Source organism: Acartia tonsa, chromosome 2 (assembly GCF_053477335.1).
Source record: "Acartia tonsa isolate MP-2025a chromosome 2, ASM5347733v1, whole genome shotgun sequence".
In the NCBI taxonomy this organism is placed as follows: domain Eukaryota; kingdom Metazoa; phylum Arthropoda; class Copepoda; order Calanoida; family Acartiidae; genus Acartia; species Acartia tonsa.
Genome location: NC_137261.1, coordinates 48,232,931 through 48,304,383, shown reverse-complemented (window position 1 = coordinate 48,304,383; position 71,453 = coordinate 48,232,931). Strand labels below are relative to the sequence as shown.

At 34.7% G+C, this 71,453-nt stretch overlaps 6 protein-coding genes across 15 annotated transcripts in view; 3 read left to right on the top strand and 3 right to left on the bottom strand.

The window, feature by feature from the left end:
• LOC145312052 (lysosomal Pro-X carboxypeptidase) overlaps positions 1-4,407 on the bottom strand; it is an 8,602-nt gene extending 4,195 nt beyond the window's left edge. Inside the window, exons 1-4 of the mRNA XM_080151188.1 lie at positions 4,249-4,407; positions 2,852-2,961; positions 1,965-2,018; positions 1,507-1,611 (exon numbers count right to left, since the gene is read on the bottom strand). Of these exons, the coding sequence (XP_080007314.1) occupies positions 1,507-1,611; positions 1,965-2,018; positions 2,852-2,961; positions 4,249-4,367 (388 nt within the window). The 5' untranslated portion in view covers positions 4,368-4,407. The remainder of the gene's footprint in view (positions 1-1,506; positions 1,612-1,964; positions 2,019-2,851; positions 2,962-4,248) is intronic.
• A 7,806-nt stretch (positions 4,408-12,213) lies between these two features.
• LOC145312049 (cyanocobalamin reductase / alkylcobalamin dealkylase-like) lies at positions 12,214-23,732 on the bottom strand. 8 transcript variants are annotated; one of them, XR_013876880.1, is made up of 11 exons: positions 23,598-23,732; positions 22,306-22,363; positions 21,720-21,802; positions 21,155-21,197; positions 20,791-20,885; positions 16,211-16,292; positions 15,503-15,595; positions 15,245-15,293; positions 14,257-14,400; positions 12,622-12,730; positions 12,214-12,449 (listed from the first exon to the last, which is right to left on the bottom strand). XR_013876880.1 is itself a non-coding variant. In XM_080151185.1 (10 exons), the coding sequence occupies exons 1-9, from the start codon at positions 23,704-23,706 to the stop codon at positions 14,272-14,274; spliced, it is 741 nt and encodes a 246-aa protein (XP_080007311.1). In that variant the 5' UTR covers positions 23,707-23,732; the 3' UTR covers positions 12,214-12,730; positions 14,257-14,271. The 8 variants fall into 8 exon arrangements, 2 of the variants coding, with proteins under 2 accessions (XP_080007311.1, XP_080007309.1); XR_013876881.1 differs by having other exon boundaries at positions 12,654-12,730; XR_013876876.1 differs by having other exon boundaries at positions 12,622-14,400.
• LOC145312048 (uncharacterized) lies at positions 23,727-45,914 on the bottom strand. Of its 3 annotated transcripts, none has more exons than XM_080151180.1 (20): positions 45,256-45,914; positions 44,857-44,977; positions 40,300-40,458; positions 39,836-39,930; positions 32,767-32,923; positions 32,276-32,389; positions 31,878-32,039; positions 31,640-31,762; positions 30,818-30,916; positions 30,221-30,456; positions 29,435-29,659; positions 28,829-28,948; positions 28,327-28,533; positions 27,999-28,071; positions 27,078-27,201; positions 26,499-26,812; positions 25,977-26,127; positions 25,277-25,450; positions 24,485-24,558; positions 23,727-24,055 (listed from the first exon to the last, which is right to left on the bottom strand). In XM_080151180.1, exons 3-20 carry the CDS (start codon positions 40,435-40,437, stop codon positions 23,969-23,971), a joined length of 2,673 nt encoding a protein of 890 aa, XP_080007306.1. In that variant the 5' UTR covers positions 40,438-40,458; positions 44,857-44,977; positions 45,256-45,914; the 3' UTR covers positions 23,727-23,968. The 3 variants fall into 3 exon arrangements, with proteins under 3 accessions (XP_080007306.1, XP_080007308.1, XP_080007307.1); XM_080151182.1 differs by having other exon boundaries at positions 24,485-24,555; XM_080151181.1 differs by having other exon boundaries at positions 40,300-40,444.
• A 642-nt stretch (positions 45,915-46,556) lies between these two features.
• Positions 46,557-48,338, top strand: RpS25 (ribosomal protein S25). Its single transcript, XM_080151179.1, has 2 exons — positions 46,557-47,683; positions 47,986-48,338. The coding sequence occupies exons 1-2, from the start codon at positions 47,507-47,509 to the stop codon at positions 48,253-48,255; spliced, it is 447 nt and encodes a 148-aa protein (XP_080007305.1). The 5' UTR covers positions 46,557-47,506; the 3' UTR covers positions 48,256-48,338.
• Positions 48,244-67,354, top strand: LOC145312045 (uncharacterized). The gene is made up of 7 exons (XM_080151177.1): positions 48,244-48,381; positions 50,848-52,064; positions 52,381-52,455; positions 54,827-55,897; positions 57,140-57,389; positions 58,975-59,295; positions 66,693-67,354. The coding sequence occupies exons 1-7, from the start codon at positions 48,345-48,347 to the stop codon at positions 67,115-67,117; spliced, it is 3,396 nt and encodes a 1,131-aa protein (XP_080007303.1). The 5' UTR covers positions 48,244-48,344; the 3' UTR covers positions 67,118-67,354.
• On the top strand, positions 67,251-70,050 carry RpS4 (ribosomal protein S4). Its single transcript, XM_080151178.1, has 5 exons — positions 67,251-67,396; positions 68,291-68,528; positions 68,736-68,861; positions 69,419-69,593; positions 69,846-70,050. The coding sequence occupies exons 1-5, from the start codon at positions 67,251-67,253 to the stop codon at positions 69,941-69,943; spliced, it is 783 nt and encodes a 260-aa protein (XP_080007304.1). The 3' UTR covers positions 69,944-70,050.
• Positions 70,051-71,453: the final 1,403 nt, after the last annotated feature.

Here is a 71,453-nt window from a genome sequence, read left to right as displayed (position 1 = left end):
GTACCTATAGTTCTAAACAGTTTAATATGCGGTGGATTAGATTTAGTTCTCAGCCATACTAAAAAATCATGAATAGCATCAAAATACAGACAACTTTCCACGAATATTAGAATAAAAAAAACATTAAAAATAATACCAGTTTTGTTAGACAGGGCCTTCATCCCCTCAGGTCTAACAAAACTGCTTTTAATCTTATAAATTTTTATTTTAATATCCATGGAAAGCTGTCTATAATACGATGCCATAAATACCTATTTCTGTTGTGAACAGCAAAACTATCTAAAGTGTTTGTCTGTTGGTGCGTTCTTTTATCAGTAATACAAATTTTAGTCGACATTGCGAAAATCAATATCAAATATTTGAATATCATCAATTAAGGAAGAAGGAACAAATGGACGCATTCGTTCTCGGCTTCAAATGATAACGAAAATAAATGAGAAGTATGTTTTATAGAGCTAATAGTTGTTCATCTTATTTTAATAACTGATAGTTGTTTGCAGATATATGATACCTAATGAAACAAAGAAACTTAAAACATTAATTAACTAGGTAAAAGTTTTTGTTATCAAATTGTGACCAATTTTCAAAAAGCAAACCTTTAGTATGTTGTTGCTCAAAATGCTTAAAAAAATAAAAAGTGCCTAAGGAATGTACAAGAGTGACATTATACTTCAGGAATAGATATTTCAATAAGAAGATTAATAATGTACATATTGTACAATACATGTACATAATACCTTATAATGACATGTTTCACTACAAGACAATTTTTAAAAATGTAGTAGGCATTTTATGAAAAAGGCGTTTTTTGAGATGGGCGTTTTTTGAGACAGGCGTTTTCTGAGATGGGCGTTTTTTGAGTATAGCCCTATTTTATTAAAATACAGGAATTGTAATATAATTAGGACTTTGTTTATATTCTTCTAATTAAAATTCTACCTTTAGTGTAAAACTAGTTAGTTTAATAAGAAACATGTGAATTTTATTTTCAATAATTAAGCTTACATAACTATTAAAATAAAATTAATTTTACATCCTTATAGTAACTAAAATAAAAATTAAACAAATTATTAAAGCTCTATTACAAACCACGTCATAAAAAAAGACGTTCACTATTAAATTTCTTCTGTTCTGTGTTACCTTAATAGTAAGAGTTGAGGCAATGAATTGGCCATAAAACAGGATAAACTTTTAAATTGGTTGGTTGTCTGAAGAATTAAAGCTTTATGACCATACACTTCACAAAGTAAATAATGATTTAGAACAGAAAACTAGGTCTAGCTGTAGTTGCCTATAATACAAAGTAGAACGATGTCTGTCAGTCTGAAGCTTAATATATCGGTAATCACCCCCCCCCCCTTGCCCCTCCCCAAAAAATACCCACTAAACAATAAAAATAATATCTCTATAGCTTTAAGAACGATTCTATATATGAGGGAGACTTCCCATTTCCTCTTGAAGCGAAGCCGCTAGTAGTTGGCAAAGAATCAAAATATATAATAATACCTATTTTGCCACCAAAAGGTATAGATTCTCCATAGTATCTGTGCTCGGCAAAGATGAGCAGAGCGTTGAACTCTGGTGCAATGTCCCACATAAACCCAGAATTCTCTGGTAACATGGTCGTCATACAAAACTGTAGTACCTAAACTTTTTTTAGCAAAAAAATTTGTTATAGGTGACATTTTACCATTCAAAACTCATAACCAAAATGACTTTATTTTAAGGGAGAGGCGAGTGTGACACTTTTTAAAACCAAAACTAAAAGTCAAAGGAACTCAACTAAATAAAAAGAGTTACAGCACTGACATTTGGCATGGTAGTCGCTTTAAAAAGGTACAATGTGTAACTATGAAGAAACGACGGTGAAACCTTCGACTTTTTGTTTTTGTTTCCAAAAGTGTCACGCCCAACTCCCCCCTTTGTTACTAATAGTTATAACTTTAATAGTTTTGTATGTGAACCTGCAAACGCCTCGATAATACCCTCGTTTCCAGTATAGAAGAAAATAGGACCTGTAGCAGATGTATCATGAGAGTACAATTCAACCAAGTAGGTCTTTTAAATATCCTTTTCACCATCTAGTTGTGTGCGTTTAAATCGCTATGTGAAGTTGAGAATAGAAATATTTTTTTCAGTATGGCTTCCACGAATATTAAAATAAAAATCGTAAAATCAAAACCAGTTTTGTTAACCCGGGCCTTCAGTCCCACTTGGATAACAAAACTGGTATAAATCTTGTATTTTTCTACTCTAATATCCACGGACGGAGAGCTGTCTATAATACGATGCGATAACTTTAAATTTTTTCTCAAATTAAAGAATATGCTTACAACGTTTGTGATTTTTTGATAAAATGCTAGTTCAAGGTTAAAATCAACACTTGACTATAAAATTCAATTCAACATATTAATGTGATTGTTAATCTAATTGATATAAATACAAGGCTTTTAAGATATCCAAAGAAGCTTCAGAGAGGTGAAAAACTGGAATTTGAAAAAAAAGTTTAAAAATGCGGGATTCTTAATCGCGTGTCTTATAACATAAACCGCAAATGAGAGATTTTAGCAGAAACAATGGAAACGTTCCACACCAAGCCAAAATATTCATAATAATGGATATTTATTTTAATACTTGTATGTTACACCAGATTTTCATATTATCTAATAAAGTGAATTTTGCAGCAGGCAAGCCCCCCTCAACTTCCTTTACCCCATACCCACGCCTCCTACTTAATGAACAAACTGACCAATGAATGAGCTCTATCTAAGCAACCTTAATTGACGACAATTTTTCTCCTGTCATAATATCCACGTATATTCTAAATCCATTTTCATGATAATCTTTCCTGGTTGATCTTTATTCCACCAAGTGTCGTTGTACAGGTATTTCTGTGGGAAGGTCTGGTTGGTGGTGAAGGAGAAATGGTCCAGGGTCTGATTAAACCAGGCTGTTTCATACCTGGAACAAAGACAATTGTGTTCATTAATAGCGCAGCATTACCCAGCCTAAGAAAATTTGTTTTAAAAGAACAATGAATTAGTTCATGCAAAGTAGTGTGAGGCCTTCTGTCTGTGTATTTAAAGCTTAAGATTTTTGGTAACCGCGGGGTTGCGCTTCTCAGGAAATATATGAATCTACGGATCCTCTATTGGTTTTAAGCTATTTTCAAGGAGTGTACGACACCCTCATCCCGAAAAAAAGAGCCAATAGGTACCCTTCATAAATCAATTCTTGGTTTGTTTTTCTTAAATTTTGTTTTAAAAATAAAAAGGGGGTGAATCTCTACTTCAACTGTAGGGGAAATTCCCTTATAAGCTAGGAGCGGCGACGCCACTACTAAGTAACAAAACTGAAAATCTTGGGACATATAAAGGGGGGTGGGGGAAAAGACAAAAGTCCATGAATAAATGAAGAAACTTTAAGTAGAAACTAAAGTTAAATAAAATGGTTGGTGACACCAAAAGGGAATAAACTTATAAAAGGAAATTCATTCCTAAGAATCTTTCCACAAAACAAGTTAAAACTTATCTATTATTCAAATTTTAAAACATTCACGATGAAATATTTTTTAGTCGTATTCAAAAGGTATTCATTCTTTACAATCAGAAATGAAAATAAATAGAAAAAGTTAATTATCGTATTATTGACAGCCCTATGCTGAAAGTAAAATTTAAAAAATGATTAGGCATCAATATTATGAATTTTATTTTATCACTCTTAGAAAATTGTCTATAATACAGGGTGTTTCAAGAGAAATGTCTTTTTTAAAAACTTAATTATGCATAGAAAATAAAACAATTATGTAAATATTTGGAAAACCTATTGTGGCACATTTATGATTTTACATAATTGTTTTATTTTCTATGCATAATTACCTAAGTTTTTTAAAAAGACATTTCTCTTGAAACACCCTGTACTAAAAGATTTTTCAGTATGGCTCAGAATCGGTTCTAATCCAACGTAAATCAATCGGTTTCGGAGCCATACTGGAAAAAATATTGTTTAAAATCACACCATAGATAAAGGGGGTAGAATGTGACCTTAAATTCAGTATAAAGAACTACATACTCATTTCTTTTCTAGATTTAGAGTAGCAGAGTTGAAAAAATTGGGGTCTTATTTATATCTTCAGTATCTTCAAAATTATTCAAATCTTAGAGGAAATAATTGGGGACTGTTAACATTAGTATCTAACAGATAAACCCTAGTAACAGAGTAGCTTTACTACAACAAAAACTAACTTACTTGTATTGAGATTCTTTATTTCTGTTTTCAGTATGAGTCTTAAGAATCCTCCTGGTGGAGCCAACATTACTGGCTAGAACAGCCACACTCACAAGCACTGATAACAACATCATTTGCATTTTTAAATTATTGCATTATCTGAAAATAAGATCATATCATTAGTACAACCTGACAGGACATCCGTGACTATAGCGTAACAAGAAGTAGCACATCCGCTAGTGGTTGAGTGGAGTTAATGGGTTCAAGTCCTGGCAAAAATCGCGTTATTAGTAGTAAGAGTATGGGTATTGATTTGGCCCAAAACAGGTTCAAGGCACAAAACATGCATTTTGAACTCCCATTCAAAAAGATCATGCAAACGAAGGGTTGGTTATCTACCATAGTTAGGATGTCAGTGCTTTGGGACCTATAAAGGTCTGGCCCTAAGTTGTAATCAATCAAACCAAGAGCATAAAAGTACAAACTAAATGGCCTTTTTTGAAGAAACGGCAGCGAAATCCTAAAACCGACGACATAGGACACACTGTACTAAAAAGAAACTTAACTACTTTGAGTTGATTATAAAAATGTCACTTTCAAACTAGCCTTAAAATGTAATCAACGAAAGTTAAACTTTTACTATTATTTACATTTACACTAAATAACTTAACATCCAACTTGAATAGCTTTAAGACAAGAACTAAAATATAAATGAATTTTACAATAAAACTTCAACTTTGCCGAACCTAATCTCATTTCTAATCCTTAGCGGGTGAAGCGGCTCCACCTAAACAACAAATCAATTCAAAGAAATATTTGAGAAGGGTTGAGTTAAGGAGAATGAGCAAACTTAATATGATTTGTGTGAAATGGTTGTTTGGAAATGAAACTGGATTTTATCAGATTTTTAACCAGATTAAGAGGAATACAAAATTACATTAATGTAATCAACAGTATTTGTTAAAAAGTTAGAATTTTATTTGAATTTACATAATTTTGGTTATAAAACACAGGAACGACTGTAGTAATTAAAAAGAAATCCATTTACTAATACTTATAAAACAAGATTACTACATACATACATAAAAAAAAACAGAAAATTGTATAACAAACTTTTTATAAAGATTTTTAAGTTAATATCCATTTGATTATCCAATTAAAAAATGCCATCCATACTCATTTTTTTTCTGGGGATGGGGGGGTATTTTTTGTTCTAAGGCGATTTCTCTTGAGAGGATGGTGGTGCCCTACTCCAAAATAGTTATAAACCTTCCCAGGACCTATAAGAAGCTTATATATAAATTATAATCGAGAACCATAAAAAAGTAAGCAAAATTCTTTGGTAGAAAAAGACAGACAGACATCCTGTTACTTTTATATAAGTATGATACATACTTTATTTCTAAGGCTTGACATTACTCTAATTACATGCAATTAAATATTAACAGCCTGTGATTAATATTATCCTGTATGGACAAATATGTATCTATTAATTGCCAGTGTCCGGACATCAAGTATCACTTTAAGAACTATTTTACTTCTAAATTTTCTGCAGGCCAAAAATAACAGGAGCTTCTTTTAAAAGCATTAAGCATTTTCTTTATTTAAAACAATTTCAATTGTAATATTTTTTTTTTAAAATAAATAAGATTTTTTGATTTTGATGACAAAAATCATAGAACTTTAAAATTCTAATTTAGAAAACACTTAAGAAAGCCCTATGTATTTTTTAATTTGATAAAAATTACAATAATATACCTATACACAATTACTTTCCTTTCTAATAAAGACTATGTAAATGTTGCGTTTTTGTTAAATTATTTGAGGGTTTAATTATATCCCATTTAACTTAAAAATAAAAGTATTTCCGATAAAAAGATGTGTCTATTAAAATCTAGTATACATTTTAATCCATAGGTCCACTTTCAACAGAATATCTTGTTTCAGCCCTGGACTAGTTTAAGGCTATTAATAAGAAAGGGGAAATGGGCTAAACAAAGTGAACTCCTGATGAAAAAAAAAACATTTTAAAGAGGGGGGAGGCGGTTGTGACACTTTTTGAAACCAAAACTGAAAGTCAAAGGAACTCAACTAAAAAAAGAGCTACAGCACTGAAATTTGGTTTGGAGTTGCTTTAAAGAGGTAAAATGTGGAATTGTGAAGAATCGGCGGCGGAACAGCCGCTATTGCCAATTTTTTTTTTTGGCGGGAAACGGCTGTAGCGTTGGTTTCGCCAACTTTTCTTTGTACATTGTACATTGTACCTCTTTAAAGCGTCTGTCATTCCAAATTTCAGTGCTGTAGCTCTTTTTCCAAGTTGAATTCCTTTAGTTTTGGTTTAAAAAAGTATCACAACCGCCCCCTCCCTTTAAACTTGCATTTCACTCGTAACAAAACAAAATATAAAATACAAAGAAGGAATGTATTTATGCTAACACAGAACTAAAATCAATATACATAAATATTTTGTAGTTATGAAACTGTGTTCAATCAAGACTAGAATATTATGTTAATAATGTTAAGCATGTGCAATTTGTTCAGGGATAAAATGATGGGGCAATAATAAATTAATAATTTAGAAATAATCTCCCTCTCAATCCTAATGCGTAATTCATTGCTTTTCATAGCTTATAACAACTCTGGAATTTTTAAGATGAAGATTAATTTTTCAACAATTGTCCAATTTCTCTCCTCGGATTTTACGGTAAAAAATCCTTATAATAAATAAAGAACTTTGTGTGTGTGTGTGTGTGTCTGTCTTTACCGAAGGATCTCGCTAACCGCTGAACCGACATGGTTCTCCTTTACATTGTCCTGGGAAAGATTTAGCTATTTTGGGGGAGGGTACCTCCAACCTCCAAAGAGAAATCGCCAAAAATCCAAAAAATATTAAGCGCCGCCTAGCGGATATTTTGTAGTAAACAGCTGTACTTAAGAACATTTAACATGCCCCTAAAGGCTTCTAGGGGCGTAGCTGCTAGTATCAACATAAAACAAATCCTTATTTTAAAGGACGTCCATTTTTTTTTGGGGGGGGGGATTAATCTTTGTATCATAGAGGAAAGTACTTCCAAGCTTTTTTTATATAGAGGGAGGGGGTTATTATTAAAATTCAAATTCATTTGGGATTGGGTGGGGGGGGGGGGGGGGAGGGTAATCACTTTATACAAGCATATCTTATAGTTTAGCAACGTTACTTTTACAAAAACTATAATGTAATAAGAAATTTTTGTCTTAAGCTTAAGATCTCAGATATTAGTCGTCCAAATAAGTTGAACTTTTCAGGGAGGCTTTATAAATGCCATGAGGTGGTTTTAGACTATTTTCCTGACTTCCTCGCCCTTCCCTAGTGCAGGCTAGGGCATATAACACATTTGCAATGATCTAAACTTACTTTGTACAGTAGTTTTTTCAATACTTACAATACAAGTATATTTAGATAAAACACATAAACTAAAAAAACAATAAAAGCACTTAGCTACTTTTTCTAACAAGATAATAATAAAACAACATAAAACACTTGAATTCATAGTGTATAGGTAGAGTTCATAAAATGAGTGGAGGATTGATTTAATAAAAAGCATAACATAGTTTTTTTTGTATCAAGAAATATATCTCGAAAACTACTGGTCCGAATGGGTTATTATCTTTAAAAAAAAAATTTAATCAGCTTTTAACTGGAAAGAAATTACATTATAACAAAGATGACAACATCCATAAAAGCGAAGCTCTAGAATGGAAGTACAAACGAACATTGACAAATGTTGAGTGTCAGAATTGTTTATACAAAATAATAATGCATAATTGATTCAAAAGGTTAAAAATCAACATATTTTAATTGGATGCAGGACTTTCTGGTATCATCATGCAAAGTTTGAAATCGATATTACAATTCTAACATGTCTAAATTAACGAAAAGAGCTAACCATTACACTTAAAAAGCTAAACGTTAAGGACGGACCTACCCTAATTTTAGAAAAGGGTATAAATTATCTGTTTTAGTAAATAATAAAGCACTGATAGATACCCTTACTATTTAATAATTGTAAGAACTGTACCACTTTGTGTATATCTCTCAATAAGGCGCCACAACAAACTACACAATATTTTTTTTACAAAGCATAAGGAGTAAACTTGAATAGAGTGCTTCATAAGTGCTTTCCTTTGATAAAAAAAAAACATGAAATTAATGCTTTTTAATTTCATCAAAAAAAATGTTAATACGTTAGCAAAAATCATTTAATATACATTATAATCAAATTCTTCATCAAATTTATTTTAAGGATTGATAAAAGTTAGATTTAAAGTTAGGCCTGTTCATTTGCAAGGACATTTCTTCTACTCTATTGTACTTAGATGATATCAGAGCATTCTGTGCTATATTTAACGTCTCTAGTATGAGGCAACAGACGACAAAATAATTGCCGACCGACCAAAAATTGAGAATTTGCTACTAAAATTCATCATTTTGATGGTTCAAACATAGTTTTGTCTAATGGAACAAGATTTTAATAATGATTAAAAAAGACAAAATGTGAGACTTTACAACAACTCATAAAGCAAAAATGCACTTAACTCTTTACATACGCCGACAAGCGTACTCAAAAATTTAGATAATATTCACCCAAAAACAAATTTATCACAACTTAAGTTTTAACCGTTTTGAATTTCATTTTTTTCTCACACAAAAAATGAACATAATAACAACTAAATTTTTGAGGCGTTCCTTTTTTGTTGTTGATGCAGATAAGAATATTGATGATAAAAGGAAGTACACCCCCAATGATGATAAACAAAATAAACACTTGAGTTTTGAAACTTGTCTGGAATCAAGAAATCAATCAAAGTACCCAAACTTTTTGTGACTAAGAGTCTAACGTCCATCCTTCTCGGTGTGTAACACATGCAGCATGTAGCAAAGAGCTTCGAACTAAAAAGTATTCTTTTAAAACAAAAAAATCACTTTAAAGCATAATTAAGCATAAAAACATAATATTTGAAATAATACGTAATGAAATATAACTTCAGCCAAGATTTTATCAAAACTATTAGATTGTCTGCTAAACAAGTGTTAACCTCTTTTAATAAAAATATTACACAAAAAAAAACTTTTTTTATTATCGAGTATTGAATTCATTAGACATTTATTTATAGATTTTTATTACAAATATTACAATTTTAATCTTTATAAAAATTCTAGTGGCAAAGCCTTTAAGAGGTAGTGGGGTGAAAATCCCCCATTTTTAAATAATCTTTAAATCGTACAACATACCCGGGAGGAAGGGGACATTGAGCTGTTTATTACACTATTCCCCAAGTTTTATGATAACGTTTTCTTATTCGTTGGCTTAACTTTGGAGACTTTTAATGAATTTTGATTGTTTGTCTCATTAAGTTAAGTCCACACGTTTTAATCACTAGTTGTAATCTACAGAAGGGGTAATTTTGTTTATCATGATTGGGGATGTACATCAATTTATCGGCTATTGTCTTATTCCTGTATATCCCTGACAACACACACACACATCCACACATGAAACATGAATTTTAGATTATGTAATTCAATTAAGGGGGTTGAAATTTGATATCAAAATTGCCTCAAAATTGAATATGTAGCTCAAACAGAAATGTAGTTTTACAGATATCTGCAACTTAACACTTATTTTTATAAATTAGATAGCGTTTGTGGATATTTTACCGCATTTGATACTAGCGGATACGCCTCTAGAGGCATCTAGGGGCACTTAAGGAAATGGGGGAGGGAGGAAATAGAGATCAAGCCTCCCTTATCAACAGTGTTTCGGAGCCGGAAGCAGCAACATTTTTGGTGGAGCCGGAGCCGTATTTTTCGTTAAAAACGGCTCCGGTTCCAGATTAGCTAAAAATGATTTTTTAAAGTAATATTATAATTTGGCAACGGTCTATTTCCATATAATAAACTGAAAAACTATTGTTACTTAACAAATATACACACATCCTTCTACTTTTATATAGCTTTAATCAAATAAAAGCAAAATATTTTATATTATTTATTTTATTTTATCAAATTCAATAATGAACAAAAATTGATATATTAATTTTAAGGTAGGAGCCGGAGCAGGAGCCGGAGCCGTATTTCCAGATACGGCTCCGCGGAGCCAAAGCCGCATCAAAATTAAACGGCTCCGACACCCTGCTTATCAAATTAAGTTTTTAAAAGAAAAGAAAAAAATTGTTTGGGAAGTGTATTTGCCAGGGGCGTTTTATCTTGGAAGGGTTGAAGTACCCTTCCCCAACCTTACATGGACCTAAAATAAGCTACACTGTAAAGGAGAACCCTATCGGTCCAGTGGTTAATGAGATCTCCAACTAGAGACATATAGATACTCCATTACTTAAATGGATATACATCAATTATGTAATTACATAATGAAGTAAGCATTATTAAAGTTATTAAATCATAATAGTACATTTTTTATGTTAAATACATTACACATACTCTGTTAATTTGAATTCTATCATAAAATTCCACACTTCTGTTCAATAGAGATGTGAGTTAGAAACTTGATTTAATCATATGCTCAACTTAATATATACATGGAATATACGCGATGCTTTGTTGACTTTGTTAGATAAACATTATTAGAAGCGCAGCTACTCTTTTACTACTATGTCAGTTAGTTTATCGAATGTCATATAGAAAATGGATGGATTATTGCTTGGATGTTACATCAGATTAACATGTTCTTTAATAAGTGAAACACACAGCTGGCTAAAATTACGGTAGCCTATCCCCTCCACCAAGCCAAAACATTCATAATAATGGATATTTTATTTTATTACTTGTGTGTTACACCAGATTTTCATGTTCTCTAATAAAGTGAAATTCGCAGCAGGTCCATCCCCTCCACTTAATTTATCCCATACCCACCCCTCATACTAGATGAACGAACTGACCAATAAATGAGCTCCATGTTAGAAACATACATTAAGGACAATTTTCCCCTGTCATGGTATCCACGTATATTCTATTTCCACTCATAAAAATGTACTATTACTTTTTAATTAAGAGTTTCTTAAGAGTTAACTATTCCTTTAATTTGAAATGACGACGTCAAGTTGACATAGATGAGTTAGTCATGGACAAAGTTGTCCTTGTTAGAATTAGTACGTATTTAATCATGAAAGAATTGATGAAAATGTAAATTTTCCATACCTAACATTCTAAGAGGTCATCAAATTATTTAGAATAAAAACTTGTAAAAAAAATTCCACGAACTTATTTTATAATCACAATCGTAACCCGCTTCTGATTGAATTGTCTACATGATCTCTAAAACTGCAGGAATCGAAGCAATGAAATATTAGTTGTCTTTGACAACCGCCTAAAATTTATCAACAAATTCCTACCAAAGGGGGGAGGCTGATAATGCACTTTTTGTAACCACACCTAAAACAAAAAAGGAGCTCACACTAAAAAAAGAAGTTCAGCACTAAAAACTTGTTATATAGTTGCTTTAATGTAGTAAAGTATGAGCATCCGTCGAAAATCGCCTTTTATCGCCAAATTAGACAAATTTAAATAATTTGAGACAAACTTTACTTTAATCAAAAACAAATTGTGTCAAGCCTAAATATAAGGGATAATTTTATGTTACAAAAACTAATGTTTAAATGATTAAAACTTGTCTAATTTGTTGATAAAAGAAAATAACCGGAAACGGCGGTTGTCGAAGAGCGGCGGTTCTGCCACATTTTTCTTACAGTTCAATATTGGACCAAATTAAAGCAACTGTCATGCCCAGCTTTAGTACTTTAATACTTTTATGGTTAAGTTTCTTTCATGGACATCAACTGGGTGATTAACCCCCCCACCCGACACAAAAAAAACTTGGACGTCCTGCTTCTCTTTGGTTAAAACAAGTGCATAACCGCCTCCCTACTTTATATTGCTCCTGTAAGACAAATCACCTTGAAAATATAATTCTACCATATCATACATTTTAATCTGAAATTTTAAAAAAGTTTTAATAAAAAATAAAATTTAAAATCGATAACTTTTAATTATCTAATATAACAATCAATTGCAAAAAAATAAAATGCATATCTAATCAATTAGGTACTAATTTTTTTTTTACATAATTCAATACAAAAAATTTGAAGTATGCAACATTTTTTTCTGCACAATACCTAGTATAAAATTTCATTATATAATAATAATATAAAGGGAGGAGTAGGTTGCGCTAAAAAGCCGTAAAGGTGTGAGTTTTAAGGCTTAAAAATTAGTAGTAGGATGATAATATTAACTAAATAGGTATGTGTATTTCTTATTGAAAAGAACTATAGACATTTTTTTTCTAAAGTTAACATAAATTTTTATCGTTCTACTTCTGTTTTTAACTTAAAACTCACAACCTTTACGGATTTTTAGCGGAACCTCCTTCTACCTTGTATAAAAATAGCACCAATTATAAAGTCTTCATATTCACAGGTACACGAATTATTTTGATTAAAAAAATAAATTCTTATTATTAGTTAACAATGACTACATTTATATAAAAATGTTTAAATTAAACGCCCTAATTTAGGTTAATAGTTTGAAACCGCATAAAACGACTGTTACTTATTTTTTAAAAATCTGAATAAATTTAAAGGCGAAATTTTAAACAGACAGATAAACTGACACCTATCTGATTAGACACTCCTAATCAGCTAAATTTTTAAAATGCATTAAGTGTCAATTAAGTTTTGTTACGTTTTTCCAGTATGGCTTCGAAACCGATTAATCTCTGCTGTACTAGAACCAATTTTTAGACATACTGAATAATCACGGATAGCATAGTATGACAGACGATTTTCCACGGATACTAAAATAAAAATCATATAACTAATTCCAGTTTTGCCCCTTGGTTCTAACAAAACTGGTTTTAATCTTTTAAATTTTCATTTTAATATTCCAGGAAAGCTGTCTATAATACGATTCGATAAATAAATATTTTAATCTTTATCAAATCATCTCTCAATAAAATTTAAAAACTTCTAATGAAATAATAGTTTTTGCAAAAAAAAGGTTTTAAAATTCATTGGTAAGTATAAAACCATACCTACCTGAATCATTAAACATTCTTTCATTTCGCTATTATGAAACTATTAGAAGTTACTTTACAGAAACTATAGGACACTATTGACAAAAATATAACATATGTATCATCTTATCACATCTAATTATGACTTAAGCAAACTATAAGGTTTTATCAGATACAAATAAATAAAGTAGGTATTAGTGATGTGGGACCAAAAACAATGTCGACAATTTTCGCCAATCAAAATTAACAGTTACTTTCAATAACATATCTATAGTATAGATGTATATACAGATAGCTACCCCTTTCCTTTTTCAATGACCTTTTTCGTCTGCTACCAAATTATTTCCTGCTAGTTGGCTGTGTTATTACATACCACACCATTGGTTGATGACCCATTTGAAAGTGGACAAAAGGACAGTTTTTTAACCCTTTCCCTCTCTAGTGTTTTACTTTAATCTTTAAATAGATATTAGTTTTGTAAAAAGGATAAAAACTTCTAAACAAAGGAAAAGTTATTGATGATTTATTTACTTTAGGAGCCACATTGTTGTCTTTTACTTCACATGCATTGGAAAACTATCGTTTCTAAGATTCAAATAAAATAGAGATTCATATGTAATGACTAAATTAAAATAAATGGCAAATCAATCGCTTAAAACAGCGAAAATGTTTAGTATACAATATGCAAATTATTATAAATCTTTTTATTTTATTTTGAGTGAAATCTGAGTATTTTATATAAAAACTGCGACCATAGCATCTAAGGCTTCTAAAAAATGGCCTATAACAACCCAGAAGCATAATTCTAAAAATAAAATCGCCTATAACCATCCCGGAATCTCTGTAAAACTTCCCATAAGTAGAGAATTCAATCGATCTAATGGTTATTGAAATCTTCAGCTTCAAACAAACAAAAAAATACTTTATATCATAAGATAAAGTTAAAAATTTGACTACTACTAACAAGAATCTAATGGAATTATAATTCTCTGTTATCTAAATATTTCTGTATTAACTGAAATCTGTCAGGGGGCGGAGTTTCAAAATATTTAATTTGCTCTTCTGAATATCTTGATTCTGGATTACCTATATCTCTCCATCTCCAATCCTAAAGTAAAAGCTAACATGGAGCAATATCATTATAACCAGGGATTTAAAGGGATAAGACAATTTCGGAAAAATTGAAATACCCAATGATAATGTAAGAAATTACCCCTTCTGAATATTACAATTAATGATTTAAACGTTTGGACACTCAACTTTATGAATCAACCAATCAAAATTCAATAAAAGTCTCCAAAGTTGATAAATAGAATAAGAAAGATATTACAAAACTTTGGGGACTAGTGTAATAAACAGCCCAATCCCGTCCCTCCCTGATTATAACTGTGTTTGCGAAGGAAGTTTCGTATTAGTTAAAAGTTATATTTCTATTAAACAAGACTTTAAATAAAGGGTTAGGTCAGGGGCGTCCAAGCTTTTTTATTGGGGGGGGGGGGGGGGGGGGTAAAATTTTGAAAATCCAAAATTTTGGGGGTGCCGGGGGGAGGTAATAACCCCTTCCCCCCCCCCCCCTTGGACGTCTATGGGTTAGGTAAATTTGATTACCATCTAATTTTACAATCCTTTGCTAGATGATGAAGCGAAAGTACAATTCAAGTTCTGGATTTAAAATCAGATATAGTTATTTATCGCATCGTATAATACTCAGCTTTCCGCAGATATTATAATGAAAAATTATGAGATCAAAACCAGTTTTGTTGACTTCGAGATGCCGAGGGCCCCGGGCTAACAAAACTGGTAGGTATTAACATTATGATTTTCAATTTAATATCCACGGAACATTGCCTATAATACGATGCTATACATGATTTTTCACCATAGCTGAGAAGCAGTTCTGATCCGACGGATATTGATCGGTTTCGAGGCCATAATAGAAAACACATTAGTACCTGCCAATGTAAGTTGTAAAGCTCGAGCATACTGGAAGCCTCTGGAGCACTATATAAAATATCCTATTATTTTAAGTAGAATCCTTTTTTGGTTTGTAGCTAAGGATCTCGCTAACCGCTGAACCGATATGTTTACAGTGAAGCTTCTTACAGGTCGAGGGAATTTTTTTTCTACTAAAATTAGGTTGCTCACACGGACATATTTTATTTGACAGTTCGTTCATCCAGCCGGAGTACATGATATAAAACGGTACCTACCTCAAATTTTGTGGAGGTTCAATTTTCTCGAGTGTAGAGTCTTGAATTTGTGGAAATATAAAAACACCTCTCAAAGCAAACCATCCTCCCCACCTAGGTACATCAAATTATCAATTTCAATGTCCAACAAATTAATTTTTATCTATGAATTAAAACAAAAATGGGTGTAGAGAATTATGAATATACGTGAATTGGATATTATGCCAGGGGGAAAATTGTCGTCAATTTAGGTTGCAAACATGGACATCATTTATTGGTCAGTTCGTTTATCCAGTGGAAGGGGATTGGGTGGATCGTTTTTTTTATCCAGTTATAAATTTCACTTTATTATAGTTCATGAAAATCTGATGTAATATCCAAGTAATAATAATTCCATTACATTTGCTTTAACTATTGACTCTAGGGGCGTGGTGACGCTTCGGGCACAAGTCCTCTTCACGTAACCAACCAACCCTTTTATTGCACGGCCTTTTGTCTGAGAAGTCCTAACTATGCATGGTACCTAATGAGTTGCGCCTGTTTTGGACCAAGGCATTCCCCCTACTCTAACTATTTATGTCGCACATCTGACATAGCAGCAGTAGGAACCATTTTTAACGTCTTCAGTTATGACGCGGTGTCGGACCGAGATTCGAACCTGTCGCCTTCCCGACGACGAGCGGATGCGCTACGTGTTGAGCCACGGTCGCGGGTATTACATTTGCTTACCTTGGATGATGGCAAACAGGATAGTAGTTATTATTTTTCTGCTCTATTTCTACGTCACTTGGTTTATAATATCTTACAGCACCTGCCATCAAAAAATATATTCATGAATAAAAAACTTTGAAATATTTTTATTGTATTAACGAAATCATATTATTTAAATGTTTTAGGTAACTTTTTATTGGATGGAAGGTCCGAGGGTGCAAGCTTTTCCGCAGTGGACCTATCCGGGGAGGAGGAGAAGAAGATGTACACCCCCGGGCAAACCTGCACCAAACCACCTGTTCTGACAGCCATGTCTCCCGTCCGGGTTTCCCCCACGGGGCTGGCCTAAAGGGCTTTTAAGTCAGCCCCTGTCAGCTCTGGAGGCCTTGGAGGCCTTTCAACTCCAACCCTCCATAACCACATCCAACATCACCCCCCCTCCTCCCCTCATCCTCTCTGGCGACATCCATCCAAATCCTGGTCCCAAATACCCTTGCTCTACCTGCTCCCGCAACATAACCCGCTCCTCTGGTGCCTTCCTCTGTAACTCCTGCCAACTTTGGGTTCATCCCAAATGTTCCCTCCTCTCATCCAAATCCGAATACAATTCTAACTGGTCCTGTCCACCCTGCATCTCTGCCTCCCCTACCCCCTTCTCACCCATTTCCCCCCAACAATCAACACCCCCACCTAAATCCCGTGGCCCCAAATTTCCATGCCCTATCTGTTCCTTAGGTGTTACTAAATCCACTGGCTCCTTCCAATGTAACTCCTGCCTCCAATGGGTCCACCCCAAATGTTCCCTCCTTCCATCCTCCACCCACTACTCCCCCTTCTGGATATGCCCCTCCTGTTCCCCCCAAAATTCCCCCCCTCCCTCACCCTCCACACCCAACTCCCCGTCTCCCCCACCTTCCCCAACAACACCTCCATCACCACCACACCCTCAATCACCCCCGCCCCCTCCTCCCCCCACCCCTGCCCCCCGCAAACCTCCTGGTAAACCTTTCATCCTCCAATTCAACTGTAATGGTCTCCTTACCACCCAAGATGAACTCCACAACCTTATTTCAACCCTTAACATCCCAATTACCTGCCTCCAAGAAACTAAACTCTCCTGCAAATCCAATCCTAAACCCCTCCCTGGCTATAACTTCATCAGGAAGGATCGACAAGACCGACCTGGTGGAGGAATAGCCTTCCTCATTGCCGAAGACATCCCCTTCACACACCTTAACCTCAACCACCTCTCCAATGGCCCCCTTGAGGTTGATGGCATCCAAATTTCCCGCAATGGCTCCCCTCTACAAATCATCAACCTTTACCTCCCCCCACACTCCTCCTGCCCCCCACAATACACCCCTGACTTTAACCTCCTTTTTGAAAATCCAAATGACCTTATCCTAGTCGGTGACTTCAATGCCCACAACCCTGCCTGGAACTCCATTACCCTTGACCAATCTGCCATGAATCGTGGGGAGGCTCTGCTGGAAGCTCTCAATGAGAGCAGCCTTTGCCTCCTCAATGAGGATTCCCCTACCCGCCTTCCCCCCAATGGCCAACCTACCTCCCCTGACCTTTCCTTATGCTCTGCCCACCTTGCCCTTGATTTCTCCTGGCACACCCTTACCACCCTCCGTTCTGATCACCTTCCCATTCTCCTCTCCATTCCCGAAATCACCAGAACCCCCCGCCCTGTCAAAACCTTCCACAACTTCCATAAAGCAGACTGGGACACCTTTACCCTAGAAACTGAAACCCTTTTTGAAGACCTTCCTGACCCTTCCTCCTGCTCCCAAGGTGAAGCCACTTTCCGCCAAATCCTCCAAACTGCCTCCAAACACACTGTTCCTGCTGGCTTCATCAAAAATTCCAACCCTACCCTCCCTCAGTCTGCTAAACCCCTTATCCAGCAAAGAGACTCCTTAAGAGAAACCAACCCCCATGATCCTCAAATTCAAATCCTTAATGACCAAATCTCCGCAATAGTAAACCAACATTCCAACAAAAAATGGCAAGAAACCCTTTCCAAATCCGACCATAGAACAAATCCTTCCAAATTCTGGTCCCTCCTCAAGTCCCTTTCCGGCAAAAACAACTCCCCTCCCTCCAACCAACCCATTTCCTTCAACAACAACAAAGTCCACACCTCCCACCTCCACATTGCCGAATCCTTCACCAGTCAATTCACCTCTGTCTCCCGTCATACTTCCAACCCTTTCTCCAGAAAAATTATCCGTAAAATCCGCCGCCGCAACCACCTCAACAGAAACTTCCAACCTTTTACCCCTGCCCTTGTCCTTGAAGCAATTAAAAATTCCTCCAATTCCTCTGCACTTGGCCCCGACAACCTTAACATCCTTCACCTTAAACACCTTGGTCCAAATGGCATCTCCTACCTCACTAAACTTTTCAACCTCTCCATCTCCGCTGCCAACATCCCTGCCATTTGGAAACTATCCAAAATCATTGCCCTCCTCAAACCTGGTAAACCCCCTGACCTTTCCACCTCCTACCGCCCAATCTCCCTCCTCTGTCCTGCAGCAAAAGTCCTTGAACGCCTACTCCTCCCCTACCTTAAACAATCCCTCTCCACCCACCCCTCACAACACGGCTTTAAACCCCTCCACTCCACCACCTCCTCCCTCCTCAACCTTTCCACCACCATTGCCAATGGCTTCAATCAAAACCTCCCCCCCAGCCGCACAACTGTTGCCTCCATCGACCTTTCCAAAGCATTTGACTGCATTCCCATCCACCTCCTTCTCCAAAAAATCTCCTCCTCCAACCTTCATCCCAACATCATTAGATGGCTATCCTGCTACTTGCGTGGCAGGATGGCTTTCTGTTCCTATCAAAACACCAATGCCTCTCCTAAAATTGTCCACACTGGCGTCCCCCAAGGCTCTGTTATCTCCCCAGTCCTCTTCAACTTCTACATAGCAGATGCCCCCCACATTCCCCCTGCCCACACCTCCTCCTATGCCGACGACCTTAACTCCTTCCACTCCTCCCCTAACATCCCCCAGTCAGTTGAATCCATCAACTCCCACCTCTCCTCAATCGCTGACTGGGCCTCCACCAACGGCCTCTCCATAGCTCCCAACAAATCCACTGTCACCCTCTTCACTTCTGACCGCAAGCACCAATCCAACCTCCATCCTCAAGTCCAAATCAACGGCTCCACCCTTCCCCTTGAGAAAACCCCTAAAATCCTTGGAGTTACCTTTGACACCTTTTTCAATTTCAGTTCCCATGTCTCCACCATTTCCTCAAAAATTTCCTCCCGCCTTAGAATCCTCAAATGTCTGGCTGGCACCAAATGGGGCCACCAGAAAGAGACTCTCCTCACCACCTACAACACCCTCCTCCGCCCCATCACCACCTATGCCTGTCCTGTTTGGTTCCCTAACACCTCCAAAAACAACATTGACAAACTCCAAGTCCTCCAAAACCAAGCCCTCCGCATCTGTACTGGTTCCACTAAAAAATCTCCCATCAGCCACCTCCACCAAGAAACCAAAATCCTACCAGTACGGAACCACCTTTCCCTTCTTTGTTCCCAATACCTGGCCTCCTCCCTCCGCCCCTCCCACCCATCCTTCCACAACGTCACAACCCCCCCTGGCCCTAGATCCAAAAAATCCACCCTTCAATCCATGTTCCTTCCTACTCTCCAACCTTTTCTTTCCCCCGACAACACCCTCCTTCCCACAAACTACAAATCCACAATCTCCAGACTCCACACCTCAGCTGTCACCCAAGCCATAAATTCTTACCCCCCTAATCCTGTCCTTAATCAAGCTCCCCCTGACATCAACCCCTCCGAAATCCAACTCCCCAGGCACTACAGAACCATCCTCTCCCAATTAAGATCCAACTATTGTCCTAAACTCCAAAGCTACCTCCATTCCATCAACGCTTCTCTTACCCCCAACTGCCCATCCTGTCCTGTTAATCCTACTCCAGAAACAGTCCAGCACCTCTTTTCATGCCCAAATAATCCTACAAATCTTACTCCTATGGACCTCTGGCAAAATCCCACCCATGTAGCTGCCTTCCTCTCCTCCCATCCAAGTTTCACCTGCCTTCCTCCCCTCCAACGCCCCCCTCCAGAGCCCCCACCATAAGCCCACGCCCCCCCCCCCTCACCCCACTGATGACTACCCGGACCGGAAACTGACTATGAGCAGCCAAAACAACAACAGGTAACTTTTTAAGTATGGATTGCATATTTTGTCAAATAGTTTACGATTGAAGTGGGTCTGCTGTCTCTCTCTAAAGTTTACTGTCATGTTCTAATCAAAAACAGACAGGACACCTACGATTGACAGGCCAAAGTTGGGCAGGCACAGAACCCCTCACCCTCCCTTCGTTTTTTTAAGAAAAATTTTAAAAATGTGGAGATGATATTTTCTCGTTTCCTTAGGCCAGGTTAGGTACTAAGAACCCCACAGGAATAGGACTCTTCTGCTGGGTTAGGCCCTCCTCACAAGGGGTAATTCATAAGGGAAAACTACCCACCCCTTATTTTAATTTTTATTTAATATTCACTAAATGCTCGGTAGGCACGCTGAGCAAAATAATAATATTTGTACCTGAAACATGTCCAGCAGTCTGTACCAGGATCCTGGGCCGTCTCCTGGTATCAAGCTGGAAATCATGCAGAGATTCTACATCAATTCCTTGTTCACTAAAAAATTAACTAATTGATTTTAAAATAACTTTGATAAAAACTTTGAAATTTTTATCCATGAGGAAAAAATATTTCTCTTTTGAAAATAAATTATTCAGAAAGTTATTTGTTTCTAAGCAAAAAAAATAAATAAACCAAAGAAACCATCTTTTTTTACTTCATAGAATCATGATTTTTTGATAACTTAGAATTGGATTTACTGTTTACATTTCCTATTGGGGATGAAAATAAAGTTATAACAAATGAATAATAAATAATGCTTTTACCTGAAAGATTTTTTTACTTTGTGGAAGTAGAAAAGCATGCACTATAATCATAATTACTGTTAGTTTCAATTTTTTAAAGTTCTGTTGAATTTCAAATTGTCTCTTTTGCTGTAAAGTAATAGTTCCTGTGTGTGTTCATCCAGTCATATCTCGTAAACGGCTGGACCGAACATTTTACTATTTTCAGGGAATTTTAGTAGTGGTACGAGGACAGGTTTTAGGCTAGTAACAAGTTGGTTCAACTCCACTTTAAAGAAATGTTCATTAGAAAAATTTATCTCCTAATATTTTTTTATATATGTAAAATAAATTGTTGGGGGAGGGAGAACCTATATTAAATTATATATAATGTAAAAAGGTTAAAAGACATTAAAAACACGAATTAATAGGTCCTTGGATAAATAAATCATAAGCGTCCCTCTTTTTCAAACAGTTTATGCTTGAACATTTATATAAATATATTGAATGAACGATCGGGGGAAATTTCATCTATAAATTATTGACGTATTCTTTTAGCCCTGATTGTTTCTCTTTTATAAAAATTAAAGTAACTATCAATATTCCTGATCAATTGGATCTCTAATTTGAGAGGAGTCAAATTCTTCTTGGAGAAATGGAAGGAAGGCTTTTTCAAACATGGATGGTTGACTGAAAAGTTTGTCAATATTTACATTTTTTCTAATCTATAGTACAAAGTAGAACGATTTATATCTGCCAGTCTGTCCTTTAAGATCTCAGTAACCACTGAACCAATCGAATTCTACTCTTCAGGGAATATATCTACTGGACCTGTGGCGGTTTTAAGCTATTTTCTTGAGGGGAAGGGAGACCCACAACCCCCCCCCCCCAAAAAAAAAATAAAAAACTTTCCCTTAATTTTTTTCTTTTTAGGCAGTTAGTTTAAAATGTGTGGTCGCAGCACCAAAGGTATTTAATTTTTATTTTTTTTTTAATTATCTCTTGGGGCAAAGCTCCTAGAGACTATTATAATAAAATAATACGTAATTTGATTTTTTCGTGCATATTCTCCTAACATTGAGGCATATAAATTCAGTAATTTAAAACATTAGCCAATTTTTTGATCGACAAGAATATATAATAGTTTTTTCTATGATCTACCTACCTACTCATGAAATAAATATGACAAATGCCTGATTACAACAACCGCAGCCGTTGAAGGTGGATAATTTAGCTGAAACTTTTCAGATACTATAAATTTATTCATGACTAATATTAGATCGTTATAGTACTCCTAACATATTAAACTTGCGAGCGTTAGAATGAAGTTTCGTAAAGTCGATTCTAATTACACGTTCAGATACGCAAAAATAGAAATATTTTGAATTTCCAATCAAGAATCTCGGTGGTTTCTCTTTAAGTGCCTATTGAGCACTAACCCCCCCCCCCCCCCTCTTTTGTTAAAAATAAATTGAGAATAATGGTATGTATAGTATTACTTGGATGTTGCACCAAATTTTCATATACTCTGTACTCTGATATAGTGATGCTCGCACCTGGCTAAAATAACGATATCGGAATCCCGATATATCCACGTATAAGGGGGGGTTTTTTAATGCAACCTTCTCGTAATCAGTGATTAAATGGCACTTAGAATTCGAATTTCTATCTAAAATTTTTCATGAGTAATGCTTGGTAGGTCTATTTTCCCTAAATCGAACAAAAAGTTGGAAAAGTAACGGCTGGCGGCTCACCCGTTCAGCCGTTTTTTGCCTATTTTCAGGGCAAATTCATCATTAATTACGTAGGAATCAACTTTTTAAAACATATTTTTGGTTTAATTCATGTTAAATGATAGCAATAACCAATTTTTAAATTTCTAGTACCAACAGCTACCGGCTAGAACCGTCTGATAAGGTTTTTGAGTGAGAAAAAGTATTATGTGAAGATAGGTTTCGTGACTTTTTTGCTCTTAAGATAGTAATAAAATGGCAAAACAGCTGAGCCGCCAGCCGTTACTTTTCCAACTTTTTGTTCGATTTAGGGAAAATAGACCTACCAAGGATTACTCATGCAAAATTTCTGATCGAAATTCGAATTCTAAGTGCCATTTAATCACTGATTACGAGATGGTTGCATTAAACCCCCCCCCCCCCCCCCTTATATCCATTTTAATGCCTAACCACTGGGGCCTGCATTGCTACCCAGATCCCAATTTTAACCTACTTCACTTTTTAATCATTGCTACTTCATTGAATTTTCCATTGAACTATGGGTGGGGGGGGGGGGGGGGGAAGAAACATTTTTTTAAAGCCGGGGAAAAAGATTAATCTTGTGCAGAATATACACCGCTGGATTCATATTTGTTGTTTCTTATCCCTATAGATATCAGACACAAAAAAATCTTTTATGACTATGACAGTTCAATGTTACTTTTTATCACAAAATATCCAAACAAATATTTAGCTTAAATCATGAAAAATGCCTAGTTGATTATACCATCCTGTAAGAAAGGGATGGCACTCAAAACCAAAAGGTTCAAGTACATTGTTAACACTGATATTTAGTGTTTTACAGTCACAAGGAATGGCCATTTTATGAGTCTAATAATTCATCTGAAAATTAACATTATCAAGAACAATTAGTTTTGGTCGTAATATTTTATTTTTATTAAGCACAAAAAAAAACAACGAGAAAATACAAAATATTTACAACAAATTATAATTTTGATTTAAAATATGTGAAAGAATTACAATTTTTTGACAAAACTATTTCAAACTGGTGAAGGAAATCTAAGTGTTGTCTTTGAAGAAGAAATAGAGAATTTATACAACAAAATATTATATTTAATACTATTTATTTTTGAGCCCAGTTATTTCCATATGCCTGTTGGTTGACTCTTACAGGGGTTGGGAGAGGAGCTGTTGGAGGTGGCTGGTTGGTCTACAATGGTCACATGATTATTTTTTATGGATTCATTTCATTTAGATATGCCAACTTTTCTGATATGTCACAGAACAAAATTAAGGAAAACGAGAAAACTAGGTTTGTCAATATCATTTAAGATTAGATTGCTTGCAATGTGTTGTAAAGATACCCAGGGAGAAAGGGGACATTGAGCTGTTAATTACACTAGCACCCAAAGTTTTATAAGGTTTTCTTATTCGTTGGCTACACAACTTTGGGTACTTGGACTGAATTTTGATTAGTTGGTTCAGTAAGATGAGTGTCACTGTCCAATCGTTTCAACCACTAATTGTAAACTACAAAAGGGGTAATTTTGTGTATCGTCATAGAGAATCAATTTGTTGGCCATTGTCTTATCCCTTTAGATCCCTGAAATAATGGCATCCTTAAAAATGTTTCTCATGCCTGAGTCTGTCCATAGGGATATGAACCTGGTGCACCTTGTCTTGGATAAGCTCCCGGGGCTCCGCTAGTTCCTCCTAACCATATAAACTTCAATTATTTGTTTCTTCTAGTGATGCTAAGAATGTTTAAAAAAGTAAATTTGTTGAAAAGATAAACCTTGTTATGTGCTTTCCCTTTTGTTTTAAAAAATAATTTTTGAAATAACTGGGCCGGGTGTCTATTTTTTTCTTCTTTTTTTGCCTAACCCCTTGGGGGGGGGGGGGGGGCTCTACCCATGTTGAGCCCACAACGCTACCCTGTATCCAATATGATCTAACCTGGACTAAAGTATAACACTATTACCCGAAAAAGTATAACACCATTACACGTGAAACTAACACCCACCAAACTATTTCAAGTTTTTACTTTCAAATTCATCTGATGAAAAAAACTCATTACCTAACGACATAATAGTTATTTCTCGCATCGTATTATAAACAGCTTTCCGCGGATATAGAATGTACAATTATGAGATTAAAACTAGTTTTTTTAGCCGGTGACTTCGTCACCTCGGGGCTAAAAAAACTAGTTTTAATCTTATGATTGTACATTTCTATATTCGTAGAAAGCTGGATATACTACGATGCTAGACATAGTTTTTTCGTATGGATGAGAACCGGTTCCTATCCACCGGATTCGAATGAATACGAGAAATTGTATTATCTTAATTTACATTTCAGTGTGCAACATTGTGATAAAATTGATAATTTAAACTAACTAATAATAATCTTTTTTAAATAAATAGAAGTATGCCTGTATTAGAATAAGTATGACCATAGTTTGGTGTACCGTTGTTGGTTGTCTGATTATTGGAATATCCTCCAGACGCAGACGACTGAGATCTTGCACCTGACCCACTTGGGCTGTTGGGATTGTCAAACCTGCTTGGCCGAGAATTGTTACTTGTTTGGGTCGGCGGTGGGACACCTGCAAAAGTAGGATATTTAAATGGATGTAGGCTAAACGTAGATTGGATATAATGATAGGGGAAAATTTGTCGTCAATTTAGCTTGCAATATGGACCTCATTTATTGGCCAGTTTGTTTATTCAGTAAGAGGGAGGGGTAACGAAAGAGGATGTGGGGCATCGTTACTCTAGACAGCTGCGAGCATCATTTTATAAAAGTACATGAAAATCTGGTGCAACGTCCAAGTAATAATTTATTGATTGATATTTGGTAAAGCATAATAAAGTGTTGCTGCAAACGTACGCAAAAGTTTGAAAAAAGAAACCAATAAGACTGCAGACTGTATAAAGACATAACAAACTTCATATATGTAGTAAAATGTAAAGACGTCATTATAGAGATGCAACGGATAAAACATGTATTTAATTGAGTAAGGGAATTCCCATGACATTAATAGTATTAATGAATAATGATCATAACAATCCTCTACAGAGGACGGACATAATCTATAAATAGCAAAGCTTCGCCATAAAAAAAATCTAAACCTTGAGGCGCAGCTCCTGAATTGGCAGCTGCCTGTTGCTGTAGAATACTGGCCATGTTGCTCATCATTGACATCATGTTGCCCATCATACCCATCATCTTGTCTGCCGTATCGTCCTTTCCTCCCCCACCACCACCCTTGCCAACCTCCTGCAGATGGATACATTGACGGATTATACGGAGAGTAAATTTTAATTATGTCTTATAAGATCTCAGTTTTCTAACTAAATAAGATTTGTTTCATAAACATTAAAAAAGGACATTATTCTGCGATACAAGACTATCTATTACAAAATTTGCAAATTATTAATAACAAGAATTTTGACACACTATTAGTTGTTAACTTGTTATGGTTCACTGGCAAGGAAAAGAAAATTAAATATTATTTTGATATTGAAAATGTAACATTTTTAAAAATGGAGGTTTGGTATGCAGAATTTTGCAGAAAACTTAAAAAAAATTTGTGCATAAAAATCTTTATATTTTGACAATACTATAATTCATTCATGTATCTAACTTTCCTGTTTAATAGACCCCATCATGTTGGTCATATTCTGCATCATTTCACCGATCTGATTATTACCACCAGCGCTGCCTCCAGCTCCCGTCCTAGCCCCCTGCTGCTGATAGCCAGCATTATTAATACCCATCTGGTTGTTCGTGTTCATCATGGGTGGCATTTGGTTCATCTGGTTCATCATGCCTTGATTCATCATGGGGTTGTTGAATGCCTGTTGTTGCTGGCCCATCATGGCCATGTTCTGCATGGGGTTCATCTGTTGCTGCTGCATTGGGTTCATCATCATGGGGTTCATGGCTGACATCCCAGGGTTCATGCCTTAGAAAGATAAAATATTTACACAAAAATATGACATTTTAATCAAATAGGTATCGCAAATTGTAATAGAAAATGATCTTTAATTGTTCCTATTCTTCCAAATGATTGTGAAATAGAGTATCTGGACTTGTAATTGCATGATATATTCAGTTTTTAGACTGAAACATAATGAATTCAAGCACCTGTCAGTCATTAAATAATGATTAATATTAATAATAAATTATTCTAAATGACACTTAAATCAAATGATGTTACAGAAACTTACCCATCATAGTGTTGTTGTATCCCATTCCCTGGGCCATATTGTTGGCCCCCATGTTCATTTGATTCATCATCATAGCTGACTGGTTGTTATCCCCCGCGCCTCTGGACTGAGAGTAATCTTGTTCCTGGGCACAGAGAAAACATTAGAGTAAAAGCATAGAGGGGAAAGGGGTTGAATATCTGTATGTCCCCAAATCGTGGACCCTGTGCCGACTTTCAATTGAGTCTTTGATAATATCATCGGGAATGTTAACACAGCCAAGTCGCTAAAAAAGAGCAGAAACCAATTTGCTATAAGATGAAAAATGTTCCAACACTGGATTCAGGTAGTTGTATGGGTTATTATACATACATCTATATCTATTATAGATTTATTGAGTAAACAAGATTAGAGATAAAACATAATTTCTTTGCATATAACGCAGAATTTAAATAAATGAGGTGTGTTACTCCGTCCGAATAACTACTAAATAGAGGGGCGATCATGCTTCATGATCAGTCATAACTTAAAAACAACATCACAGAAAGCTTAGAATCTATTCAATACCTATAGAGCTTCACATCACAATAAGTGGTAATACGATATTTAATACCTTAATGCAAAAAAAAACATTGTCTATATTTATCACCATTAAACACTACTTTGCTCAGTTAATATGACAAGAGAGAGAATCTATCCATCCTTTATCTACATAGATAGATACTTTTTAATTTCTGCTTTAATAATTTCAAAAGAAAAAATAAAAATGTAGGGAGGGGGGGGGGGGTGGTGGGCGTTTTGTAATACTTCTAGGATCTATGAAAAGCTACACTGTAAAGGAGTACCGAATCGTTACAGTGGTTAGTTAGAACATTCGGCACAGACATACAAATAAACACAGACAGACAGACATCCTGTTACTTTATTATACGGATTATTTACCTGCATCATCGCAGCCGCCTTCTTTTTCTCCAATGCTTCCTGAACTTCTTTGGTCAATGCTTTTTTAGCCTGTTTACACATAATCATGATATTTAGGATATTTACAAAGTTTTTTTTTTTTTTATCTGTTTCAAATGCAATAAACAATACTATGAGAAGACTCAATTATTTTCCCCGTTTGAAAGTGATAGTTCCACATATGATATGATATGCATAGAACGAGTGGGGGTATTTGATAGGTAAATATTAACTATAAAAATCTAATTTAAATTACTACCCTTTTCACTTTGTGATTCATAAATAAGCAAACAATCATAATTATTCCTGTAGCTTTATTCCATTAACTTCATGTATACCAAGTAGAACAATCTTGTCCACAACATCGGAATCATCAAATGTGATATACCCGTATCCACGCTTCTTGTTCGTATCCTTCCACACAAACTGGTACACCTCCACCACACGACCGAATTGTTCAAAGTATTCTCGTAATACTTCATCGGTTGTAGATTCGTCCAGCCCATAACTCTTAATTCTAAACAAAATTGGTATGAAAGAGAAGTAAGTTCAACTTTTTAGTGAATAATAGATAGATTGGAAGATAAATTAGACAAAGAACAAACCTAAACTATCCCCTTTTTAAAAGCGAAGCTTTTCTATAATTAAGGTCTGTACGCCAGTCTTTCCTTACGTTACGGTTAGGGGTTTTTGTTAATTAGGGAATGTTAGAATCATCCAATTCCACAATGTCTATAATCGTTACCAGAAAGTCCATAGGTCTGCGATTAAAGACTGGAAAGGTCTTTAGATTAATTCCGTAAAAAATGTACCTGTATTCTGGCTCAGGACGACCTATCCAGATCTTGCTCACTTTCTCCTCCATAAACAGGTTCTCTCCATGCGGGGTCTTTCTCTTACAGTCAAGCTTAGAACCGTTCATTGTTACAGGCCTAAATATTTAATATTATATAATTTAAGTATTTGAAATAAATAGATTAAATACTTTTTAATAAACTAGTTCATTTTGCTCCTAGCCGTTAGCAGTGGGCTGAGAGTTCAGAAAAATAACTTAAACCTAACCCAAGACATTAATGAAGCTTCTAAGAAAAGTAAAACCCATTCAGATCAGTTATGCCCGAGAAAACCTCACTAATTTATGCTACAAGTTTCACTTTTCTATTGGTTAGAATCACATATCTAATTAAACTCTTTTGACATCATCCCTAAGTTTTTTTTATCTTATCTACAGATTTCACCTAATTCTTTTAAAATAGAAATAGTCTTGCTGAATTGTAGTACCTACTATTAAATCATGTTATTGATAGATATATGTATGTGCTACTTTATATCTTTTCAGTAAGGGTTAAATAGGAAATGAGAACAGTGAAGGGGTCAAAACTGGGAAACAGATGTAAAAGAATACAAAAAATACGTACCTTTGAGACATAAGGTTGTCAACTTCTTTTGCCTTCTCATAAATTACAAATGCGAATCCTTTATTTCTGTCAGAATCTTTTTTCATTCTCAAATCCACGCTAACTACTGTTCCATACTTGCTAAAGAAGTCTTTCAGCTCCTTGGCCGTGGCGACGGGGTTCAGGTTACCGACAAACACGCTGCGCATTAGAGCACATTCGGGGTCGCGCGGTTCAAGTTTGGGCCTGTTACAGTCAACTTGATGACATGTTTTAAATTGTATAGCTTTTATATGATTAGGTTCATTGAACGTTTGTAGGAAAGGTCGACGTTAGGACAAGATTGGTTAGGCATGCATAATTATCTAGTCGTTGTTTAAATTCTGAAACAAATATTCCGTTTAACTTTCAGGCTTATCCGTTATAATCTATGCACCCAATCTAAAGGCATCCCTTTACTTTAAGAAATAATGTCCAACGAATCTCATATAGCAAAAGTAGGAACCATTTTATACGTTTTAAGGTAGAAAGGAAAAGTCTTGTACATTTCTCTTAAGGTACCTACCCTCTTTCTTAGGAAAATAAAGGGACAAGTAATAAATCTATATACATCCCAAATGATTATACACAAGATTACCCATTCTACAGATTAAAATAAGTTGTTGAAAAGTTTGGACACTCTACTTAATGAACCAACAAATCAAAATGCATAAAAAATTCCTAAAGTTGATAAGCCAACGCCTGCCTTTTTCTACTTGTAAACAAAGTGTAAAAGGGAACGTCTATTTTTTTCCATGTTATCATTGCCTTTTCGACATATCACCACCAGATGATGACGCATTAGACTGATCAAATCCACGTTTTCTTCCATCCCGCCCGCCATCCTGGCCGCCGGCGCCGGAATTCATATTTGGCGGCAGGCTAAGATTACTGACTGGTGGCATGCCGTACATGTTCCCACCCATCATGTTGTTCATCATATTGTTGCCCATGTTGTTGTAACTGTTCATGTTACTGCCAGATGACATGTTTCCACTCTCCATCTAAATGATTAAAACAAGTGATTAATAAGATTAACCATTGTAATTTTGGTGAAATCAAAATAATTATCACTGAACATTCCCTTTCAAGACCAACTAAAATTATATTTAGATGTTTTTTTTTATAAATAGCGCAATTATTCGTTCACGAAACACTGCTGATTCTGGACTTTAAAATCAGTGGCTTGCCCAGTGTTTTGATAGGGGGTGTAAACATTGAGGGAATGCAGGTTTCCTAGTTTCAAGATTAAATTATTATAATTTTAGCTTTTTTTGGGGGGGGGGGGATACTATTAGGAATTAATGTCATTAAGCATTAAGAATTGCTAGACAAAATGGTATTCATTTATAATACTATATTTACCTTGTTGGAACTGGATCCACCTTTTTTCTCCTTATCCTGAACAGCTTTCTTTACCTCCAATCTTACTCCATTCACAACATGAATCTGTTGTAACACAACCTGAAACCATTTCAGGGGTGTATATTCTACATTGGATCCCCTGCTCAGGGGGGGGGGGGGAAATAAAAAATAAGTGGTTGGAGGGGGAAAAAATTAAGAAAACTGAAAACATTTTTTCCATTCCCCCCCCCCCCCCTCCCTCCTTGGTGAAAAAAACTTTAAAAAATGTGTGGTAGGAGGGATAAAATGAATAAAATATAGAGTTCTTTAAATATTTTTCCATTTTCCCCCTACTTGGTGAGAAAAAACTAGGGGGGGAAGAAAATTGAAAAATTTTGTAGCAGGGGAAAAAAATAAATCTTGTGCAGAATATACACCCCTGAACCATTTTTACATTTAAATACATTTTAGAATTCAGTGTTTTAGAATTAGGATATTCTAGACGCCTATGTCTCGTCTTTCCAATGCAAGCTCTCAACTCAGTACATGGATATTTGGAAACACCTTGCATAATCTATTTACAGTTTATTTGCCTTGAGTTGATTTCACATTTACAGCAACCATAATTTAATTTTATCACCACTAAAATAAATAAACCATTATTTTTTAATAGGGTTGATTCTTAATCAAAAGCTTAAATTTGAGATTTTTAATTCAACGTCTTATTCAATGATCGGCAATTCTTCAATCAGGCTCTTATCAATTCTAAGGTGCTTACTCGTTACATACTACCTAGTCCTGCCCTTAATATGGCAGGTGACCTACATAATTCTTAACTTATACCTTATCTACAGCATCTGTATCTGTAAAGTAGATGAAGCCATATCCTCTCTTTTTGTTGCTTCCAGAATCTCTCCACAATAATTGCTCAATCTTGCGAACACTTCCAAATTGTGAAAAATATTCCTGAAAACATATCAATCAATATAAGTAAAGGATTATAAGAGAAATTAGGAAATTGAAATACTTGGTAAATCAATTAAATTCCATGCACTAGAATATTTTGTTTTTACAAACTAACCTCCAAAACTTCGTCGGTATGTTCGTCATTGAGGCCAATGTGTCCACGACCCTTCTTATCAGTTTCTGGAGGTCCCAGCCATATTCTGTCCACTTCAAGCTTGGCCTCTGGCTTGCCCACGTTCTGCTTGGCTACCTGTCTACGCGTCTCTATTTGTTTGTTCTGAAAAGGACTCATTTTATTAATCTTATTTAATTCCGCTATGGAGATCTTTAGCTTCATAATACAAAAAATCATATTATTTTTAGGACAAGAGTTGCCTTAGTCTAAGCCATCCCAAAAAGCCTATACAATGCATCCATAAAAGCACTACTTAAATCCTGCTAGTAATTTTAAAGATTTTTGCTTCAAACTAAAAAAATCACTACCATATATTAAAGGATAACTTTTAAACTTACCATTATAGTATGAGGTCGATTATTTTGTATAATATCAACATCTCCTGAGGATTTGAAGGTCATGAATGCAAAACCAAGAGAATCTCCCGTTGGTCCTCTTTTTACTGTGCATTCCTGAAATAAAGGCATGAAAATTTTAGGTCATTTTTTATTTAAAACATATATAAGACTTATAATAAACCTAAGAAAAACGAACTAGGTATTAGTTTGTCCAATCCTAATTATCATATCGTCTCATATTTCAATTTCATCTTTTCAAGTCCCAGCCCATACAAACAAAAAAATGAAAATATTTCCTACTTCTACAAAAGTCTTACTTTTGTTTTGAAGAAATCGTTCTTGTTCTAGCCAAGATTGGCAATACATAAAATCTCTCTGTGTGTGTGTATAGCGCTGGCGAATCACGCTAACCTCAAGGACCTATTGCTAGTAATATTTATTTAGTGTGGAAAAAAAACTGATTTATCTGAAACTGGTATAAAACCAGATACCTCAATATCTCCGAGGGAGCCAAAGTATCCCTGAATCACACTCTCGTCCCACTCCTTGTCCAGGTTTCCAACAAACAGCCTCCTGAACTTAACATCTTGAGGGTCCAGTTTGTTTGCCGCCGGGTCGCTTCCACTTCGTCCTTGTTTGTCAGATAATCTAAATATTCATGTTTCATGAGTGAGAAGATGGTGATTTATCAAATGTATAGGGTTAAAAAACAAATCGATCAATTTTCATTATTAACCCTCAAAATTGGTTCAAAACTAACAAGAATTTATTTAATTTAATTCATGCTGAAACAATGACGATAAAGCAACGATAAAAAGATTGTGGATCTGCTCTCTAGAGCACCACAGCTCCAGTTTAATCCCTAATGGAGAAATTTGTCCTACCCTGAGCGTGCCCAATTTGTTACAAATGAGCAAGGATCAATTTTGAGTGTGATAAAGAATAAACACTGTTCTTAAATGGTTTGTAATTACATAAGTTTAGACTAGATGAATTTTATGTATGGACCATAAGTGTAGGATTTATATTGAAAATATAGAACGATTGTTTTTAACCCTTCATCATAAATAATCAAAAAAACAAGGATGACAACATCCATAAAAGCGAAGCACTGAAACGGTAGGACAAACGGACATGAACACTTAAATAGTGTCAGAACTGAATAATCAGAATATAAATGTATAAGAGTCGAAGCAAAATTGTAAGTAAATTTGTTAAAAAACTGCTTTACACAGGATAATGTTTATGGACATACTTACATATTTAGGACTTGATTATAGAGTTGCTTCGCTTATAACATTGTAACAAAATTATATTTGTTTAAATTATTTTCATAACATTATTTCCACACAAGAAGAGAACATTATGAGTTACGCGGAAATCCACTCTAGCCATACCATGCTTTATAATCAGCTGATCTTTGTTTACATTTACATACATTTAATTTAATCTGAGTTTCAATGTGAAAGGTCTATAGCAGAATTGTAATGATTATAAATATGTTCTTATTGTGATTAGTAATTTACTTTGTGATCTTTATGCTTTTAAGGATTGTATAATATTTAATTATTACTGATTTATTATACTTTCAGACTCCTTAAAGCATTCTTTTAGAACAATCTTAATGTCGAATTAGCTAAAGTTAGTGTTCACAATCTTAATTATATATTCTATTATTGTCTAATTAGAACATATAAAACGTATCTAAATAATCAAAATCGTGGTCTCTTTGTTTTCTATTCTAAAGGTAAGAATCCTTTTTCAGTTCTAAAAGATTTTATTAGCGATTTTCATTAAAAAACGTTTGCGTGTTTTTTACGTTAATTCAATTTTTTCTTTCAAAGGCAAGGCATTTAATTTCAACTTAATTTTTTCAACAAGTGAATTAAAATGTACTGCTAATTGGTGTTGTTATACAGTGGTGAGTTCTTATGTTACTTGTTACATAACATATCAGGTTAGTGTTAATAGTACATATATCCATTGTTAATAAAACCACCAAACTTTCAAAGCTCTAATCCCTACTACAGTTATTATAGTGTAGTAACTTAGGGATTAAAATTCAAAGAAAAGGGTTAGTCTAAATCCATTTCTTCTCTTCCCCCTCCTTCTCAGGGTGGAAGTTAAGTTCTTTTGGAAAGGGGTTTTATTACAACCCATTCCTGCTCTCTTTCATCCCCTTTTTGTGTCATAGAAAAGGGATAATCTATTGAAAGGTTTTGTACACTTCAAATATGTACTATTCATCTTTGTAAATCCCTCTCCCATAAAGTGTAGAATACAACCCTCTTCCTTTTACTTCTCAAAAGGTCGACCATTTGTGATTTCACTGTATATTATGGTTGAGTATTTATCAGGGCTTTTGTGTTTTAATTTATGAAGCTTTTATCTTTCATAGATAAAAATTCTTTCTAGGGTACAAATATAAAATAAGAATATATTTAAGGAAAACTACATTCCTATTATTAATATACCTATTGTGTAATTGTACATTCACATATTACTGTATGTTTTCTTTGATTCTAATAATATTAAAGGAAACATTACACTCGTAATATTCTAAACTTCTAAGAAGTTATCATTCAAAATTATTTAGACCTCTTCTCTTGTATGTTCCTCCCTGTTCAATTGTTGAAAACAGGTTAACAAGGAAAAGGAATAAAGAATGTTGCTATCTGGTTCTGTGTGCCCATTTTGTTACATCGTTACATAGTAACATACTCAAAGGGGTTTACTACTCCTCCCCTTTTTAAAAAAAAAGGTATTCCATTAGAAAGGGTTTGTAACCCCTTTTCACATTTGCCTACCCTCATCATAGGTGGAGCTAATTGTGGTTACACACTTCTCTGAATTTCCCCTCCCCTTTTCTTTTCACTTAAAGGTGGAGTCAAGGAAATATTATATTATAGCTTATAGCTAATGATTTATCTTAAACCTAGTGTTGAATATATAATAAGGGAAATATATCTTTCCCAATTATTATTCATAATTCTACCCTCTAAATGATTTAATGGTTTTTATGAACTAGTTTGAAATCATTTTTATTGTTCCCTTCTACTTATCAGAAGGAAAGACTTGGTTTAACATACCTCCCAAATTATTTATAATTTGCTTTGTTAGGCAAGGACAAAATAGTTTGGCTATATCATAAAATCTCCAACCCAATATAGATAAAAGGCATAGCATTTCTTCTCCTTCTTTATTTCTAAGTGTGGAGCTCTTCAAGTCTATTTACCTAATTTCTAGGGGCGGAGCCTTCATATGAGGGTCATATTTCCCTATACCATTGTTGTGACAAAATCAAAGGCTAAAATATTTTCTCTGGTTTCTGTTTGAATGTTTAAGAGAATTAGCTATATATAAATGATTTTAAGTTCACAGTTTAATTGATTTAATAAAAACTTTATGAAATATTATAATTGTTATCTTTAAACATTTACTTTCATACTACTTATTGATGTTTTCATCCTTGTCATTGTAATTTCTGACATTAAGAATATCTGAGCAAGGAAAAATCCATTCATACTCGTTTTTCTTATCAAGTTTTACATATATTCCTGAAATCATTCACTATCATAATTTAAGTGTACACTACTGTTGTGTATGAATAACTATTTTGTATTGAGTTAAAGTTTGTGTGTATCAGATACAAAATTTTTTTTTCTTGTTTTCTTTGTCTTTTTAAGGAGAGTTCTGTTTTATCAGTACAGATTACAATTAACTTGCAAGAAATTTTGTGGCTCAAAGTATTTTGATAAAGGAGTCTTGTACTACCTAATCAAATACTTCGTTCAGTTTTTGTTGAATATTTAATTCTGAATCTTCATTCTCAATAATTGCCTATTCAAGCATAATCATAACTGAATCATGTTGTCATATAAAAATTTGAGTTTTTTACCCTTAATACCTGAAGAATCTGAATCAGGTTATAGCAGCACATGTTCATTGAGTAATTCAGGTGCTTCAAGTTCTGACCTTTCACTTCCAGACTTGAATGATAATTGTACTATTACTGAATTGGACTTGTTTCTTGCCAATGCTGAAAAACTGATTTCTAGACTAGAAATATATGGCAGTGTATATTCAAATTCTTCTCATTTGAATAGCCATTTTCTATCCTATGAACATTTAAATGTAAGGTTACATTTTGCTCAAGCATTAGCATTTAATATGAAATCTATTACACATATTAAAAAATGTTGTGCTCTAATTCTTCAGATTGAGGAAAGTAAACTTGAGTGGCTAGTTAACTGTCCTAATCATCTTTTTCTATCTCTTACTAAGAAGACTCAACTTGATGTTTCAGCTGACATTGATAGCATTTATGAAGTTGGTTCTTTAGAGGTTGATGTTATTCTTACCAATCTCATACAAAACTCACATGAACTTCATGATAATAATGCTAGGTTTGACAGTTTGGATTCTGCTATTCCTTGCAGCAATACTATTTCCAACTCTTTACCTAAAGCTCAGGATCAGTCTTCATTCTCTATAGACAGTAGTTCTTGTTCTAGTCATATTGAAAACATCAATCCAACTCTGGATAATGAAAGGAAGAAGGTTGATATTGTTGATAAAGTTCTGAATAATGAGATGTATTATCTTTCCAAGCTTTTGATTGCTACTTCCAGTAAGGATTTGTCTCATTCTAAGTTGGTCTATTTGCACAATAGCCATGTTCCTGTTGTAGATAGGCAAATATCTTCACTTCAACATTCTCTCAGAGACTACATTACTGTCAAATTTCATGATGCTAAGTTAGCTTTATCTGTTGCTGATGTAATTAGGGATGCAATTAATTGGACTGTTGATATTAGACATCTCTTTCTCTCTAAGGAACTTTTCAAGAAATCTCAAGGCCAAAAATTATATGGTAATTTGAGTAAGTTTTCTACAGATCCTAATATTGACATTTACAGATTCTTCCATGAATTTGAGGCTTTAACTATTGATTTTGATTATTCTGCTGAAAGAGCTGAATTTTTGTATTCCAAGTATCTTGTTGAGATTCATCAGGACGAAGTTACAAGATACATGCATGATTATGAAGCTATCAAATCTTACATGATTCATAAATATGGGGATCCTAAACCTATTTTAATGAATCTTATCCAACCTTTAATTGATTTAACAATACCTGACAATCATTCCAATCCTGCTGTTTCAGTTCCATACTACAGAAAGTTTCAAGCTGTTCTTGAAACAATAAATTCTTACCTAGTTTCTAATTCTGAACATTCAAAGGAGTTTGAGGTGTCTATCTTTTCACAAGAGTTTCTTCATAAACTCTTACAGCTCATGCCTCATGATGCTAAGAAAAAATTCTTTAAGCAGATGGATTCGATTAATGAGGATACTATTCATGTTAAAGGTAAAATAGCATTTAATGTTCTGTTGGATACAGTCAGATTTCAGTTCAAAATTCATGATAGAATCTTAAAGCATGATAGTTCTGCTTCAAAGTATTCCAATTGTGACGAGGAGTCATGTATCTCCTATCACAAAAGGATAAAGTCTGCTAACAAATCAAAGCAGCCAATTGCTGGTGGGAGATTACTTCCTTGTATTATTTCTGGACACAATCACAGTGTAAATGAGTGTTCCAAATTCCTCAATCTTTCAACACAGGAAAGAGTTAAGCATAGGAAGGATTTCATATATAAACATTGTGCTGTTTGTCTCCAATCATCTCTCTCATGTCATGGTGGTAAATGTATAAATATAAAATCTGTTCCAAAGATTTTATTATGCAAAGGGTGTAAATCTATGAATAAGATTAATCCTGAAAGACCATGTTATTCTGTATTGTTTTGTCTAACCAATTCACATGGAAAACCACCAGACTCTGAAATCCTAAAAGGCTTGGAAAAATACATTCCTGGGTTTAAGCCTAATGTAGGACAGAGAGTATGTATGGAAAGATTTCAAGGATCAAGATGATTAAAGTCTTGTTTGTCCCTATCTGGTTGCATTCTGCAAGCCAAAAATATCTACTTTATTTCAATACCAATCAATTTATGTTGTATCATTTTAATTTCATTGTAATAGTATTCAATCATTGTGTTAAAAGTGTCATTAAAGATCTTGTGATTGACTACCTTAATTTAAAAAGAAATTGTTTGTTTTAATAGGATGTTTCAATTTAATGAACTCCAGTTTTATTATTTCTAAGGATAGATACAGAGAATACAATATAACCATAAAAATGTATTTTTATCTATTTGTCAGTAGAGGTTTTATTATAAATCTAACTGCAAATGTGAGTTATTTAATGTTTTTATAGTACAGGTTTTATTATAACCTAACTAAATAACATAATTATGATAAGTCTTATTTTCAGTAGAGGTTTTATGGTAACCTAACTAGAAAAGTATATATTTATAATTGGTGTTATTAACAGTATGGGTTTTATTGAATAACCTAACTGCTTAAAAGTAATGTACGCTATTGTGTTGAAATCTTTGTTGCGGGAGTGTAACAAAATTATATTTGTTTAAATTATTTTCATAACATTATTTCCACACAAGAAGAGAACATTATGAGTTACGCGGAAATCCACTCTAGCCATACCATGCTTTATAATCAGCTGATCTTTGTTTACATTTACATACATTTAATTTAATCTGAGTTTCAATGTGAAAGGTCTATAGCAGAATTGTAATGATTATAAATATGTTCTTATTGTGATTAGTAATTTACTTTGTGATCTTTATGCTTTTAAGGATTGTATAATATTTAATTATTACTGATTTATTATACTTTCAGACTCCTTAAAGCATTCTTTTAGAACAATCTTAATGTCGAATTAGCTAAAGTTAGTGTTCACAATCTTAATTATATATTCTATTATTGTCTAATTAGAACATATAAAACGTATCTAAATAATCAAAATCGTGGTCTCTTTGTTTTCTATTCTAAAGGTAAGAATCCTTTTTCAAACATTATACTTTGTTGTCCCAGGAATCAATATACCAAAAATCAGATCAATCGGATGATTAGATCACATAAAAATTTTGATGTTAAAAAAGTAAAAAAATCAACATGTTTAAAATGGACGTACGGAAATTTTGGTAATGATTATAGAGTTGCAACGCTTTCTAAATCGTACCTAACTACTAAAGGAATCACCATACAAAATTTGAAATCGATAAGACAATTCTAACATGCCTAAATTAACGAAAAAAGCTATCCGTTACGGACGGACGTACGGACGGACCTACCCTAATTATAGAAAAGCTTCGTCTTTAAAAATATGTTGCCCATTTCATTGTATTTTTGTCTGAATTAACTTTTCATTCTACAAGTTTTTAAAAACGAAGCTTTTCTATAATTACGGCTGGCTTGTACGTCTGCCCATCCGTACGTAAAGGATAGCTTTTTTCGTTAATTTAGGCATGTTAAAATTGTCCTATCGATTTGAAACTTTGCATGGTGATTCCTGTAGTGTAAGGTACGACTTAAAAAGCGTAGCAACTATATGATCGTTACCAGAATGTCCGTACGTCCATGTTGTCATCCTTGTTTTTATGCTGTTAACAAAAATTAAGTGGAAGAAGTTACCTCAGATCAACATCCTTATCATCAATCTCATGAGGCCTATCTGCATAACACCTATCTCTTGCATCGGCATTATCAAAGCTCACAAATGCAAAGCCCTAAAAATGATCATGATTAATGGTGTTTTTCAAAAATAAAAATAATTTGGAGAAAAATAATCAAACATCATTTATGAAACTTCTATCACAAAGTAAAAATGAAAAGAAGTACCTATTTCTTTCAGAAATGGATTTTGAAAACATCTTGTAAAGCTGTATTCATTGATATTTATGTAGAATTTAAAAAAAAAAATTTTAAGGAGAATATTTAGTATTGAGGATATTGGATTTCAACCAGAATACTATGTTATGTGTTAAATAGTTAAATGCAAAAGAGGGAGAGCTCATAATGTTTTAATGATTGAATAAAGAGTGGTTAAGACAAATAATTTATTAGGTACCTAAGTTTATAAAATGTGATTATTATACCTTTGATCTGTTATCAGGTGGAGGATATTTGACCAACTTGCACTCGACAACTTCTCCCCATCTGGAGAAATATCTGGCTATTGTGTCCTCGGTTGTGGTGTACTTTAATCCGCCAACAAACAGGCGATTCTCTTCCATTCTCTGCCTTTATTAGGGATTCTGATAAAAGAAATTATAATTAAAGTTATTGTTATACATATGTAGGTATAAATAATGGTTTATTAATCGATATATATTAATGGTTTACGTTGTTGAAAACATTGCAATAAATAACAAAAGTAGAAAAAAAACATTTACATAATAAAGTTTGTGAATGTGCAGTTATGAAAAAATCAAATATTTCAACAGCGTAAAATATGCATACAGACACATACATTTATACATAAGTAAAAGGTTTTATTTTAGAAGTAAATGAATACAAAATCTATATTAATCTTTACAGGGTAATTATATGGTTAAACTTGTTTATGGCAACATGATAGGTAATCTTAATCGAATACATTAAATGGTTGCAATGAATTATCATATTTAAATTATTGAATAATAATAATACTATCAATTTGAATTGATATACGGAATTAATTTTACAATAAATCCAAACGAATAAAGTAATGGTAAAAAAATGATCTTTACTTAAAGGGGGGAGGCGGACTAGACACTTTTTGTAACCACAACAAAAACTCAACTGAGATTGATTGTTAAAATTGCCTTCCGCCCCTCCCCTTTGTAAATAAATAAAGTGTATTTTTGGTACTATTTGGTAGTTTAGTGTAAGAAAATGATCAAAATATCGTATTATATTTGAGACACCTTTCACCTTCAGGACGAAGAGCGGATGCGCTGTGTGTTTAGCCACGGTCGCGGGTTTTATCATATTATATTTGCATATATATAATTCTAAAATGATACCAGTACTTATTTGGTTATCATAAATATACTTGTAGAATAAAAATAAGAGTTATAACAATGATCACAGGTGGATTCAAGATAAATATCAATAAAAAATTAACTATTTAACAATATAATATTTACTAAAATAAGTTCTCAAGGCTTGAAATCTTAATTCGACTAAAATATTGTTACATTTTTTATATTCAGATAAGCTAAATATACAAGTATAAGGATTACAATAATTAACATTTTTACATTCTGAACATATTTTATAACTTATTTCTTGTCTAATACTAATATCAGTATTATAAATTGCAAAAAACTTAGTTTGTTATAATGTTTACTTTAACATCAATTATAAAGAAAATAAATTATAATAATAACTATTATTTATTATATAATATATTCATCATATGTACCTTTTTATGATAAGTAAAAAAAACTTAATTTAATATAGCAAAACATAAACGCCTGTTTATTTTAACAAGATATTTTTATAACATATTAAAATTATTAAATTATTATATGATAATGTAGCAGGTAACGAAGGGTAAAATTTTTTTTCTACATAACAAATATTTATCTCATCATGTAAAAGAACTCTGATTTATTATAGAGATTTTTCATAATGTACATGTAAATGGTAGTTTTATTTTATATTATGTACACAATAGTAACAGTCTTCCAAATTTGTACAGGTGTACACAGTACATGTTGTACATTTGACGCAGTACACATGTATTTCATTACTTCTTTTATACTCGGAATACCTAAATAGAAGATGAACATAGATTATATAAAATATAAATTTTTTTCTTTACAAACATTAGGTAGGTACAAATGTTTTCCCCTGTCATAATATCCACGTATATTATACATCCAATATATAGATAATTTAGTCATAACTTAGTCACGGTTAAATTATATAATAATTCAACATTAGAAAATATAAATAAAACTCTGACAAGGGTGCCAACATCCATAGACAAGGAATCGCAAAAATATTAAAACATGTGTAGAAAACAAACAGAAAAACAAAGTATTATATCGAGTGGATGCTTATAAATCAGAAAAATCGTCTGAAATAACTAATAATGTTACAATTTAGCTACCGGCCAACAAAAAATGGCAAGAAACCCTTTCCAAATCCGACCATAGAACAAATCCTTCCAAATTCTGGTCCCTCCTCAAGTCCCTTTCCGGCAAAAACAACTCCCCTCCCTCCAACCAACCCATTTCCTTCAACAACAACAAAGTCCACACCTCCCACCTCCACATTGCCGAATCCTTCACCAGTCAATTCACCTCTGTCTCCCGTCATACTTCCAACCCTTTCTCCAGAAAAATTATCCGTAAAATCCGCCGCCGCAACCACCTCAACAGAAACTTCCAACCTTTTACCCCTGCCCTTGTCCTTGAAGCAATTAAAAATTCCTCCAATTCCTCTGCACTCGGCCCCGACAACCTTAACATCCTTCACCTTAAACACCTTGGTCCAAATGGCATCTCCTACCTCACTAAACTTTTCAACCTCTCCATCTCCGCTGCCAACATCCCTGCCATTTGGAAACTATCCAAAATCATTGCCCTCCTCAAACCTGGTAAACCCCCTGACCTTTCCACCTCCTACCGCCCAATCTCCCTCCTCTGTCCTGCAGCAAAAGTCCTTGAACGCCTACTCCTCCCCTACCTTAAGCAATCCCTCTCCACCCACCCCTCACAACACGGCTTTAAACCCCTCCACTCCACCACCTCCTCCCTCCTCAACCTTTCCACCACCATTGCCAATGGCTTCAATCAAAACCTCCCCCCCAGCCGCACAACTGTTGCCTCCATCGACCTTTCCAAAGCATTTGACTGCATTCCCATCCACCTCCTTCTCCAAAAAATCTCCTCCTCCAACCTTCATCCCAACATCATTAGATGGCTATCCTGCTACCTGCGTGGCAGGATGGCTTTCTGTTCCTATCAAAACACCAATGCCTCTCCTAAAATTGTCCACACTGGCGTCCCCCAAGGCTCTGTTATCTCCCCAGTCCTCTTCAACTTCTACATAGCAGATGCCCCCCACATTCCCCCTGCCCACACCTCCTCCTATGCCGACGACCTTAACTCCTTCCACTCCTCCCCTAACATCCCCCAGTCAGTTGAATCCATCAACTCCCACCTCTCCTCAATCGCTGACTGGGCCTCCACCAACGGCCTCTCCATAGCTCCCAACAAATCCACTGTCACCCTCTTCACTTCTGACCGCAAGCACCAATCCAACCTCCATCCTCAAGTCCAAATCAACGGCTCCACCCTTCCCCTTGAGAAAACCCCTAAAATCCTTGGAGTTACCTTTGACACCTTTTTCAATTTCAGTTCCCATGTCTCCACCATTTCCTCAAAAATTTCCTCCCGCCTTAGAATCCTCAAATGTCTGGCTGGCACCAAATGGGGCCACCAGAAGGAGACTCTCCTCACCACCTACAACACCCTCCTCCGCCCCATCACCACCTATGCCTGTCCTGTTTGGTTCCCTAACACCTCCAAAAACAACATTGACAAACTCCAAGTCCTCCAAAACCAAGCCCTCCGCATCTGTACTGGTTCCACTAAAAAATCTCCCATCAGCCACCTCCACCAAGAAACCAAAATCCTACCAGTACGGAACCACCTTTCCCTTCTTTGTTCCCAATACCTGGCCTCCTCCCTCCGCCCCTCCCACCCATCCTTCCACAACGTCACAACCCCCCCTGGCCCTAGATCCAAAAAATCCACCCTTCAATCCATGTTCCTTCCTACTCTCCAACCTTTTCTTTCCCCCGACAACACCCTCCTTCCCACAAACTACAAATCCACAATCTCCAGACTCCACACCTCAGCTGTCACCCAAGCCATAAATTCTTACCCCCCTAATCCTGTCCTTAATCAAGCTCCCCCTGACATCAACCCCTCCGAAATCCAACTCCCCAGGCACTACAGAACCATCCTCTCCCAATTAAGATCCAACTATTGTCCTAAACTCCAAAGCTACCTCCATTCCATCAACGCTTCTCTTACCCCCAACTGCCCATCCTGTCCTGTTAATCCTACCCCAGAAACAGTCCAGCACCTCTTTTCATGCCCAAATAATCCTACAAATCTTACTCCTATGGACCTCTGGCAAAATCCCACCCATGTAGCTGCCTTCCTCTCCTCCCATCCAAGTTTCACCAGCCTTCCTCCCCTCCAACGCCCCCCTCCAGAGCCCCCACCATAAGCCCACGCCCCCCCCCCTCACCCCACTGATGACTACCCGGACCGGAAACTGACTATGAGCAGCCAAAACAACACAACAGCTACCGGCCCTTTTATCTAAATTAAACAAACAACCGCTACTAATAAACTTGTTCATAGCACCAAACACTTATTAACTAATAACTTAAATTAACAAATGACTAAATATTTGCAAATATGTGAAAATTTCATTGGATACAATTTTCTTAATAAAATAGGTTAGTATTAACAATATTACAAGATAAATACATTGGAAAAACCTATCAATAAAAACTTAAGTATAGAATATTTTAGTCTCGAAAACTTATTTATATACCTATAAAATTCGTTGATTTAATGCATTATTGTTTACTATTTTTAATATTTCTAGAATATAGTGGAATATTATTATTTTTTATTACATACCTGAATAGAAACACCTTTTCCTTTATCTATTTCATTTAGTATATGCTCTATATTCCTCAGGGCTGAATTTCATGTGTTCATCCACAGAAACAAACACGAAAATCTTTCAAGATCCGTTTTCCTAAAAAAGAAAATATACATATATGCCTTTAAAGCACGATTCCTAATATAAGGGAGAGGAAGAAGGGGGGGGGGGGGGTAGTGAACGTTGTGTTTTTCACATGAAATGCCAGCGCATATTTAATTTGAGTACTACTCCCGTATTTTTCGAGGTAATTAGGAAAAATCTCTTCTTCACATTTCTCGCCAGATTAGGTACTACATATTTCTATTGTACCTCAAATATTGGGATCAAAGAATGGCAAATCTTGTACAACTTGATATACAATATATAGGTACCTTTTTAGAAATAAATATATATTATGCTCTCATCCTGAATCTATGTACCAAAGTTCATAAACTTTAATTTTTATGGTTATCGTCTGTATCGCTCTAAGGGAAAACTTTTTCATGTTTTTCATTTCAAACCTTCTGAAAATTAATTATTTTTAAATTTTTTAAACAAGGATGCAACGTTTATCAATGAGTTTAATAAAGCACAAAAATTGGATTAATTAAATGAATGATAGAGTGGGCTAGAGAGCTAAGCAGATGTTTAGTGTTATCTGTAATCAAGTATATAAAATTATAATAGCACAGCGAAACTTCACAGACAATTTCTGCCGTCTATATCGCGTGAATAGCAGCGGAGAAAAATTTACCCGGCCCTATTTCGTTTCATACAGACTAATTACAGCTTAGCTTAAAAATAAGAATAAAGTTTAAACCCGTCAAACTTCATCATAACAATACAGAATAACAAATATCAGTGGATCCATATTTGCAATTGGAAAGCAGAAAATAAGAGGCCGGCCGAGGGGGAAATTATTAATAAAATACAATCGTAAAAAATAGGAATTATAGATTAAATTTCAGAGTAATCTGATAATTGTAGAAACTTAATTTATTTTAAAAGTTATTTAAAGAATTTCATCAATCAAAAAAACAAATTAGAACATTAAAATAAACAATATAGAAAATGAATCTTTATATTTACATGCAAATTATATAATAAATTATAAATTTATAACCAATAAAAATAGAATAATTCCATTGACCAATCAGAATTTAGTTTAGCCAGCCAATAGAAAGCCTTCAAATAGAGGATATTGATTTCAACTAAAATAAGAATTTTGTACCAAATTTTTCTTCCTCATTAGACAGGCTTCATTGTGAATTCAGCAAATTTTAAAATTCTAATGATAATTAAGAATTAATTATTTACTGATGTACCATTTTATGACTTTGCTTAATAGCGATTTTTTCTCTTTTGCTATGGTACCTTATTTTCAAATAATTTTAAAAAGTTTAGGTGTAGCGGAAGCAAAGACGACCAACAATAAGGCAACAACTTTTTTAAACTAAGATTTTTATTTTCAAATTAAACCTTCTAATTAAAAACCTTTTTTTAAATATGCATATCATAATTATAAATTATTCAAATTTTACAATGAAATCACCATACTAATTGAATAATATTAGATTAACTTATAAAATATTGAAATTAAAGTTGCTTACCCTGCGCGCGGAATAGTTACTAAATGCCGCGTACAATAATATTTATTCCCATGTGGTAGATATCAACTTGCCATTCGGCAAATCTATTATAGAAGCACATGGGATGGAAAGGTGTGCTATCTTAAAGTGTGTTACAATAGTGATCTTTAAATTTTATCATGTTAAATATTTATTAGCATTTAAATGTTGTGAAGTTTATGCGCTTAATGTTGTAGAGTTTCTACTTTTTCCATTAATTTTCATATTATATTGTTGTACAACTTGAAAACATATTGAAGATTCCGATATATGTGTGACCGAAAACTGAATGAAGAGTTCATTTCCAAATTGATGTGTTTTTCGTGGAATATGCTATTTTCTCCACTTTATTATATGGTTTCATACTGAAGTGTAACCTTGTATTTGTTTGAAATGGATTTCGTACATTTATTTACCCTAGATATATATCAAATGGGCACGCAGTGTTGCGGATCCGCATTGATTGTATGCGGTTCCGGATCCTTGACAAAAAAAATAAACATCACCAATTTTTTCAATAAATATTTATTCTTATTCTCGAAGTCAAAAATACTTTAATATTCAAGTCTGAACCTAAACCTTAAAGATTGGCTCTCCTCACGAGAATGTTTGAGCTTATGTCCTTTTTAAAATTTGTATGTCTTTATTTTATATAAATTTAGGTAGATTTGTCCATAATTTATACCCCAGGATCCGGATCCTTGGACTCAAAAAAAATGCGGATCCGGAATCTTCAACACTGCAAATGGGATATTTTAAAACTCTATATCTGGAAGTTGCTAGTAGAGTTTTTGAATTTCATGTCGACTCTTATCTGTTAATTGCTAGTTGTATATATATTATTTGCAAGTTACTGTTTAAGTTATATCGATTGAACACGAGTTTGTGTATTCACATTACCACGTTAGTTTTTTCGTCTTGTCCTATTGTTTCTAGAACTGTGATTGCAAACTTTTGTGTTTACTTTTTGTTCTTTTCTATGAGCTTGATTCAAAACATGTTTTTATTTTGAAATATGTGTTATAAATCTTTTTCAGACAGGATGGGAGCTAAAAAGGATCCCAAGAAGGATTCTAAGACCCCGGCCAAGACTCCTAAGAAGAAGGAGGGAGGAGGTGGCAAGGCCAAGAAGAAGAAGTGGTCTAAGGGAAAGGCCAGGGACAAGTTGAACAACTTGGTTCTCTTCGACAAGGTATCTTGTGTCAATAGGATTTGTTTGGGCATCATTGTGAAAGCTTAGATTCTGCCTATACAATTTAATAATAATAATTATCGTTATTACATTAGATCTGCACCAACCAATTGTGTACACGTTTTAAAGCTAAATTGTTTCAAATAATAGATATATACTTTAAATTTGCTTTTCCTTTTATTTCTCTTTAATTAAATAATAAGGCAGTATGGTAAATGTTAAGTTTCAATTCTTAACAAATTAAAATTATCTTTTCATAAAATATTAACCATTTTGAGCTAAATAAAATTTTATTTTTTTAGAACTCCTATGACAAACTGTACAAGGAGGTTCCTTCTTACAAACTCATTACTCCCAGCATCGTTTCCGAGCGTCTGAAGGTCAGAGCGTCTCTTGCCCGCAAGGGGCTGAAGGAGCTCGAGGAGAAGGGTCTTATCCGTTGCGTGATCAGCCACAGAGCTCAGATGATCTACACCAGGGTCACCAAGGAGACAGATGAGGAGGAGGCTGCCGCCGCTGCTGCTGCCGAGAAGGGCAAGAAAGAAGATAAGGGCAAGAAAGGAAAAGCTTAAGTTTACTTCTACAATGTATCTTTTACTTGGCCCTATATAATATTGACCTGTTAAAATTCCATCTCATTTAGCTCCTTTTCAGATTCAAAATGGTTCATCTTGTAGAGAGCCACCCGTTACTGTTGGGTAAGCATAAGTTATCATCTTATTGTCATTCTGTTTGAACAACTTTAATCATATCCTGAGAATTTTTTTGTTTGAAAAGGCTTAAATTTCGCTTAGTTTTCGTATATTTATATTCTATTAAAGTGTACGTATTATGATAAATCTTGCCGGTCTTCTCGCCCAGTAAACTTTATTTCTGTTTATCGTTATATCGAGTAATTGATCCTGTGAAGTTCCATTGCTGGGCACATATATTGTGACCAGAGAAAGTTCCCTGGAGCCTGGGCTGAAAGAGCCAGAGTGTAGAACTCTACTTCAGTTGCATTTCATGCTTCTGAGGATTCCTCACAGCAAAGTAATGTGGAAGCTTCTTAGTAATAAGAAGTAACAAAACAGGGGCTACTCTCATAGGATCGATACTCTTTATAATTTTAACGGTTGGCTATCTGGAATCCGCCCAATTTTTGGTCAATTTTGGAATCTGAATTCATATCCGGAATCCGGTTTTTAATAGCTGATTCGGATTCTTAATTGGTGGGCTAAAATTAGCATCTTTAGTTCTTTCTTTTAACTGCCGCTTTTTGAAGGCAAAGATTATGTGAATTATAGAGAACATCAAGAACATTAAGGGGGATTTTTAATGCAACCATCTCTTAATCAATGATTAAATGGCACTCAAAATTCGAATCTGAAATTTTGCATGGATAATCCTTGGTAGGTCTATTTTCCCTAAATCGAACAAAAAGTTGGAAAAGTAACGGCTGGTGGCTCATCCGTTTTGCCAATTTTTGGATATCTTAAAAGCAAAGGTGGGGGGGGGGGGAGTTCTGACACATTTGCGTAAACCTGGTGTATAGGCTTTATCTTTGGACTGAGAGGATAGGTTATTAGGGATAAAATCATTCTTATATGATAAATTTCCCCCAGATTTAAGCTTTTTTGGATAGGCCTCCAGGTGGTCTCTGTACAGGTAAAAATTAAAAATTATTTTTTTTTTGAAGAGTTAGAGGTTAACTTATAAAACAAAATATGCTTCTTTTTGATTGTTATTCACATATTTGAAGAAAAAACATACATATTTTGTCTCATATGATGACATCTAACTCTTAAAAAAAAAATTTTTTTTTCATTTTTACCTGTAGAGAGACCACCTGGAGGCCTGGAGCTCCGGAACCTGGAGGCCTATCCAAAAAATCTTAAACCTGGGGGAAATTCATCATATAAGAATGATCTTATCCCAAATAACCTATCCTCTCAGTCTAAAGATGAAGCCTATACACCAGGTTTACGCAAATGTGTCAGAACTCCCCCCCCCCCCCCCTCCCCCTTAGTCACTAAACCTATTTCCACATAATACATTTTGTGGCTCAAAAACCTTATCAAACGGTTATAGCTGGTAGCTGTTGGTACTAGAAATATAAAAATGGTTATTGCTTTCATTTAACATGAATTAAACTAAAAATATGTTTTAAAAAGTTGATTCCTACGTAATTAACGATGAATTTGCCCTGAAAATAGGCATAAAACTGCTAAACGGCTATGCCGCCAGCCGTTACTTTTCTAACTTTTTGTTCGATTTAGGGAAAATAGACCTACCAAGGATCACCCGAGAAAAATTTCAGATCGAAATTCGAATTCTAAGTGCCATATAATCATTGATTACGAGATGGTTGCATTAAAAACTAAGAGATATAAGTTTTCCGGAATTTTAATGTAGGGAGTAGATTTGAAATCTGCATCAAATTTTAAGGATTTTTTATAAAATTCGTTTTTTGTAAAATTCTTTATCTAAAAGCGAAAATACATTTTAAGTTAATTAATTTTGACCAATAGGATAGGTGGATTTTAAACTACCTGCGCTCTAATTGGTTGAATGATGTACGACATCCAATCAGAGCGCAGATTTTTTAAATCTACCAATCACAGATGCCAAAATTAATTAACTTAATTCGTATTTCCGCTTTTAGATAAAGAATTATACAAAAAACGAATTTTATAAAAAATCCTTAAAATTTGATGCAGATTTCAAATCTACTCCCTACATTACAATTCCGGAAAACTTATATCTCTTATTAAAAACCCTTTCTTTTTAGCACATATGTGGCACTTAATGTTTTAAAAGCCTTTTGAAATATTGCTAGAATCCTTAATTTGAATCCGGAATCTGTCAAAAATAAAAATCCGGAATCCGCGGTTCTGCTATTTTTTTTTGACCGATTCTTGTAGGAATCTGAATCAGATCAAAAAAAATTGACTGAATACCATCCCTAATAATCTAAACCTAAGTCTTCTTTACGCACCTAACATTTTTATTTACAAACGAGGATGATAACCTCCAAGAAAGCTAATCCCTTTAAGTAGACTAAAAAAAGGATAATTAATATTGACCTTATAGTATGCGAGAATTTAGTCTTTGTTTTATGAAAGAAAATTTTCTTTTGTATTTTATAATTATATTTTATTGATATTTTGATATTTGTTTTCTAGGACTAACCAGCAGACTCAATAGTCACGATATAAAGCTGAAGGACAAATTAACCTTGGTGCGAAATATTTACAAATGCAATGTTCTGATTCCATTCAAAGACGAGCATATTTTTAATTGGATTTTGTCCACTCTGGACGAGAAGTACTCTGACAGCAATGTTAAACAAAAAGATATAAACAATGTTTGGGAGGTCATGAGTTTGTGTCTTGAGAAAATTGATGAAAATGAAGCAAAGATTAATTTTAACAATGATGCCATCTGTACATTACTTGATCGTGCTGATGTTTCACATGCAAATACCTCAAAATCCTTAACACACATTTTAAATATATTGAATAAGTGGAAAGATTACGACAGTATTGCGGCTAACTTATGTCTGAAGCTTGCTCAGAAAGATGTTCGACCAGAGAGCCTGACTACCCTACTGCTTAATAATATTTCAAAATGTGATTCTATCAATAAAGGAATCTTTTTATCACATATAAGCAAAAATATAACCCCGTTAAACCTGGATCTCTTTACAAAAATATGTAGCAACTACATGCTCAAAAATTGTGAAGATCTTAGCCACTTTTTGGTCAACATTCGCGGAGCTGATGATAAATACGACGGTCCACAACAAGTACAAACCTTTCTGAACTACATAGAAAATGAAGGCGATCTTCTCTACATATTAAAGTCTGCTAGTAATCCCTCAGTATCTACAGAACTGCGAACTTCTCTTATGATTTTGTGTGTTCACCTGAATGGTCACAAACTGTTTGCTGGAGATTCTCTTCTGTTGGCTAAACTCGTCGTTTCCGTCAAGAAAGTTCCTTCTCTTCAGGATATTGTTAACTATTGCCTTCCCGTTGACCTAGACTATGTCCACAAAATTGAAGAAGATACGACTATCAAAGTTGCTGAAATTATGGGCAAAGTCTTCAGTACAATATTAAATGAAGGATTGACTGAAGAAAGTGTCGTGCTGATTTCAAATTTTTGTGAATACTATCCTTCCGTAATGGAGATTCACATGCCTTTAGTATTGTCAAAATGTTTGCTGCAGAAAGATGAAACTTCCTTAGCAATATTCGCGCGTTTTGTAGATTTATTGCTTAAGTTAAAGAAATTACCCTCTGTCTTTACGAGGTTTATGTTTTACGGAGATAATAGCTCGCTTGTTGTCTCGTGGGATCAGGAGTATTTGGACATCATAGGAGAAGCTGTTGGAAAGGTAATTTCACTCTTTTATTAACTTGATTGGGTAATTCATATGATTAATGTTTAACAGTAAGGAGGATTAGGTTTCAAGTAATAGGAAAATTAATTGCCTGTACAGTATGGCTACGATACCGAATAATATTTGTTTGATTATAATCTGTTTTCAGACAGACTGAAAAATTATAGCATCGTATTTTACACATATTTCCACTCCCATTAAAATAAATTCAATAATATTTTGGTAAGAATATATAAACCTGTAATAATCTTAATTTTTCATTTTAAACTTTTATTTTATTTTTATTACTTTATAATTTTATATTATTCAGATTACTAGAGCTCAGTGCTTGGATCTTTGGTTGTCAATGCAAAACCATCTTACTGTGGGTTTTAGGAATGAAGAGGTAGGTCTTTTTATGGAACTTTAAGCTACCCTAATTCGCTTTTTATCAGAGATGGTAAAAAAACAGGTTCTTTTTTTTAAAAAAGAACAAACCAGTTTGTTTTTTTGGTTTAAACCGGTTTTGTTTTTTGATAAAAATCCGGGTTTTTTTTTGTTTTTATAATAATATCCAAATTATAGGCATCCCCCCCCCCCCCCCCCATCTTTTCTCACCCCCCAAACCCCCATATCTGCCCAAAAGGACCCGAAAAAGGGCAGCCCTAAACCGCCCGCTCGATTTGACAACCCTGGCTGATACGGTAATTTAGGTTTTTGACAGTTATTTACTGTATTATTTACGTTATGAAAAGATATAACTGGAAAGATTGGCCTTTGCATAAATATTTTTTAAAAAAAATATCCCCACCTTGGTTTTTTTGGGTTAAACCACTTTGTATAAACCAAGTAGTTTTTTTTATGCCATATCTGCTTTTTATTCCCTGCTGCAAAAATTTTTGTGTTTTCCCTCATGGATTTGCTTCAACTAAGGGGATAAGATAGAGAAATAGTTTCTAAACTCTTTATTTTTTTTCTTATTTTTACCACATAATTTTTATGTTTCTTTTCACTAAGAGTAGAAAATTGTAAAATGTTTATTTCTATTAATTTTTACAAATGCTGAACTTGAGCTATTTCCGGACAGAAATGTCTTCTTTTTTTTCTAAAGGGCCTTTTTTTTATGTAAACTATAAAAAAATATAGTTTGAAGTCTTATCACTTTCGGCTTTAAACGGTTTTAAAGATACAGATTGAAATTGATCCTGTGAAGTTCCATTGCTGGGCACATGTTATTGTGACCAGAGAAAGTTCCCTGGAGCCTGGGCTGAAAGAGCCAGAGTGTAGAACTCTACTTCAGTTGCATTCTATGCTTCTGAGGATTCCTCACAGCAAAGTCATGTGGAAGCTTCTTAGTAATAGGAAGTAACAAAACAGGGGCTACTCTCATAGGATCGATTCAATCAAAGTATTTAAAACAGTGTTTCGGAGTCGGGAGCAGCAACATTTTTGGTGGAGCCATTTTAATATTACAATTTGGCAACGGTCTATTTCTATATAAAAAACTGAAACTATTGTTACTTAACAAATAGACACACATCCTCCTTCTTTTATATAGCTTTAATCAAATAAAAGCAAAATATTTTATATTATTTATTTTATTTTATCAAATTCAATAATGAACAAAAATTTATATATTAATTTTAAGGTAGGAGCCGGAGCCGTATTTCCAGATACGGCTCGCCGGAGCCGCATCAAAATTAAACGGCTCCGACACCTTGATTTAAAACCTAACCCAGGGGTATATATTCTGAATTGGATTACAGACTCCTTTAAAAATGGAATAATTAAACAATAAAAACTTAATTTCAAATTATCTTAATTCTTAATTTTTATTTTTAACTTTGTTTACAAGATCTGCACATAAAATCCAGTGTCATTTTATCTGTCTGATGGAACTTTTAGGTATAAACTTTGGATCTACTGCAGTTCACGGTAAAATATTGCTGGTAACGAATATTGCCAAAAATCTATTAATTTTAAAGGCTGTTAGCTGCCAAACTGCTGAACGTACAGATCATACCCGCACACTATTTAAAGCAGTATAAGAAGGCCTACAAATAATCTGGAATAGCCAAGATCTAATGATGCACAGGGAAAGTTTCACCATAGAAAAAACACGTAAAATAGGCATTTTTCGCGTATTTCTCTGCACTGCGAGATAAGTATGCATTATTGATTTATGGCTATTCCAGATTATTTGTAGGCCTTCTTATGCTGCCTTTAACAGTGTGCGCGCATGATCTGTATGTTCAGCCGTTTGGCAGCTAGCTCCCTTTAAATTCATAGATTTTTGGCAATATTCGTTACCAGCAACATTTTACCGTGAACTGCAGTATATCCTAAACTTTAATATTAGTTATTTTGTTGACCATATTTTTCTCGTATATTGCGATATTATGCCAACTCTTTCTTTATAGATTATATTAGCTTATCCTAAAGCCTCTAGGGTTGTTTGGGAAGCTCTGCTAAATAGTCTATAACCACTCAAAGACCTTTATAAAGCTTCCTTTAAAAGTTCATCTTATTCTGACCCGTTTTTTCTCGGCCAATATAAACTTAATCCCAATATATATAAAGTAGTATTTTTTTTTCTGTGTGAAGCTTTAGAACTCTGAAATTTCTAGTCTGGATTGATCAGACTTTTCAGCCAAGCTTTACAAATATCTCAGGATAGCTTTAGGCCTTTTCTGACAATTGCCCTACCCTATAGGCAAAGGGCGAAGTAACCAGTACCTTAATAAAATAGTAAGTGCTTTTATAACCTTTTTGTTTAGAAAGAGAACTATTGGTACTTTGCTGCTCCTGTCCTCCAAGCTATCTTCACCCATGGCATGCTAGTTGACCACAACGTACCTGAGGGCATATTTCTCAAGATAAAAAAGTTTGCCAGTTCCATATTCGAAGAAGTCATTTGTGGTTTCCAAGAAAGAAAATTTAACCCGGAGGGCCAAATTATTTATGAAAAGTTGGTTTCTAGTTTTCTCGAGTTTATCAGCGTTTTTTCTGCATATCAGAACAGCGAATTTTCAGAAATTCAAGAATTTGAAATAAATCTACTGAAGAAAATAATCAAATCTGGAAAATTGGGCGGCTATACTTCTCTGGTTGTCAATGCAGTACAAACAAATTCAGAGTTGAAACAAGATTTATTAAAAGCTTTTGAATCTGATTTATCCACATTTGTGGATATTCCCTCGAAGTCCAAGATAACTGAACCTATGGAAACTGAAACGGAAATGTCAAATGAAAGTATTGTATCAACTTTACATTCATTGTATGCTGAATTATGTAAACAAAATAAGAGGCTGGAAAAATTATCAAACAAGCTAGTTTGGGAATTTTCAGAAAGTGATAAGGAGTTGAAGAAATTACTATTGGTCGAAGCTGGAAATCTGACTGGAAGTTCCATCAAAGTGGCGAGTTCAAAATTAAGTTCACTGCCAATCGAAGATCTTCCCTATAGTTACAAGTTTGCCACAACTATATTGGCTTTGTACTCTTTATTTGAAGAAGAATCCAACCAAAGTTTCGTACTTGTCACCCGTTGTTTGGAATCTTTTGACATTTTTAAGAATCTAAACTCTTCAAACTTACTGAATAAAATATTGTCTCTTCAAACTGAAACCCCAGAATTTTTCTTAAATAGATTATCGCTAAGCTTGAATTGCCCCAAAACTATTACAGAAATCAAAGATAACTTCAAAACTTTTGAGGAAAAGATTCAAGGCAAGGTCACAAACTATTTGCATTTCTTTACCGTGTTCTTGGAAAAGATTTCTGCGAAATCTCCGGATGATACAAAGCTTCCAGCAATCAACACGGAACTTTCTTCACTCATTGTAAAGGTAATTTTGTAATTTATTTGCGACAAAACAGTGACTCTTGATAAGTTTTCTTTAATGTTTCGTAGCCTTCATTTTTAGCGTGTATTATTTTTCTCATCTTTTTTTCTCTATCAAAATCACTTATCAGATCGTAATATTAATCCTGGCCTGAATTTTGCTGTTGTCCTATTATTGGTGATCTTTATTGGTAACTGACTTTTTATCAGTTTATTACTGAAATGTGGTTTTTCTTAAAATATTGAGAGAGAAAACATTTACTTAGAGCTTTTCTAGTTTCTGTTGCTTTTCTCAATTTCTTATAGCTTTCTTAACCCTTAACGGTCGGGGGGGGGGGGCGTTGAACGCCCCCCCCCCCCTTCCGGTTTTTTCTATCACATTTTCTGTGTGTGAAAGATAAAGAGCCCAAACTGCTTGACTTTTTAAGTATGGGTATGACACATAACTGAGTTGGAATTTTTTGAATATCTCCATCCTGGCGGGCACAGGATGCCAGCAAACCTGGCAGGGTCATCCAGGTAAAAAGCAAAAATATTTTTTTGACTAAAACAAAGCATTTTATCATATCAAAATATTAAAAAAAAACCTCTAGTAGTACATTCTTATATGAAATACAGGTGTTCAAGTCACTTTCAGGTTCCAGGTATGATCCTGCAGGTCCTGATCCTCCAGGTCTCCAGAAATCTTTGAAAGGCTCCTGTGGCCGCAATTTTTGACTTAGAGACTTCAAATTTTAAACTTAAGCTTTTCTTACATGTCTACATAACGTATTAAAATTTCATGAAGATCCGCCGCCGTTTTCCCGCCGACTGTGGCGGCTGGCAGCTGCTAAGTACAGCTGCGGCCGCTGAAATTTATATTTTGATATTTCTAATGTACAATTTACATAAAGATAAACATTTTCTGGAAAAAAAATTTTCTTCTAGCTTCAAAAATAAGAAAATTACAGCCGTTTGAAATTTTTAAGTAAAAAAAGACCTAAAAACAAAGGTTGTTAAATAAAAGGGTGAAGGAAGCGAAAATTGACTTAGACTTATAAAAGGTCGGAAATTCATTATCAAACAGGGGACTTGCACAAAAAAATTTAGCCTCCTAGCTCTAATAGGAGCTGAGATAATAAGGGGGGGCGTTGAACGCCCCCCCCCCCCCCCCCCCCCGACCGATTAAGGTGCGGCAAGGGGCCCGACTGTAAAGGGTTAATAAAATATATTGTGTCTTGTTATTGAATGAATAATTCTGTTCTAGAGTGTGATGAAATCCGCTAAACAAAACTTTTCTGATGAAGACCTTCTATACCATATGAAAGCTGTTACCGGGCTATTGTCAATCAATCATGTTTTGGATTCCAAACAGGAAAAGTATGTGAAGAAAGTATGTGCTGCCTGTAGCAAGAGTCCTCTGCTTGTAGACCTTGTTAAGCAGTTGATGTATGTTAGCCAGACTAAGAATTTGGTAGACAAACAGATGATGCTTGGCGCCTGGAAATTTGCTGTTGGTAAGTAAAGGGTGCTTTACTATTTACTTTGCCTGAAGGTTTAACCATCCTTTCTGTCTTAAAGTTTTTTTCATTTGATAATGTTAAGAAATTGATCCTGTGAAGTTCCATTGCTGGGCACATGTTATTGTGACCAGAGAAAGTTCCCTGGAGCCTGGGCTGAAAGAGCCAGAGTGTAGAACTCTACTTCAGTTGCATTTTATGCTTCTGAGGATTCCTCACAGCAAAGTTATGTGGAAGCTTCTTAGTAATAAGAAGTAACAAAACAGGGGCTACTCTCATAGGATCGATTCTTAGCAAATTTCAAATGATTAAACCGGGAATGTAACTAAAATTTCCAACATTGTTATATAAATTTCTCCCAGACCACCCGTCCTCCTACCCTAAAAATTGTCTTTTCCTTCCCTATTTTTACATTTTGACAATGATAGTAAGCGTAATAATACAACATCTCGTCACACGTTGGGGTTATGATTTACATCTGTACAATACTCGCTTTCTCAAATTTAATTTAGGCGTTTTTATATAATGGCAACATTAATTCCTTGCGATAAATAATGAAGTATGTACCCTTTTTCGTCAAAAATTACGTACCTGTGCATATATTTTGTAAGATATATTTGTTTCTTAGTCAATAAACAGGGGTGTAAATTCTACATGGGATCCCCTGCTCAGGGGGGGGGGGGTAATAAAAAATAATTGGTTGGAGGGGAAAAAAATGTAAAAATTAAGAAAACTGAAAACATTTTTCCATTCCCCCCCCCCCTCCTTGGTGAAAAAAAAACAACAAAAATTGTGTGGTAGGAGGGATAAAATAAATAAATAAGATATAGAGTTTTTTAAATATTTTTCCATTTTCCCCCCTTCTTGGTAAGAAAAAACTAGGGGGGGAAAAAAAATCTTGTGCAGAATATACACCCCTGTGACGGTCAATAAACCTACTTGCTCAATATATGTAGGACATGGCCTAAATCCTTATACTAAAGTAACAGGATGTCTGTGTGTCTGTCTGTGTGTCTGTGTGTACCGAAGGATCTCGCTAACCGCTGAACCGATCGGGTTCTCCTTAACAGGGTAGTTTCTCATAAGTCCCGGGAAGGTTTATAACTATTTTGGGGGAGGGTACCACCACCCTCCCAAGAGAAATGACAAAAAAATCGAAATTTTAAAAAAATTAGGGGAGACTTCAACGTCAAATAAAGAGGTATCGTAATAAAAATTAACTTTAACAAACAAAAACATTTAAAGTGCCACTAGAGGCCTCTAGGGGCGTAGCCGCTAGTAAAAAATAAAGAGCAAAATGAGGGATTGCGCCCTCTTTAAGTTAACTTCAATATTGAAATATCCAGATCCTACTGTTGACAGATGAATACACACCCCTCCCTCCCCCTTTTATTTTGAATTAAATTATGGATGGTTATTTTTTTGTTTATTACGTGTGGTATTGGGAGGCTAAATTAAACCCTACAACCCCATATTTTTTTGGTTTATTTCATTAATTGGATGCTCTGAAGGGTAAGCACTTATAGTAATATAGTGAATAATTCTTAATTACACAAATAAACTAATGTTTTTTACTGTTTAGATTCTGAGATCACTGCTAGCAGTACAGATGGTGGTGCTAAACTTGTTGAAAGTATTGATACTCAAGATTTGTCAGAGTTTCTGAATATGGAATCACGTGACCTTAACTTGGTGCACATTTTACTAGCGGTTCATACTGAATCTGCCGACAAAATTCATATGATTAAACTTAAGCTTCAAAATCTTTTGCTTGATATAATTAAGAACGATTCCATTGAGGCTGAAACTAAAGAAAAGTTACTGTTGAGCTTTGTCGATAAAAGAAAGTGTCCTATTGACCTAGATGTGTTTGTCCTAGCCCTCAGTCTGCTTATAGCCTCAGGAAAATTTGATTTAAATTTTTGTTTCCTATGATGGAAACTTGCTTTATGCAAGTGTTAGATTAGATTCTTACTATTCACTTTGTCATAAATTAATGTCCTTTTAATTTGTTTAAAACTTTTTTTTCTTCTGGTCAAGTAAGAAATTGATCCTGTGAAGTTCCATTGCTGGGCACATATTGTGACCAGAGAAAGTTCCCTGGAGCCTGGGCTGAAAGAGCCAGAGTGTAGAACTCTACTTCAGTTGCATTTTATGCTTCTGAGGATTCCTCACAGCAAAGTTATGTGGAAGCTTCTTAGTAATAAAAGTAACAAAACAGGGGCTACTCTCATAGGATCGATTCTTACTAATTCAAAGCAAGGGTTGTACAAAAAAATTTCACAAAGGGGGGGGGGCGTAATGACATAAGCTCTTAAACCGTGAGCAAAATGGTCTAAATATTGAGCTAGACCCTTCAAACTTGGTATATAAGCTTAGTCCTATAGGTATTACATCTAAATGGCAAAAAAATCCAAAAATTTTTATTTTTAGGTTAGGTTAGGTAAGAAAAACCCTGCGGAAATGGGTTTTTTAGGCTTTTTTGGTCTATTTTGATGTGGAAACTTGCCTTAAATAGTTTTTTCTTAGGGTTTTAACTTAAATACACTGTATCTATTCATATGGACATTATTTAAGATGATTCAGCAAGTCGGGGACCGACCCCAGGGGGCTAGGTTAGATATACCACACTTTTCTGGGATCTTGCTGAGTCAAGTTTTAACTGTTGGGAATATCAAAGGATGACTCCATGCAAAATTTGAGCCGGATCCGGCCAAAACCGGCCGTGAATTTTATGAAAAACCGGTTTTTTCCGGTTTTTAGGACGTATCTGTAAATCGATTCAGCTGGAGCAAAACCGGTTAGAGGTACAAAAAATTTTACTTCACATGAAATTTACCCAATGCAATTGCGTACAAAAATGTACTTCATCATCAACTTGATTGGACAACTCTTTCCCCTCCTAAATGTCCATTAAAACCTCGGAAACGGCAAAAATCGCCAAAAATCACGCCTTCGGCGGCAAATAACGGCTAAACGGTCAGCCGGAGGCGAATAAAACATAAATAAAGAAATGTCTGCCTCAAAAAGTTGTTCAACATCAAAGAGATGCTTGAAGTCTCTAAAACGACTCCTTCCCCTCCTTTAAGGGGAAAAACTGAAAAAACGTGATTTTCAAAAGTATGCCCACTTCGTGGGTGTGGGGGGCACTGAACCCGTCACCCCAGGGTCACCAAATATAAAGTCTAGGCGGCCCACAATGCTGAATTTTCACCAAGTGAAAGTCTTGTGTCATTATATCTTATGAGAAAAAAGTTATTAATTAATTAAAATTTCAAATTGTGATTTTTTGATGGATTTCTTTGATGAAATGACAGGCCGGTCAATTTTTAGGCCATTTTTTGCGGTTTTTGGGCCATCACGCCCAAACGGTTTGAGATAATCTCATGGGACCTTTTGCCCAACCTAAGTCTGGTTATTTGTGAGGTCTAGGAAAAAAAAACAGACTTACGCAAAAGATTATAATTATAATCTTTACACAGAAAAATGGCACGAGGTAAGGGTTTGAGGGGGCAAAATGAGCCGACCAGCGATTTTTGACGGCACGCAGCGACGTCGTGCTTTATCCAATCCGGGATTTTTTTTCTTAGACCTTACAAATAACCAGGCTTAGGTCGGGCAAAAGATCCCGTGAGATTATCTCAAACAGTTTGGTCGTGGCGGGCCGAAAACAGCAAAAAATGGCCTAAAAATTGACCAGCCTGTCATTTCATCAAAGAAATTCATCAAAAAATCACAATTTGAAATTTTAATTAATTAATAACTTTTTTCTCATAAGAGATAATGACACAAGACTTTCACTTGGTGAAAATTTAGCATTGTGGGCCGCCTAGACTTTATATTTGGTGACCCTGGGGTGACGGGTTCAGTGCCCCCCACACCCACGAAGTGGGCATACTTTTGAAAATCACGTTTTTTTCAGTTTTTCCCCTTAAAGGAGGGGAAGGAGTCGTTTTAGAGACTTCAAGCATCTCTTTGATGTTAAACAACTTTTTGAGGCAGACATTTCTTTATTTATGTTTCATTCGCCTCTGACTGACCGTTTAGCCGTTATTTGCCGCCGAAGGCGTGATTTTTGGCGATTTTTGCCGTTTCCGAGGTTTTAATGGACATTTAGGAGGGGAAAGAGTTGTCCAATCAAGTTGATGATGAAGTACATTTTTGTACGCAATTGCATTGGCTAAATTTCATGTGAAGTAAAATTTTTTGTACCTCTAACCGGTTTTGCTCCCGCTGAATCGATTTACAGATACGTCCTAAAAACCGAAAAAACCGGTTTTTCATAAAATTCACGGCCGGTTTTGGCCGGATCCGGCTCAAATTTTGCATGGAGTCCTCCTTTGATATTCCCAACAGTTGATACTTGACTCAGCAAGATCCCAGAAAAGTGTGGTATATCTAGGCTAGGTGGGTGGCCCGCAGGGGTTAAGTTCATTTTTCCCAATATATTTGTTGTGATACATCAAATTATAGGTTTTTTAGGTCATGGAACTCAAATTCAGAGCTAAAATAAGCATTAGACTAATCTGAAGCTAGCCCCAGCGGGCTAGGTTGGTGGCCCGCAGGGGTTAAGTGCATTTTTTCTAATATATATCTTGTTATAGATCAAACTATAGGTTTTTTAGGCCAAGAAACTCAAATTCTGAGCGAAAATTAGCATTAGACTGACCTGAAGCTAACCCCCCCGTGCTAGGTTGGTTTTCTGCAGGGCTTAAGAGCATTTACCTAACCTAACCTAGAAACTTACTTATATTTTCACAGTTTTTTTTCTTGAATAAACTGTGTCTATTAATGAGGACTTTATTTAAGATGATCCAGCAAGTCGGGGACCGACCCCAGCGAGCTAGGTGGGTGGCCTGCAGGGGTTAAGTGCATTTTTCCCAATATATATGTTGCGATACATCAAATTATAAGTTTTTTAGGTCAGTTAACTCAAATTCAGAGCTAGAATTAGCACAAGACTAATCTGAAACTAGCCCCAACGGGCTAGGTTGGTGGCCCGCAGGGGTTAAGTGCATTATTTCTAATATATATCTTGTTATATATCAAACTATAGGTTTTTTAGGTCAAGAAACTCAAATTCTGAGCGAAAATTATCATTAGACTGACCTGAATCTAACCCCCCCGGGATAGGTTGGTTTTCTGCAGGGCTTAAGAGCATTTACCTAACCTAACCTAGAAACTTACTTATATTTTCACAGGTTTTTTTCTTGAATAAACTGTGTCTATTAATGAGGACTTTATTTAAGATGATCCAGTAAGTCGGGGACCGACCCCATCGGGCTAGGTGGGTGGCCCGCAGGGGTTAAGTGCATTTTTCCCAATATATACAGCATGACCCTCGAAAAAGTATTTTTAAGCATCTGCAGCCTATATTTCTCAATAAAATATTAAAAGATTCATATGTACTTGTTCTCTATAATTTTCTACATCAAAGGATATCAAAATATTTTTTTTACATCAATTAACAGCCGAGATTTTTAAAGCCAAAGTTTGGAAAAAGTGCTTGAGAAACTGGATATTGCTAAATATTTCTTAGTTTTTATTAGTATATTATTTTTTATCAACCAGTTAAAAAACAAATAAGAAAGAAGAGCAATTTTACAATTGATACATTTTTTATTGCATTAAAAAACGTTACTTTTACATATAAAAAAACTACTTTTCAAATTTTACTGAATACATTTTTCTTATAACCATTTTCCCTCAAATCTTATAATATCTCCCACTTATTAATATAACCTTAAATAAACCCCTCCCCAATTTATGCTCATTACCGGAAGATTAGCGCAACCTTTACCAATAAATTCACGCCCACTCATCAAATTAATCTAAGACACATAAAAATCATTTAAATTGTTAAATGTTTAATAAAAGTTTGTAGCTGTAACTTTTTGGTTTTTTAACTTATTTTGATAAAATAAAAAGTGTTTGATTTCTGTTTATGTAAACTTTCAATTTGCTACTATTTTTTATAGGATTTCTTTCTGTAAGGGTGTTTTTGCAATTTACACTAATCTAAAAATGCCTTTTAGAGCAAGTGAAAAAAGTGCTTTCAGCATGAAATAAATTTCTTGGAAACATCTTTATATAAGTTTTATAAAAAGTATTGAAATTATGAGGAAAACACGTCATTTCACTTTTAAAAAAACATTTTTCTTGAAAAGTTACTTTTTCCTCAGCCACTTTTTCAAAATTTTGGCTCTAAAAATCTCAGCTGTTAATTGATGTAAAAAAAATATTTTTATATCTACTTATGTGGAAATCTACAGAGAACAAGGACATATACGTTTTTTGATAATTCATTGAGAAATATGGGCTGCAGATGCTTAAAAATACTTTTTCGAGGGTCATGCTGTATGTTGCGATACATCAAATTATAAGTTTTTTAGGTCAGTTAACTCAAATTTAGAGCTAGAATCAGCATAAGACTAATCTGAAACTAGTCCAGCGGGCTAGGTTGGTGGCCCGCAGGGGTTAAATGCATTATTTCCAATATAAATCTTGTTATATATCAAAATAAAGGTTTTTAAGGTCAAGAAACTCAAATTCAGAGCTAAAATTGGCATAAGACTTACCTGAAGCTAACCCCTGCGGGCTAGGTAGATTTTCCACAGGGCTTATGTGCATTTTACCTAACCTAACCCAGAAACTTACTTATTCTTTTTGTTTTTTTCCTTGAATAAACTGTGTCTATTAATGAGGACATTATTTTAGATAATGAATCCAGCAAGTTGGGGACCGACCCCAGCGGGCTAGGTGAGTGGCCCACAGGGGTGTAGTGCATTTTTTCTAAAGTATGTGTTATCATACATCAAATTATAGGTTTTTTTATGTCAAGAAACTCAAATTCAGAGCTATTTTAAGCATTAGACTGACCTAAGGCTAACCCCCGCGGATTAGGTGGGTGGCCTGCAGGGGTAAATTTTCCAAATTATGTGTTGTTATACATCAAACTATAGGTTTTTTAAGTCAATCTGGAGCTAAAAAGAAACACAATAGCAACCTGATGCTAGTTTTTTCGTGGTATGTGGTATACATTAAATTAAAAAATTGTATCCTATTAGCATATTAAATTCTTCCACCGCTAACATTGTACTATCAAAATTGAAATTCTTTCAAATATATGCCATATAAAAGTAGTTTAACCAATTAACCAGGAAAAAATATGCAGTTCACTAAATTAGGTTCAAATGCATTTCGTGAAACTACCCCTTTGAATTTCTGGACCTAAAAAACCTATAATTTTATGTATGACACCTAAAAATGCACTTAACCCCTGCGGGCCACGCACCTAGCCTGCTGGGGTCTTAAATCTTAAATAATGTTCTCATAAATAAACACAGTTTATTCGAGAAAAAAACCATAAAAAAAACAAGTAAGGTTCTAGGTTAGGTTAGGTAAAATGCACTTAAGACTTAAGGCAACCCACCTAGCCCGCTGGGGCTAGCTTCAGATTAGTCTGATGCTTTTATTAGCTGTAAATTTGAGTTTCTTGACCTTAAAAACCTATAGTTGGATGTATGACAACACATACTTTAAAAAAAAATGCATTTAACCCCTGAGGGACACCCACCTAGCCCGCTGGGGTCGGTCTTCGACTTGCTGGATCATCTGAAATAAGGTCCTAATGAATGGACAGTTTATTTGTAAAAAAACCTAAAAAAATATTAAAATGTAAGTTTCTAGGTTAGGTTAGGTAAAAAGCCCTGTGGGCTACCTATCTAGCCCGCTGGGGTTAGCTTCAGATTAGTCTAATGCTTAGTTCAGCTCTGAATTTGAGTTCTTTGACCTAAAAAACATATAATTGGATTTATCACAACATACATATTGGGGAAAATGCACTTAACCCCTGCAGGCCACCCACCTAGCCCGCTGGGGTCGGTCTTCGACTTGCTGAATCATCTGAAATAAGGTCCTCATGAATGGACAGTTTATTCTAGAAAAAAAACCTAAAAAAAATAATAAATGTAAGTTTCTAGGTTAGCTTAGGTAAAATGCACTTAAGCCCTGTGGGCAACCCAGTTAGCCCGCTGGGGTTAGCTTCAGATTATTCTAATGCTTATTTTAGCTCTGAATTTGAGTTCTTTGACCTAAAAAACATATCATTTGATGTATCACATCATACATATTGGGGAAAATGCCATTAACCCCTGCGGGCCACCCACCTAGCCCGCTGGGGTCGGTCCCCGACTTGCTGGATCATCTTAAATAAAGTTTTCATTAATAGACACAGTTTATTCAAGAAAAAAACCTGTAAAAATATAAGTAAGTTTCTAGGTTAGGTTAGGTAAATGCTCTTAAGCCCTGCAGAAAACCAACCTAGCCCGGGGGGGTTAGATTCAGGTCAGTCTAATGATAATTTTAGCTCAGAATTTGAGTTTCTTGACCTAAAAAACCTATAGTTTGATATATAACAAGATATATATTAGAAAAAATGCACTTAACCCCTGCGGGCTACCAACCTAGCCCGCTGGGGCTAGCTTCAGATTAGTCTAATGCTTATTTTAGCTCTGAATTTGAGTTCCTTGACCTAAAAACCTATAATTTGATGTATCACAACAATTATATTGGGAAAAATGAACTTAACCCCTGCGGGCCACCCACCTAGCCCCCTGGGGTCGGTCCTCGACTTGCTGGATCATCTTAAATAATGTCCATATGAATAGATACAGTGTATTTAAGTTAAAACCCTAAGAAAAAACAATTTAAGGCAAGTTTCCACATCAAAATAGACAAAAAAAAGCCTAAAAACCCCATTTCCGCAGGGTTTTTCTTACCTAACCTAACCTAAAAATAAATTTTTTTGGATTTTTTTGCCATTTAGATGTAGTACCTATAGGACTAGGCTTATATACCAAGTTTGAAGGGTCTAGCTCAATATTTAGACCATTTTGCTCACGGTTTAAGAGCTTATGTCATTACGCCCCCCCCCCCTTTTTACTTGGGTAACATTAAAATCAGGGGTGTATATTCTGAAAATTTGACCCGTCTGAGGGGGGAGTAAAAAAAAAAAAAATATATGTGGGGGGGGGGGGGGAGGATGTAAAAATTCATTGGACTGAAAGCATTTTACTATTTTTCTCCTCTCTTTGGCGAAAAAAAACTAAATATGTGGTAGGGGGCATAATATGATTAAAATAAAGAGTTCTGAAAATATTTTTTCTTTTTATTCCCTTCCTTGCTGGAAAAAAACTAGGAGGGGAAAAAATTATAAAAAATTGCAGTAGGGTAAAAAATTTATCTTGTGCAGAATATATATCCCTGAAAATTTGAAAATTAAATTAAATTTTTTATTAGATGGATTCACACCATACTGCTCACCTGTGACCGCCAAAATAATTGAGCTAATCTTTACCAGATCTCCAGACAACGTTAGCTTTATAGTTGAAGCAATTCGCCATCATATTCTCCATATAGCCCAAGAAAATGATAGTTTAGAGGAAACTAGAAAGATTCATGAAATTTCTCATATTTTACATGCAATTGTTATGAAAATTACAAGGTCTAATGATTATAAACCAATTGCTCCTTATTTACTATCCGATATTGTTACTGCCTTGTTAACTATAACCAATCCTGATCTCAAACAGCAAATGATACAAAATTTTTCATTACTAAGATCTTGCTGCCCTCAATCTACTGATGAATATTTGGCTTCGAACTTGCCAACTGTTTCTACTGAAATGCTAAAATCTTTATTAGCAAGTCTTAAGGCAAAGTAGAAGCAAAACAAGAATTTGCATTTTATTTGAATTTATAAATAGGGTATTTTGTTTAATGTCATTTATGTATCTTTATTATAAATGTTAACCTGTGATATTTTTTTACTGAAATATCTTGTTTCAGAAGTAAAACATGGGGCGTGGCCAGAAGAAACATTTGAAGCGACTATGTGCTCCCAAATCATGGATGTTGGCGAAGCTTGGTGGTGTGTTCGCCGTCAAGCCCAGACAGGGACCTCACAACTCGAAGGAGTGTCTGCCCATTGCTTGCTTCCTAAGGTTGGTTTCTTAACCGCCAGGCGTAATTTAACCAAACGCCAGGTATACCGTATGGTTTCTTAACCACCCAATGCTGGTTACATTGGGCTTTGTAAGAAGGCGGTTGATTGGTATGTATACTATTTATAATATTGTACCTTACCAAGTTTAGGTTTGAAATAATGTGGTAAAGACAGCTTTTTTTATTAAATTTTGTTTAGTTTCTAGTTGATAGCATTTTTTAATGAAAAATTGATCCTGTGAAGTTCCATTGCTGGGCACATATTGTGACCAGAGAAAGTTCCCTGGAGCCTGGGCTGAAAGAGCCAGAGTGTAGAACTCTACTTCAGTTGCATTTCATGCTTCTGAGGATTCCTCACAGCAAAGTTATGTGGAAGCTTCTTAATAATAAGAAGTAACAAAACAGGGGCTACTCTCATGGGATCGATTTTCATTGAAGTATGTAAAAGATTTATTTAAGACTTAAGTCAAAAAAAATATTAAGATTTTTCAACTGTTTTATAAAAGGAAAAACATTTTATTTGTAATATAGATACCCTACAATTACATGCTTGGAGCGCAGCGCTATTGGCCTTTGATAATGCTGTGATTGTTTAAGTTATGGTACTAAATCGTAGTCTTGTTATAGTTGTTTTAATTTGCTTGACTACAGGTTATTAGGGTTATATTTCCGATAACTGATATAGTGAATTTAAGTTATAAATTACCTAGATCACTGTCTTAAAATGATTATATTTGGCTATCTTGATAAATATATAGGTAACCTCAAAAGATTGAATTAATTCAAGCCTTATGTTCAGAGTATGCAAAACCTCAACCTTTCATTTTTTGTTATTAATAGTTTTCTTTTACGTTTTTTCTCTCTAATACCTAACGCAAATAATATTATTTTAGGAACCGTCTGAAGTACGCCCTTACCCTGCAGGAGGTCAAGTACATCCTTAAGAACCGTGACGTCAAGATTGACGGTAGGGTCAGAACCGACCATAAGTACCCCACTGGGTTCATGGATGTTGTCGAGATTGAAAAGACCGGCGAGAACTTCAGAATTATCTACGACGTGAAGGGTAGATTCACCGTCCACAGGATCACCGCCACTGAGGCCAAGTACAAGCTCTGTAAAGTTAGAGAAGTAAGTATCCTTACCTTGGAAACATTTTTTGTGCATTTCCTTTTTTTTTGGGGGGGGGGGGGTAGGTCTTTTGTAGCATTATTTATTTCCTCAATTTTCTTGGTAGTCTTAATAGTCACTGAAATTTGAAGTTGTTATTAGTATGGCAGACGTTCCATTTCCTAATGGGTTGTATGTGCTTCTCTTAAATCTATCTTATTCTTCCAGAAAACTACTGGCAAGAAGGCTGTGCCCTACGTTTACACCACTGACGGTAGGACCATCAGGTACCCCGATCCCATCATCAAGATCGCCGATACTATCCAGCTGGACCTTACCACTGGCAAAGTCCAGGTACACAATCTATATTTTTTTAAAAGCTAAGCTTTTCTATAAATAGGGTCCTTTCGTTCGTGACTGATAGCTTTTTTTGTTAATTTAGGCATGTTAGAATTGTCTTATCGATTTTAAATTTTGCATGGTGATTCTAGTAGTAATAAGATTATGATACAATTTAGAAAGCTTAGCAACTCTATAATCGTTACCAAAATGTCCGTACGTCCATTTCAAACATGTTGATTTTTTCATTTAACAACAAATTTTTAAATGGTCCAATTATCTGATTGATCTGATATTTGGTATACAAGTGAAGTAACTCTATTATAAAGTCCTAAACATGTAAGCATGTCTTTAAACATTATCCTGCTGCAAGCAATTTTTCAAAAAAATTACTTATAATTTTGTGTTGACTATTAGTAAACTATTTTGTCGGATGAAATATGTAAAAGTAAGTTAAAAGTCTCTTTAATAAGCATATTGTAAGACAATCTGATATGATCTAAGTAAATAAAGAGTAGTTTATGAGGACTTCTTATTCCTTAGAGAGCTAATCCTACAAATATATTTTTCAGGATGTTATCCCCTTTGAGATCGGAAACCTGTGCATGATCACTGGTGGTCGTAACACCGGTAGAGTTGGAACTGTCGTGTCCAAGGAGAAGCACCCCGGTTCCTTCGACATTATCCACGTTAAGGACGCCAATGGTAACACCTTCGCCACCCGTCAGTCCTACGTGTTCATTATTGGTAAGTTTCATTAGCGTAGATATTTCAGTATTTTCAGGATTTAGCGTCAACTTTTTAAAACTTTATACTTAAAAATGTTAATTTCCAACAAGAAACTTAAATAATGAAGTTAACACTTTTGTATATGCCCTTTGATTTCAATAGTAATGGGTATTTTCAACCAGTTTGAATTAATTGCACTATAGATAAAATTGGATGAATTTTTCTCAATCCCTAATTAAAAAAATAAAGCTAATATCTTTTTTCTTTTAGGAAAGGGAAGCAAGCCCTTCGTGTCCCTGCCCAGAGGCAAGGGTATCAAGCTCACCATCTCCGAGGAGAGAGACAAGAGGCTGGGTATCACCAAGTAAACAAGTTCACCAACATTCACCATCTCTGGTTCTACGCGTTCCTGATATATTATTATTGATGCCTATGTGTAATAGGGGCTAATCGGTCAATAAATCATTAAGAATAACGTTTTATTTTGTATTTTTTGCTTTAAAATATTATGTCGCGTTAATCGTTGCAATTATGCCTTCTTGATATTAAGGCAGATTTCACTTACACCCATTCAAAAACCTTCATTTGTATATGATATCCCTTTGGACATCTTTAATGTTTGTCTTAAAAGTTTTGTATGTCCATCCCGTGACTACTTGGCTCTAGTAATATAAACTGGTTTTGCTTGTTTGGAAATTTTTGTCAGATGTGCCAAGATCAATCTACTTCAATTAAGCTGCAAGGTTTTTAAAACAAAACCTTCAAATTTGAAATGAGAACTTAAAGAAAAGTAAAAATTGTTTAGTTAAAAATGAATATAGTATCGACAAATAAAATTTCATTAGGGGGTTTGAATTCAGTGATATTTTCCTGTTTTGCTTCGCTATAACCTCGAAGCTTCTTGGGTTAATATATTCTAACTAGGATGACATTCATAGAAGCAAAGTTAAGCGATTCCACAGTAGTTTGTCACAGCTTATACCAACAACTAAATTAATTCGAGACTAAACACGAAACCTTTAAGCGAACACTAAGTAATATTGATTATCTTCATCTTCCCTAATTATCTATAATACAAAGTAGAACGATGTCTGTCCGTCCGTCTGAAGCTTAAGATCTCAGTAACCACTGAACCGATTGGGCTCTACTCTTCAGGGAATATACCTACTGGTCCTGTGATGGTTTTAAGCTATTTTCTTGGGGTGTGGGACACCCCCAACTCCCCCAAAAAAATGAAAAATACCCTCCCCCCCCCTAATTTTTTCTTTTTAAATCTAAAATACGAAAAATTAGGTTGATCAAACCTCTTGGGGCAAAGCCCCTAGAGGCTAGGGGCGAAGCCGCTAGTAATTATATATTTCATTCCCTTATTGGCTATTCCTGGTTTTGTTATAATTGTATATTAGTATTAATCAGGTAGTAAGGGAGGAGACAATGGATCGAATACCTAATATTTAGGAGTCTAATACTCTGGGTACTGGCTTAAAGGAAATTTGCAAGAATTTAGTAGGTTCTGACTGACTTTGGTACTAGCGAATCAATGCTGCTAACTCGCTGAGTTAGTTTGGAAAAAGCAGACGAGTATCAATAAACTTAATTTGTTATGAGATTGCTGGTTTTAACAATTTTTTTTCTTCAAAAAATATTATTTCATAGATACAAACTTAACTGTGATATTTGTGTAATAAACAATCTAAGAACCCTTAAAGTAACCTAAATATTACAGCAGGGTCTTTTTGAGAAAAGTTAGGTTTCACCATGGTTTTATATGAAAAAAACTTTGAAATGTAAAGCAATTTTTAAAGCAATATCATCAAATAACACTGCAGAAAAGCATCAAATGTTGTAAATTGCAAAAGTACATTAATTAAACTGTAT

Bases quoted from the DNA above. Each gene is read 5' to 3' on its own strand.
- LOC145312049 (XM_080151183.1), bottom strand. From the start codon at position 23,706: ATGGCCATTCCTTGTGACTGTAAAACACTAAATATCAGTGTTAACAAT. The intron at 22,364-23,597 runs GCATTTTTCATG...ATAAATTTATAG, and splicing joins AGGATGGTATAATCAACTAG to TATCTGAAAAGTTTCAGCTA. The intron at 20,886-21,154 runs GTAAAAGCATTA...TTAATTTTTTAG, and splicing joins AAAGTAAAAAAATCTTTCAG to TGAACAAGGAATTGATGTAG.
- LOC145312048 (XM_080151180.1), bottom strand. From the start codon at position 40,437: ATGGAAGAGAATCGCCTGTTTGTTGGCGGATTAAAGTACACCACAACC. The intron at 28,072-28,326 runs ACAGGAATAATT...GATTATGTGTAA, and splicing joins GAAGTTAATGGAATAAAGCT to ACAGGCTAAAAAAGCATTGA. The intron at 27,202-27,998 runs GTAAATAATCCG...CTCTGTGCCCAG, and splicing joins AGGCGGCTGCGATGATGCAG to GAACAAGATTACTCTCAGTC.
- RpS25 (XM_080151179.1), top strand. From the start codon at position 47,507: ATGTGTTATAAATCTTTTTCAGACAGGATGGGAGCTAAAAAGGATCCC. The intron at 47,684-47,985 runs GTATCTTGTGTC...TTATTTTTTTAG, and splicing joins ACTTGGTTCTCTTCGACAAG to AACTCCTATGACAAACTGTA.
- LOC145312045 (XM_080151177.1), top strand. From the start codon at position 48,345: ATGGTTCATCTTGTAGAGAGCCACCCGTTACTGTTGG. The intron at 52,065-52,380 runs GTAATTTCACTC...TATATTATTCAG, and splicing joins TAGGAGAAGCTGTTGGAAAG to ATTACTAGAGCTCAGTGCTT. The intron at 57,390-58,974 runs GTAAGTAAAGGG...TTTACTGTTTAG, and splicing joins CGCCTGGAAATTTGCTGTTG to ATTCTGAGATCACTGCTAGC.
- RpS4 (XM_080151178.1), top strand. From the start codon at position 67,251: ATGGGGCGTGGCCAGAAGAAACATTTGAAGCGACTATGTGCTCCCAAA. The intron at 68,529-68,735 runs GTAAGTATCCTT...TTATTCTTCCAG, and splicing joins AGCTCTGTAAAGTTAGAGAA to AAAACTACTGGCAAGAAGGC. The intron at 69,594-69,845 runs GTAAGTTTCATT...TTTTTCTTTTAG, and splicing joins GTCCTACGTGTTCATTATTG to GAAAGGGAAGCAAGCCCTTC.